Source organism: Dromaius novaehollandiae, chromosome W (assembly GCF_036370855.1).
Source record: "Dromaius novaehollandiae isolate bDroNov1 chromosome W, bDroNov1.hap1, whole genome shotgun sequence".
NCBI lineage: Eukaryota > Metazoa > Chordata > Aves > Casuariiformes > Dromaiidae > Dromaius > Dromaius novaehollandiae.
The window spans coordinates 67,299,112-67,360,551 of NC_088130.1; the positions used below are offsets into that span (position 1 = coordinate 67,299,112).

Consider the following 61,440-nt stretch of genomic DNA (forward strand, 5'->3'; position numbering starts at 1 on the left):
TTTAAAAAAAACAGATAAAAAGTTGCAGAGGCCAGAGCTTCCTAATCACATTCCCACTTTCTGTTCCTTCCCGAGTGCTCTCTGTTGCTATTTTGACATTTGAAATGTATTGGCTTTTATTAAACTTATCTAATTAAGTAAAATCCTGCAAGTCCTCCCTGGGCAGATGTCCGCTTAAAATCAACAAGACACCACTTTTCCATGCCTAAGGCTGGAAGCTATTTCTCACATGGACCACTCATTCTGTATGCTTGACAGTGCCATTACATCTACAGTGCTGTATATATAACAATATGGTTACATAATACTTTGACTTGATATTCTTTTCTGATCTTCAATTTTTAGGAAGTATTACTGTGTAAGTTTTCATTTAATTTGATCCCAGAAGTTGCTGCTTTCAGTGAAGACATTCATGCACTCTACACTTGACAACTTAATTACCTAACATTTCTAAAAGACATTTTTGGATGAAAGTCTGCATTAAAAATGTGAAGTGCTGTTATTACTTCAGCGTCTTTAATGACAGCAAGTTATTTTTAAAGGGCCATGATGTCGTCTTCGCATTTTTGCAGGGAACCGATAAGTCATTTAACCTATTTTTAAAAGTTACTAATAAGGGGTTATGGCATCAAGTCTAACTATCTGTTCAAAGCAAGCAATCAGACCTACCCCTCTGGAACTAAACACTTTAGAGACAAAACCGAGTGCTGTGGTGTTTGGCGTATCGCAGCTATAAAATACCAAAGTCGTGTTTGCAGCTCCTCCTGCAGGCTGTGCAGCGGGGAAGGCAGAGGGCTGCATCCGACATCTCCCCGAGAGCTGAGAGGGCTCGAAAGAGCACGAAATAATTAGAAAACGCTGTTTTTGGAGCAGGGGGGTCTTTTCCCCGTCCCTGCAGTACGTAGCACCCCGGCGTTCACAGCCAAGCCGCTGCCGCAGGACAATTAATTACCGGCTGAACCCGCGGACCCCACAAGCCCCTGTGGCGGCCGAGGACCCCAGCGCCCGGCTTGGCACTGCCTCCCCGGGCCCGTCGGCGGCTCCTTTCCCCTCGCTACTACCTCGTACGCGGGGGCTCCGGGAGCCTCCGCCGCTCCTTTGACGGCCCCGGCGGCCGTTGGGGGCGCGAGCGGCCGTTAGCGGCCGTTGGGGGGCCCGGCGGCCGTTGGGGGCGCGAGCGGCCGTTAGCGGCCGTTGGGGGCGCGAGCGGCCGTTAGCGGCCGTTGGGGGGCCCGGCGGCCGTTGGGGGCGCGAGCGGCCGTTAGCGGCCGTTGGGGGCGCGAGCGGCCGTTAGCGGCCGTTGGGGGCGCGAGCGGCCGTTAGCGGCCGTTGGGGGCGCGAGCGGCCGTTAGCGGCCGTTGGGGGCGCGAGCGGCCGTTAGCGGCCGTTGGGGGCGCGAGCGGCCGTTAGCGGCCGTTGGGGGCGCGAGCGGCCGTTAGCGGCCGTTGGGGGGCCCGGCGGCCGTTGGGGGCGCGAGCGGCCGTTAGCGGCCGTTGGGGGCGGCTCCGGGGAGGACCGGGCGGCAGGCTCGCCCCGTGCGCGGCCAGCTGCCCCCCGGGGAAGCGTGACCCCGGGAGCGGGCGCCGCCGCCGTCTGCGGGGCCGCGCACCATAGACGCTCAGCGAGCTCTAGAGCGCCGGCTGGGCTTGGGCGGGGGTGGTGAGGAGAAGGGGGGGATGCTCTAGCCCGGGAACAGCTGATCTCAGTGGTTTCGTTCCCGCCTCCCGCAGCTGGGCGGCGGCGGCGGCGGCAGCCGGGAGGGCGGGTAGCGGCGGCGGCCGGTGGGATCCGGAGCCATCCGCCACCATGGTGAGTGCTCCCCGGGGAGGCGGCCCGATGCCGCTCGGCCGGCGGCCCAGGTGCCTGCCCGCCGCGGTATTTCCGAGGCAGCCTTGCCCTTCCCGCCCGTTAAAAGGGAGCAGCCGCCGGGGCGGGGGGGGGGCGGCCATTTTCCCGTCCGTGTTCCGTTACCGCGCTGCCTGTCAGGCGGGCGGCGGCGGCGGAGGGGCTGGGGCAGCTGAGCCGGCCCTTGGCCGCCGCCGCCGCCGGGTCCCGAGGCAGCTTCCGAGGAGCTGCGTGTTTTCCCTCAGCCCTGGCGCCGCCGGCCTGGCCGGGAGCGGGGCGGCGGTGTTGACAGGAGCCCGCGGTGGCGTCGGCCCGGCAGCGCCGGGCCGGTGCTGAGCGGGTCCCCGTGTGCCCGGCACCGGGGCTCTGGCACCCGTGGCCTCGTTTATCTGCGTTTCCCCGTGCTGGGGTTCCCGGAGGTGCGAGGTGCACGGGCAGGGGAGGAGAAGGATGCTCCCCTCGGCGGGTGTGGGGTTACCTTGTCAGAGGAGGTCGCGGTTTCGGACGGCTCCGTGCGCTTCCTGCACCGAGGACATATGCAGGGAGCCCCAGAGCTTTGGGATCAAATTCTGGTCATCGAGATGTGTAAAGGCAGGAGGTAAAAGCATTGCTTCCCCTGAGACCGGGAAAAGGCTATGCGTATGTGTCAGTGTGCGTACTGTACAGCGCTGTGCTACGCTGATCTTGAGGAACAGTCTGATACAAATGAGATTAGCTGTATTTGCTTAGGAAATCGGTCTGCTATAAACACTGCACCGCACTTTGTTGTTGTTTTTTTCCCCCCAGCAAGCCTGTCCTGTTATTCTGAATAACAGCTGTTTTAATAGTGTGTTTAATCTGTTCTGAATCTCTTTTTATTCTAGTGAATCAGACTTGACCAGCCTGTTTCTGTGATAAAAATAGATGCCTGCACATCTTTGCATTTCTTGATGATTAATGCTATCGCACCTTTCTCTTTCATAATTTTATTCTTTTGACTTTTTGTGATATTCATCTTCCGTTGTTTTCATCTTTTACCAAAATGCATATTCTAGTTACCTAGGTGAGCTTCAATAAGTGGCTTCATTTTTCACTGCTTTTTAGAATGCGCATTTCTGAATTGAAGCTACATTGTCATTACAATGAAAATTTGAACCTTTTTAAGAGAAAAGGATGCCCTGCAGAAGAAGATGACAGTTTACTCTGGGGTGTTACTAATAGCCGGTGATAAGCAGTGCTGCAATATGGGCTACCCAAATGATGTCATGCAGTAGTCAAAGGGAGCAAGGCCACTGTCTGGCTGTAGTGGCCATAAAACTTGGAGGTTTTGCCAAAAGGGATGTTTTATTTTTAATAAAATATCCATGTTTCTCAATTCTACAAATACTGCTTTCATCTTGGTTTTTTTGGCTTGCTGTTGACACATATTTACAGAAGACCTTAACTACTCAGCAGCAAGCATTTTGTAGCAAAATACTTTGATCCGGTTGCCCCTAGGACAGCCGATCAGAAACTCCGTAACAGCTCTTTAATGAAAAACAGCTTTAAAATTAAATTGACTATTAATTTTTAATCCGGCTGTGTGTTTTCATTTGTATTTATGACAAAGATTTTTGTGATGCCAGTGCCTCTCTCCATTATAGGACAGCACACATGATTTACCCCAATGCCAAAACAGAATTTATCAAGTGATAAATAAAATGTTTAGAAGTGGATAGCACTTACTTATTAATAGTTGTTCCAGCAGTTTCTGCCAGAAGGCCAGGCAAGACGTTAATACGGGAACTGAGCTCTTTACCTTATTAATAAAATATAGTATGCTAGAAAACAAGACAATTAACAGAAACTTAAGGATGATTTGCCCAGTTGTATTAACAAGAACAGCGACTGTGATTTAACAAAGTGAATCGAAAGCAAATCAGCAGTGTTAAGCTCTTAAAAAATATAGTTTACGCCAAAGGCTGAAAGGGACAATAGTAAATGAGTGCTATTTACCTAAACTTGTCAGTCAGTATTAACTTCATATAAACGATCGATGTTGATACTGGCTGTGTTGGGGGAGTATCACTGAAGTCTTCTCCTGTCGTTTGGAAGCAGTTCAAGAGGCTAACTGGATCGAAGGATCTTACTATAAAATCCTTCTGCAGAATAATTAAGGTTTTCCGTGTATCCATGTATGACAGCAAGCAAAAAAATTGTCCTGGCGGTCATTCTAGACAGAAACGGGAATGTATTTATCTGGGACATGATGAGTAGAGAACTGAAGGATGGTAGCATAATGCTGGTGAGGTTGAGGGATAGAGCCATCATCATAAAAGTAAATAAGTCTCTTAAAAAGATTTGTAAGTGTTTTTCAATGAGACTCTTCTCTCTTAATAAAGACGTGTAACACTGTTACAAATTCTGCAATATCATACTGATTTAGACAATAGTGACATCCTGACTCTTTATTAGCTTTTCTCTTACTGAGTATGGTCTGTAAATACCGTCAACTTCAAAACAATAGTTGTTGATGAATTAATTAGCTAAAGAAGTCATAAACTCTTGGAGAAATGTGTTGCGTTCTAATACTAGTTAATGATTTCATCAATGACCTGGTAGAAAATTGAAATATAACTACTAGTAAAGCTTGCAGGTATTTGTTCAGGTAAATTCTTTATCGATGTTAATCATAATTAACCTCTGCAAACCTAATCACTTGGTAAATTAAATGGTTGTTCAAATCACTTTGATAGCCAAACGCAGAGAATAAAGAATTTGAGTCATTTTGACGGAGAAATTATTGTATTCCAGCAAGCAGTGAAACTGAAAAAACTTCAAAATATTTTGTTTAGAACATATACCTGTATATTTATATTGCATTATGTATGTGTTCTGAGTAGGGAGCAGTGAAGCTTTTGATAGCTTTTGGTTTCTCTAGAAGTTTTCTTACACCTTTGGCTGATAGCCAAGGAAGTCTCATCTTCTGTTCCAGATAGGCTCTACTCTGTTGTGGAAAGTAATGTCATTGATAACAACAGTCTTACTCTTGAAGCTTTAGGTAGGACTTTAGTATCCTGAGCCTGGGCTCCTGAATGCCGTGAAGATAAGGATCAAAACTTGGAGCTTGTTCCTCAAACATGTTCAAGCCACCGGGAAGGAAAGGTCTGGTGCCTGCAGGAGCCAGCTAAGGAACTGTTTTGCAGAGTTCTGCACTAATTGTAGCTTCCTACATGCTGAAAGCTTTTGCATCCAGGTGTATTGTATTGTTGTATTGGTACTTTTTGCCAGGAATACAATAATAACTAAGGTTAGACCTTCAGTTTCTGGGAAGGAATGCAGTCTTGTAGTTGAGCATAAGGATCAAAAGCTTGAGATAAAAGTTTGTACACACTTCTGGCATTGTCTTCCCATGAGACATGTCAGCAGAAGCTTTGAGTTCACCTAGCTTTTGATGTATTGAGGTTTGCCCTTTTACTTCCTTGGCTATGGTGATGTTGCACTTTTTTTGGTATAACACTGTGGAGCTTTAGGCCCCGTGTCCTTCTAATCTCTTAATATTGGTTGTAGATTCCCCCAGTCTTCCTCTTCCCCTCCCCCAGTACTGCCTAGCTCTGCTCTTTTCCTATCGTGCTTTGTGGCTCTGCTTTCCTTCACCGTAACTTAAAGCTTCTGTTTCATCTGAAACCCGCGTTGCCCCAGCTCCACCATGAAGTGGTAGTAATGCATAAATGACTTCTCAAAAAAACCCACCAAGAAATACAAGCCCATAAAACTAATGTTTCACATCCATGTCTTGTGTAATGGTTACTCTGTATGTCTGTTTTCATTCCACTTTTGCTTCAAGTGAACATAAAGATCCCAGCTAGAGAGTAAGGCTTCATTGTTTTCAGGCACAAATCAAGGATTTTACAACTCGAATACCACCCTAACTCAGATTGCAAGAATAGCTTCAGCAGTCTGTAAGAGAACATCTAGTCCTTTAGGAGGAAAATGCGCCTGAAGTTTACATTTAAATTTAATCTAAGTGCACATGCATAGGAGACCTGTATGCTTAAAGAATAAGGAAGAAATAAACTGTTGTTGTCATCTCTGCTCCTTGCCCCAAAAGAAGACCACAATATTGCTTGCGTATATAAAGATATTGGAAACTCTGAAGACAAAGGAAAAATACAGGTTTTCGTTAAAAGTGAAATCTGTACTAATTAAATATTTATCAGAACTGAATGTCACTGGTTCTGTTAAGAAAAAGAAATGTATAATTAACAAATACAAAGAGCTAGTAGGTATACTTATCAGCACTTAAGTATTTATATAAATTATGAAACACATGTATTTAGTACAGCTCTTTCTATCATACTTAATTCTTGATAAGTACTGATTTTTTTTAGCACAGCACAATTTAAAAATGGAAAAAACATTGTTGAAAGAAAAAAATACTGCTGATGTTTTCTTTAAATGAAAAGAAAAAAGAGGAAAGAAATATTTCTAGATCTCAGAAAAAGTATGTCAATTTTGAAGTGCTTGCGACTGAATGCCAGGACAGCCTGGTGCAGACTAGAAAAGAATTAAATATCATTGGTGTTTATTAAACTGAAGAATAATCCAAAAGAACAAATTGTAAAATGAAGTGTCTTCACTTGAGGTGAATCACTAAAAAAACCCTTAAGCTTACTCTAAGAATGTTCTTGTTTGTGCCAAGTGTTCTTTAATAGAAAACAAATGGGGTTGAGTTTTGGTGGTTTTTCCCATTGGAGACTTTGGGGTAGGGAGGGGACTTTAAACATAGGTTAGAATGGGGAAATAATAGATTTTGGGGGAAAGGCCGTGCTGCTGTTTGGTTTAGCGAATTTTTGTCTCCAAGAAGTTGTTACTTATTTTAATTAGAATTATTCCTTTTTATTGAGAGCCGTTTTCCTGAGAAAATATATAATGAGAAAGTTGAGCTGAACTGAAGATCCAAAATTATAGGAATATGCAGTAATAAAGATACACATCAGAAGTGTTAATGTATAAAAGCCCTGTTTTGCCTTGCAGGTGTATTTTGAGCTGGGCTGATTCTTTTTATTAATATCTTATCATTGCAAGAAGACAGGTTTCCTGTCTTCAGATGTGCTCATTAAGACATTAGAAACATTTCTTGGTGTAGCAATACAAGTGCATGTTTCTTTATTTCTGTGTCAATTATAACTAAAGTATAGATACAAAACCTGTTTAAGTTTTTCTTCTCGTGCATCTTTTTTCACTTGAACAACTAGTATAAACTAATGTGATATAATTATGTGATTTGTGTGTGTATTTGTTTAATATTTCCCATCATTTTCTTCTCCCTGTTCTGCCACTTTTCATGTCCCCGTGAGCACCTCATGTATTAAAGAGATTTGCAAGAATAATCCTGTTAAATGTATTCCTGTGACCTACAGGTGACTCTCACTACAGAATGAGAGATTGGCGTAGATTAATAAGATCTCATCTTCCATTGTTAAGTTGTCACATGTTTAATGCATATTTACTAGGGTTTCTTAGGGTCAGGATTTTTTTCTGCAAATTGAATGGAGGAAACTGTTCTTGGAAAGAAATGGAATAACTTAGGGAAATAAGAAAAATTCTTTCCAGGATGTCTTTCAAGAGAGAGACTCTGAAAATTTTGCACTTCACTAATTAAATACATTTTAAAGAGGTTTTTGACTGAGGTGGAACACCAGTGTCTACAGCTAATATATTGGCTGAAAAAGCAGAAGATACAGGCTCTTCTTAAAACCAGGAACAATGGCTTTAAACAGCATCAAACCTAAAGCTAGAATATTTCTTTTTTTTGAATACCTGAAAAGTCTTGGAGAATGGAGAGGGGGGTGTGGGAGGAAAACTTGGCCAAGTGAGGGGCAGTGGTGGGAGGAGAGGAGCAGGACATGTGTGGAAGCTATGATGAGAGCTGCAGCTTGCAGCTGTGTGTGCCAGCCCTCCTGCAACATTTGGTTGAGATTAGCTGTTCTGCCTCCACAGGTGGATTCTTCATTTTTCTGGCTGTTGCTATTTTGTGATACTAAATATAAGCTGTATTTTAAGTTATGCCTTCACTCTTCATAATTATAAAAACATGCCAAAAATGTGAGAAAGTGCTTTTAACACTAAGCTTAAAATTATGAACAACTTCATTTCCTCTTTAGATTGTTAATTTAATAACAAATGGCAAGTGTTTAAAATGTCACATGAATTTTTGTATACTTGAAAAGGAAACATTAGTTTTTTCTTGTCTTTTTTTTTTTTTTAAAAAAAACCCTTCCATCCAGGTGAATTTCACAGTAGACCAGATCCGAGCGATCATGGACAAGAAGTCCAATATTAGGAATATGTCTGTGATTGCTCATGTTGATCATGGCAAATCGACACTGACAGACTCCTTGGTGTGTAAAGCAGGCATCATTGCTTCAGCCCGAGCAGGGGAAACACGATTCACAGACACGCGGAAAGATGAACAAGAAAGATGCATCACAATCAAATCTACGTAAGAGTTTCTTTGTCTGTTTTTTTCTTTTTTTTTTTTTGTCTGAAGACTGAAAAATTGTTTGCTCAAAGCCTTGTATGCTTTCAGTTTCTTTTTTAAGCTGACATTTGAATCAAGCTGTGTATTATTGAACTGAAGTTCACAGTCCCTGTCATCTGCCTTCCGAGAGGAATATAGGCGGCAATATTGGAGTACAGCTTATAAATGATTTTCAGAGACCATTCTTACCTGCTTCTCACTATGGAAAAAGATGCTTTCAGAAAGATTCGTAGTAGTGGCCTTGATTTTTATTGAATTGCTTGCAGACTAATATTATACTGTTCCCCCAAGCAACTGCAGTGGGCTCTGTCTTGTTAGTATTACCTTTCTTTATGATATCTGCAACTACAAAGTTAACAATTTTAAATTGATTTGGACTGTGACTCTACAAGTGTCTGACAGTAATTTTGTGGTATGACTACTATCTTGAGGTGCTGATTTTGAATAAGAATAAAAATTAATTACACTCAAAGCATTTTAGATCCCAAGAATTTTATGAACTGAAATATTGAAGTCTTCATGTGGTTCTTCCTTTTCTGTTACGTACATCAGGAGGGTATAGATGACTGACAGATGCAAATTTTAAAATCATCAAATTATTAAAAAATATTAAATTATTAAAATAAGTTGTCTTCTCTCACAGGGCAATTTCTATGTATTATGAACTCTCAGACAATGACTTGGCCTTTATCAAACAGTGCAGAGATGGTTCGGGTTTTCTTATTAACTTAATTGATTCCCCCGGACACGTTGATTTCTCCTCTGAAGTTACAGCAGCTCTTCGTGTCACCGATGGTGCCCTTGTTGTGGTTGACTGTGTCTCAGGTAAGCATGCTTTTCTAATTAAAAAGACCTCAATATATTTTTTTTCTTCTTAAGAAAAAAGGTCATGAGTGATGCATGAAGCTTCTTTCTTTGAAGCTTTAACTTCTAATGGAGTCAATTTTAATTTGTAATTTTATCCGCTGGCCTTTCCTCTTACCTGTATCTTAGTGAAATCCATTTTGTATGGGGCTTGTGGGTTGGAAGCAGAAAAACTGAGGAAACAAAATCCATCCTTCAGCAAAATCCTAGTGCGTGGAGCTGGCTCTCATTCTTTTTCTTCTTCAGTTAGAAAATGGAGCAATTCTTGCAACTGAGTAATGCAAGTTGCAGGGAGCACTGAAACTATCAATGAATTCCCAGTTAGAATTTTATAATCATCTTTGCATAAAGTAGGTTAGAGATCTTGCCCCTACAAATAATACATACTTTAATTGAACTTTCTTTTTTAAGGGGTTTGTGTACAGACAGAGACTGTTCTGCGGCAGGCAATTGCAGAACGTATCAAACCAGTCCTGATGATGAACAAAATGGATCGTGCTTTGTTGGAATTACAGCTGGAGCCTGAGGAACTTTATCAGACGTTTCAACGTATTGTGGAAAATGTCAACGTCATCATTTCCACCTATGGAGAGGGTGAAACTGGACCAATGGGTAATATTATGGTAAAGAAGACTTTAAAACTTTGCTTTGATTGAAATCCTGTCTTGGAGATTACCAGCTTTGATATGGAAGAATAATTTGCTTAAATTTATTGCTGTTCAGGCTCTCTGGCCCACATACGAAGGAGCCATTCTTCAGGGGCTATCTGCCTCCCCCACTGTTTCATTCTTTTTGAGGTGTTATTTTTGACCAACAAACTGGGAAGAGAAAGCAGTTAGGAGAGAGGAAGGAATTGGGAATGCAAACCATCTTCCCATGATACTTTTTCAGTAACAAAATGCATAACTGAAAGACAGTCATTCAGATGTCTTTCAGACAGCAAATGTCAGCAATTTGCCTGGGGGAAATTGCTGAGAGGAAGCTAGGGCTTGAAATATAAGGCTATGGACCAGGAGCCAGAAAATTAGCTTTGTTTTCCTGACTTTGCTGCTCAGGTCACTTAAGTGACAAGAAACATGGCTTTTTTGATCTTCATCTTACTACTTAAGCAACCATGAATCCTTTCTGCCTCACAGAATTCCTAGGTAGACTCTCTTTTCCTGGTTTCTTAGGTGGGTGTCTATTTAGCGGTTTACTGTTAATTCTGACTGATAAGAAATTTCATTAGCTGTTTTCTGATCTGAAGATGTAGGTGTTTTTTACTCTACCAGTACCTACATCTCAATATATTAGAGATATTTGGAAGAAAGATTTAAAACTAGAAACATGAATATTATTTACTATATAGCAGTTGAGAATAATAAGATAAAAAAGTCAGCTGAGTCTTCTCTGATGGTCCAGCTGTTAGAATAAGGGACTATCAGAATATATATATCTTTTTTCCACCAAATAGCTGCATGGCAGACCACCTCACCCTGACCAGAGTTTTCAAACCTGCTTCCCATTGTTTGAATATAACTCTACTGAACGTACTGCAGTATAGTCTAGTTAATGGAACAGAGGACTCTTGGCTGGGTTACTTGTAGTCTGACTGTTATACTACACTAATCTCAGCCATTCTTAAGTCATACCAGTTTTATCTGCATGGCAGAAGCGAGCCACTTGTATTTTAATTTCTGGAGAAAGTTCACTAACAATTCAGATAATATTTTTTTTATGAAGTCATAATTTATTTTTCAAATCTACATAGGACTTTACAAACATATCTGTGAAGTTTTTGTTTTAGTCTTTGTTACAAATATTTCCACAGTGTGGGACAAAGTAAGACCCTTGCTTCAAAGTGAGATTTAACAGACCTGTTTTAGGGGAAATATTTCTCTGCATTCTGTCTCTTATGTTCCAGAAAATACTTGGCATCTTCACTCATGCAACCTGCCATTGAAAACAATTGAAACATTTCAGCTCAGTGTTTTGTGAAATGCATTCACCTTTTTTTCCCTTTTAAAGATTGATCCAGTTATTGGTACTGTTGGGTTTGGCTCTGGTCTGCATGGCTGGGCATTTACTCTGAAGCAGTTTGCTGAGATGTATGTGGCCAAATTTGCTGCTAAAGGTGAAAAAGCACAACTCCCTCCAGTTGAGCGTTCAAAGAAAGTGGAAGATATGATGAAAAAACTCTGGGGTGATAAGTAAGTGACACAGTACGCGTGGAATGAATGTAGATATATGCTTAGATACCACAATAATGCTTTTTAAGAATATCACGGTGATGCATATCAGTGCATGTTGAGTTCGTGCTTCTGTAAAACTAAGCTTTCATGGGCAGCTTAGAAAGCTAGTCAGAGACGTAATTGGAGACAAGAGTTGGTAACTCTTGCAACAGTGTATTTATTTATCTCCAAAAGGCAACTGCTTGTAATACAATTATGCTGTACATGCATTTTTGGTCAGTTCTGATAAGCTACTCCATAAAAACAGAAGGTTCATTCTCAAAACTTCAGACTGGAAATGCTTTTATTGAATTATGTAGGTAAAGTAAATATGCAACAAGAGAGGTTACAGACCAAATCCAAAGCCTTTTGTTATTAATGAGTATTTCTATGAATCTGATGAGCCTCAAATTGTATCTCATAAAAGATGGAATTAATTTCAAATTAGATCTGTATGCAACTTGCTATTAACTGACTGCTTTATGAATATGTGAAAGCTCAAAGAACAGTAGCCTGTCTTCTGATGTCTTCTAATTAATTAACCTACCTTGACTTGTTTACCTCTTTGGATACTCCAAGATTTGTCTTGTATGGTATTTAAATGATTTTAGTGAAGCTTTAAAACACAGTTGCAGGTAACAGGATGGAGTAAAATAATTCGTGGAAGCTGGTTTGCTTACAGTACCAAGTCCCCTGTAAAAGCCTAAAAATGCAAACCGAAGTTGGTGTATTGAAGTTTAGTAAACAAACAAACAAAAAACAACAAAAAATCCTTCCCAAAACACCCAGGCCCTACCTTTTCCCACACCAAACATCTAGCAGTGCTGCATTCAAATAAGGATCAGCCATTCTTCTGCTATTTTAATAACTGCTTAAATATGAAACTTTCCAAAGTTTTCATTCTAAAATAACTAAGCAGAAATTTTCAGGAAAAGTGGGGATGCCTGAAGTTCAAACTGGATGAGTGAAAATAAACATCTTTTTCAGATATTTTGATCCAGGAACTGGAAAATTCAGCAAATCAGCCACTAGCCCAGATGGAAAGAAGTTGCCACGGACATTTTGCCAGCTAATTCTGGATCCCATCTTTAAGGTAAAGCAATGTTCTGTCTTAATTTTATTTAAAGGCTGTAGGGGTAGACTTCTTTAGTTTAGCAGGCTAACTCTTGGGAAAGCCTAAGAGTCTTGCCCTCTCTCTGATAAAGTAGGTCCACGTTTTCTGTAGAGGCTAGAAAAGTTGTGAGGTAAAAGAAGTGTGCAAAAGGTGGGAGGGAGATAGAAGACAGTAAATCTGAATGGTATATTTTAACACTAAAATTACATCTTCTGCATATTGTTAGATTAAAGATATGTATGTCTTTCGTGTGAACCTCTTCTGGTAGGAGTTTGGAATTTGCTTTGAAAGTGGAAACACTTGGTATTATTTGTTACTCTGGAGCTGTGTGACCCTTGAGTACAGTTTCTCAAACAAAAGCCCAGAACACAGAGAAAGCCAGAAGGTTTTCAGACATACAGGTTGTTTAAGATACATGTTAAGTAAAAAAAAAAAAAAATCTATATATACTCCAGTCACTATAAACTTGTTACAGATCTTCGATGCCATTATGAATTTTAAGAAGGAAGAGGCAGCCAAACTGATAGAGAAACTTGATATCAAGCTGGATGTTGAAGATCGAGATAAAGAGGGGAAACCCCTTCTCAAGGTAAAATGGCCTTTCTGCTTGGAATTGCCAGACTGGTAGCATTTCTTACCCTTGAGCTATGTAGTGAGAACAATCTTCTAGGTCCTTCTAAAATCCAAGAAAACTGTCTTAATTGTCATTTTATAATCTGATCAGTGGTTAACTTGCACATCTGGAATGTCATGATTTGAAGTAAAGTACTCTGTAATGTTTTGTACTGAATTTCCTAGAGAGAGAACAAGACTGAAGCATGTTGCTGCATATGATATGTAACTTTTTTGATTTGAGAAGAGAGAGAAGATTTAATTCTGTACATCAAAAGAAAAACAAATACCCTTTTCCCTCGCTCTTCTCAAGGTGTAAATGCAATGCTAATAGAAGGTGTGCATGTGGCCACACATGTGTTCTGTGGTTATGTAATCAATCAGAAATATAGCTTCATAATTGGCTCTCACACGTTCTTTTATTTTCCACAATACTGCTGAATTCTGTTAAACCTTTTGAAGAGTAATGTCTGGAAGTACACAGTCACTTTCTATGCAGCACTCAATGTTAAAAACAGGGACTTCAAGAAACTCTGCCCAGTTCCTGCGCTAACCTATGTACTCTTTAGGTATGTTAAACCCCACTCAAAGGGGGCAGAAACATGTGGAAAGCTCCTGAATTAATCACTGGAGAAGGGGAATCCAATCACATCACTGTGGCAAATGGACAGAGATTTAATAAAACATTTGTTTTTATTTTTATCTCCATACATAGATAAAATGTGATTATTTATGGAGCTTCTTTCTGCTGTTGTAATCTGTTGTCAGATTACAAGGGCAGAAGAACAAGGGCACTCGTGTTTTATTTCACGAGCTTCATAAAATCTAACCATAAAACCTAACCTTTCTGTTGAAATGTAGGTCACTAGGCCAAGAAAGAGAGAATATGAAGAATGCTGCCTTTCAGTAATTCGAATACACAGATGTTCATCTTGCTTGTTCTAAATACATATTCTGCTCATTGCCTTTAACAAGATTTAAGTAATTGCAGGGAATTTTTAAGCACTTACATTACATTTAAACTTTTTACATTGCACACCTTAGTATAGCCTTTTACATGCTATCTGGGAGGCATGTTTTGGGGTTGGTTATTATGTTTGTTGAAACACGTTTTAATTACAGTGTTTGGGTCCCTAGGCTGTGATGCGTCGTTGGCTGCCTGCTGGAGACGCCTTGCTTCAGATGATCACCATTCACCTTCCTTCCCCTGTAACGGCACAGAAATACCGTTGTGAACTACTTTATGAGGGGCCACCTGATGATGAAGCTGCTATGGGTAAAGAAAAATTTTCTAGCTTACTAGGGGCTGTTGAAAACACAGCACCACTACTGCACAGATGAGTTAAATGGATCAACTTACAAATGGCCTAAAATGGATTTGGATTAGGTTTTCATGCACAATGATAATTACTAGTTTGGGACACTGTTGAGCGGGGTATTACCATAAGTAAGAAAGCAAAGTAAAACTGTTGGGGTAGTGCAGACAAAACTTGCTTTATGTCCTTATGTACTGCATGTTGACATGCGTGAAATCACGTTGTATTTGCTTTAGATTCAGAGAATGCGTGGATGAGATGAGCCAGAAGATGGCATGTAGCAGCCTTAGATATACTGTAAAAGAGGGGTAGAACAGCAAGTTCATTACCTCATTCTCTCTGAAGCTTTGGTTATGGTCTCCTAGTGAATCCTGTGATTTTTCTCCTCAGTCACAGTCAAAATCATCCCAAGATATTTTGCTTTCAAACAGTTCTAACATGTCCCATAATAGCTTACCTCTTGTTAGTGTTCTCTGATTTGATCTCTACCTAAGTTGCTAAGAGAGATCTTGAAGCTACTTAAACTACAATATTGTTTAAAAAATGGAACCATCTCCCAGCTGTGTGCAGGTGTGGCTGAGGTCATAACTAGATAATGAGCAAATAGCTGAATCTAAAGCCGATGAAGCGCCATGGGTCTCACATTGATAGGAAGGATGATGCATTTTGAAGTAATCATCTGTAATATGGTCCTCAACTTGAGTGCTTCCTATAGTACCTGCTTTTCTAGGTTGCACGTATATTTGTCACTTCCCTTAGAAATCCACAGATGTTAAAATAAATAAATTATATTTGAAGTTATTTTCAGTACAATAATACCAGAAGAGAAGCTCGTCTATGAGAATACATGTGTTTAATGAACAGTTAAACTCGTTAACTCTTTCTTGCAAAAACGGGACAGGACACTGGGTTAGAAGGCTTGCTTCTGACCATAGCATCAATGTGATCACTGAACACATAGCATTCTAGTGCTGTTTTGTCTTCTGGATTCTGATGAATTACAGGACATGTTTAAATCCCTCTATTCTAGACTTTTCCTGGAACTAGGCCGCATTAGTAGAGACTTATTAAAATAATGGAACCTGCTGCCAGAAGAGTGAAACTTGTGCAGCAAGAAAATAAGTTTTAACAAAGATCTCAGTATTGGAAGAAACAACAGTGCTAATGAACCATTACCTTAACGAACTTTAAGATAGCCGTAGTTGTAATTTCTGTATTTCCACACTTTTGTCCCTTTGTGACTGAAAAATAAGGTTCACTGAATTTTGGAAGTCGTATGTATATATTTCTAACTTTTGAAGTCTCACAGAAAATGTGTATGATACAGATGTATGTTTTACTGCAGGTGTAAAGAACTGTGATCCCAAGGGCCCTCTGATGATGTATATTTCCAAAATGGTCCCCACGTCTGATAAGGGGCGTTTCTATGCCTTTGGGCGAGTCTTCTCTGGCATTGTTTCTACTGGACAGAAAGTTCGAATCATGGGACCAAACTACACACCTGGCAAGAAGGAAGATCTTTACCTAAAACCTATTCAAAGGTAGATGAAAACAGTATATTTCTTTTGAAGAAGAATGCATGCAAAAACAAATGTTTGCTTTTAGTTTTTGAGATCCTAATGAAGGAATATTTTATTTCTTTTCGAGAGACTTTTTTTTCTGTTTAACAAAATCGGTAATCCAGAGGGATTATAGGCAAATAATAGGCAATTTTCCTTTCTATGAAAAGGCATAGCTTTTTGGAAATACTGAGGATAAAACAAATATTCAAGGATTGTTGCTCATCCTCTGTCTTTGTAGAACCATTTTGATGATGGGTCGTTATGTTGAGCCCATTGAGGATGTACCTTGTGGCAACATTGTTGGTCTAGTTGGTGTTGACCAGTTTTTGGTGAAGACGGGTACCATTACCACCTTTGAACATGCCCACAACATGAGAGTGATGAAATTTAGTGTTAGTCCAGTTGTACGTGTTGCTGTTGAAGCAAAAAACCCTGCTGATCTACCAAAACTAGTTGAAGGTCTAAAGCGTCTGGCCAAGTCTGATCCTATGGTTCAGGTGAGTGTTAGCTACGCTAAGTTTTAGCTTTAGAGCTGTTGGTTTGCAGTGAAATATCCAAAGGACTCAACTTTGTTCAGAGAGAGCTCTTTCTGTGATCTGATAGCATGGCTGCAGGCTCAAGACAGTGTTCTGCTATAATTGTATGAGGTAACACAAGCTAAATAGGGATAAGTTTCATCAGAATTTGAATAGGAAGATCCTGAGGAAAAATGCAGATTGTGCAACAGTTAGGTTGGTTTCTGAGCAGTAGTCATCTTTAAATTTTTTTTAAATACTGAAATACATCAGGAGGACAGGAAGTATTCATTGTTTTTTGGACTTCTGTACCATGCATTTGTAAAGACCTTGAGTTTCATGTCAGTGGTAGCGACCCAGTTAAAGATAGGACGTTTCTTTGGCCAACCTGAATTCCTCATGCAGTTTCAACGTAATGAAATGTTTTTCACTTTTCACCATAATTTCCTGCATAGTTTTGTTGAGTGATATTTAAATTGGCTGCCACGCTTTATTTCAAAGTACACCGTTTTGCTGATGAGTGAGGAGATTCATTCTGGATCACTCCTGAACCACAAGGAAACAATATATAGATACATTGCTGACTTTTCCAATACTTGTTGTTGAGCAGTTTGGGAATCTGACGCTTTTCTTATTTAGCCTCTGTGTTTCTGTTAATAAATTCTTAAAAAGTTTACTTCCTACTGTTTCCTGTTCTAGTGTATTATTGAAGAGTCTGGTGAACACATTATTGCTGGAGCTGGGGAGCTGCATCTAGAAATTTGCCTTAAAGATCTGGAAGAAGATCATGCCTGTATCCCAATTAAGGTATAAAAGGATTTTTGTGGATTGCAATGTACAGAATATGACTAAACATTAACCTTGGAAAATCTCATCTTAATCTGCTGGTGGTGGTGTTCTTCGAGCAACTTCCTTAAAGCAATGAGAAACTTTTAAAAGGAGACCATCCATTCAAGTAATAATGGGAATTCTATAGTTTTTTCACGAACGAGCTTAGAGTTGGAAAGAGATACAAAAAATTCTAGTGAACCAGAAGACTAAGGTGAACCATGGTGGTAAACTGTTGATATGCAACTGAAAACGTTGTTGTTTCTCTCGATGAAGCTGGCAGAGCATGCTTGTATGACAGCAAAATTAGCGTTAAACACACTGCCTAAGGAGAAGCAGCAGTTTTTTATTAGCATTTCATTGGTGTATGGAAATGATTTATATGATCAGCTTTGTACTTTAGCTGAGGAAAATCTTTCTCTTTGATTTACTTGACAGAAATCAGACCCAGTTGTGTCCTATCGTGAGACAGTTGGTGAAGAGTCGAGCCAGATGTGCTTATCCAAATCTCCCAACAAACACAATAGGCTGTACATGAAGGCTCGACCCTTTCCTGATGGTCTGGCAGAGGATGTAGACAAAGGGGAAGTCAGTTCCCGTCAAGAACTGAAACAGCGTGCACGTTACCTGGCAGAGAAATATGAATGGGATGTGTCTGAGGCTCGTAAGATTTGGTGCTTCGGACCTGATGGTACGGGTCCGAATATCTTAGTTGATATCACGAAAGGTGTCCAGTATCTAAACGAAATAAAAGACAGTGTTGTTGCTGGCTTCCAGTGGGCTACCAAAGAAGTAAGTATAGTTCTATATGTTTTACTCCTATCTTGTGTTACTGAAATGTATCTGAGCTCTGTAATATTTATTCACGTGAAATCTTAAGAAATTGTCTGTAACCAATAGAAGTGGGGCGGGGAAGCTGGAGGTTGTCCACCACTGGAGAATATATGTCACTCATCCTATGTAATGAGCAGATTGTTATCTGCAGGCATTTCAGTGTTCATTCCAAACATGAGTTCAGAAATGCTGGTGTTCTTGGAATGTCCTTCCTGTATGTATAGACTACCTTGATCTGAATATAATTGTTCAGTGTCAACATGAGTGACTTAAATCAGAAGGCCAAAATCCTACTAAGGGAAGGTTGCTATCCTGGAAACTGAGTAGTACTACACCATTCTTTTTCCCCTTTCAATCCTGCAGGGTGTCTTGTGTGAGGAGAACATGAGAGGTGTTCGTTTTGATATCCATGATGTCACTCTGCATGCTGACGCTATTCACCGTGGCGGCGGGCAAATTATTCCTACCGCTAGGCGGGTTCTGCATGCCTCTACGCTGACAGCACAGCCCAGGCTTATGGAGCCCATCTACCTGGTAGAAATCCAGGTATGAAACAGGGTATTATATCTGAGACAAAGATAGATATATAATCATGTTTCTGCATTCTCTTCCAAAAACCAGTAATAGCTGTATTCTGTGTCCTTTAGATCAGTGTTATAAAGACTTTATTTGAGGATACCTTTTCATTCCAAAATAAGAAAGAAGTTGAATAGAAGCAGCAAAACGTAGGAGGAAGGGTTAATTGCGCTGTTCTCTATGAACTGCCAGTGCTCTTGGGAAAGTTACGATTCGTTTTTTTCCTCCTCTTTTTTTGTCACTGTAAATATTCAGAACAAACATTGGGTATCCTAAATACCAAGAAAGAGCAACAAGGAAGGTAGTTGCTTTGGTTTTTGTTTGTTTGTTTGTTTGTTTGAATAAGCTCTCTTTTGAGCTGTTAAACGTTAACTTCTGTTGCTTGGATCATTGGTTTTTCTTGGTAAATGAAATTCTTCCATGTAGGAGCCTTGGAAATGTATTCTAAGCTAAAAGAATTTTTATCCCCAAGTACAACTATTCACCTATCAGTTTGCCTTAACTGTCTTAGCAGCAATTAGAAGATTTAAAACCTGGTTTAAAAATTAATTCCAGACTACACTGCTGGGTGGTGGGCAGGAAATCTGCCAGCTCAGTTGCTTAAAAATGTTGTAGCCATGAGGACTGAAGATGATGAATGCAAGTAAAGATAAAGCATGGGAATGGAGAATTTTCTCACCTCTATGACTTGTGAGACCTACTATGACAAAGGAGGGGGTTGTGCAAACTTAATGGTATGTGTAAGTGCATGGGTTTTTTTTAAAACAGAGTTTTATCAAAACATTTGTCAGTCATGTTGTGACTTCTAAGATAATGTGTGGTAAGATTCTCCTGTAGCAATTGCATTTATTACAAAGAGCCAGAAAACTCCGTTTTCTTTTGCTGGAGGATGATTGTAGGCAGTTCATTGATTTACTTTGTATGTGAACTGCGAACCTGTCTAGCCGGTATATACAGTTATTGGAGACTGCACAGTTACGAGAGGCATGAAGGCAGGCAGAGCTCCTGACAGATGTTTTCTTGGAAGTGAGAGGGAAGCCACTTGTTACAGAAGAGAGAAATTATTCTCAGAAAAGAGCAAATATGAGAGAAAAAATGGGGACTCCTGTGTAGAGGGACTGTCTCATGCTGCATGCATTCTGGCTGTTTTCATAACTGGCGATTTATTATTTGTATATAACTTGGTAGGGTTTTTTTGGTTTTTTTGTATAGTGCCCAGAACAAGTGGTTGGTGGGATCTATGGTGTTCTGAACAGGAAACGTGGACATGTTTTTGAAGAATCCCAAGTGGCAGGAACCCCAATGTTCGTGGTCAAGGCATACCTACCAGTAAATGAGTCATTTGGTAAGACGGCTCTTTTTTTCTTTAACTGCATGTGGGTAATAAAGAACTCTGCAGGATGAAATGGACTTGAGAATTCCCATTTCATTAGCTCCAAGTTTCTTCCTGTTGTCTCTTCACATATTTGGTTCTTTCATTTAGAACAAATAGTTGACTCTCTTGTTTCTGGCAGCCTACTGCATTGGGCTTTCAGGCAAGCAGAGGGTGCCAGAAAGATTATGTGCAGTATCTTTAGCAAATGAAGAATTTTCAGTGTTTACCAGGTTCTGTTTCCATCTTTTTTTTTTTTAAAAAAAAGGCTTTCCTGTGAAGCAAGATGGATGAAAGGAATTTGACTTCAGCAACAGCAGGCTAGAAAATTTTGTACTGATTTCAGTTTTTAGAAGGGCAGAGTATCAGCCAGAGTAGCTTAAAGAGCATTACACCTTCTTTCCCATCTATAAGAACTGCCTCCTCTTATGTTGCACTGAAACTTTTCAGTGTGGTACAAGGATTTTCCTCCAGTCTTATGGTTTGTTTGTGCATCTTGTGCCCCTCTCTCCCCATATGAGAATGCACTTCAAGACTGTTTTGTGACATTTGACAGAAAGTTAACAGTTTCACAGGGCACGCTTGGAACTCCTCAAACAGTAAAATGTAAGAAATATTTTATTTTGTGTGTGCTTCTTTGCAGAAGTAGATTAGTATGGCAACTGCTAAAATGATCAGTTGTGTAGTAAATGATGCTTAACTTTAAAGCCAAAATTTGCAATTTCACTAGTTAAAAGAACAATTTACACACATTTGTGCTGCTGGATTTTGGGTCTTTCTGTTTTTTTTCCTTCCCCAAGTTGCCAAAGAGCCTAAACTAATTTCATAAAAGGAAAGAGACCCATTTTTCAAACACAGAAGAACAAAAAGTGTAAACTTAGACTTTGGAGCACATGGATTACACTGGACCCTCAGTCTCAACTTGCATGACATATTAACATCCAAATTCTGAAAAACTACCTCCCTAGCTGCTTGCAAAAGCTGCTGTTGAATCTTCCTAAAAATGTGATCTAAAGATACAGGGAAATACCAGTACTCTAAATAAGTAGTGATTGGAGGCTGTTCCACAGTGGCAAAGCCCCAGTTCCCAGGGAGCTGTTCTCGTGACTGAATACTTGGGAGAAGGGGATGACATCACTGTAAAGATAGGGGAAAGTAGCAAAGGAAACACCTGTATGTGTTCAGTTAAACATAGTTGGCTGTGTGGTGTCAGACTGAGGGTGTAGTTAACCCAGCGTTGTTTGTGACAGCAGCTGAAAGTGAATGCTTGGGAAAGGGGAAGAACAAGGCAAGGTTGTATGACACTTCCCCAGCAAATCTTTTGTAACCACTTTCGAAGGCTTCCTTGGGCAGAGATAGTTTCTATATAAATTTAGTAACCCTTGGTTGGGTTTCTCTTTATAAACTTCCTATTCCATCTTCCCATTCAGTCACTGTAAAATGTCAGTGTCCACAGCGTTGGCAAGGAGTTATACGGATCTACCCTTTGTTGTGTGAAGAACTGTCTCCTTCCATGTCTGCTGATTTTGGCTCCTGCTGGCTTCATTTGATGCCTCCTTTATATTGGGAAAGACTATGAGATACTGATCTTTATCCAGTGTGTCCATGTCACTTACGATTTTGTATGCTGCTATTATATCCTTCCTGCTAAGTTGCTGCTCTTTCCGCTCTGAAGAGTCCGAGCTTGCTAAGTTGTTCATTGCATGGAAGTCAGTCCAGGGCTTTGGTCATCTGTGTTGCCCTTCTCTGAACCTTTTTCCACTTCTGCAGTATCTGCTTTTGTGATAAAGGGACCAGAACTGCATGCAGTGTTCAAGGTGTGGGCTTCCATGGAAAATAATGGTATTCTCTTTGGTTCTGTGTTCCTTTCCTAACAGTTATTAGTATTTGACTTACTCTTTTTTGACTGCTTCTGAATGCTGAGCTAACGCATTTGTACTTGCTAGCATAACCCTAAGATCTCAAACTGAGTGTAGCTGATCATTCAGGTCTCATTACATTATATGGGAAATAAAACTTCTCCCATGTGCTTTTTCAGCTAAGTTAAACTATATTTGCCATTTTATCGCCCATTGGTCACACCAGGTCTTTCAGCAGTTCTACAGAGTTGTCTTCATTTTTACCTACTTGAAATAATGTGGAATGTGGTTTCCTAACAGTATCTCACCCAGGTTCTGGAAGAGTGTTCGTAGGGATTTGTCTGTGCAGAAATTCACAATAAACCAAATTTTTTTGGTAACTCATCCTTTTTCTTTTTTTTTTTTTTTCCTCCTCCTCTCGTCTTCCTTCCCATTAGGTTTCACTGCTGACTTGAGATCCAACACTGGTGGACAAGCTTTTCCACAGTGTGTCTTTGATCATTGGCAGATTTTGCCTGGAGATCCTTGCGATGCAAATTCTCGTCCTTGGCAAGTTGTGGCTGAAATACGTAAGCGCAAAGGCTTGAAGGAGGGTATTCCACCTCTGGATAATTTCTTAGATAAGTTGTAACCACATCCTCTGTTTTATGTTGTATGATACAATGACAAGTTTCATCATGATACTGTTTCCTCATAAAACCAGGAAGGAAATAGAATGTTTTCAGTATCACACTAAATACACACATAGTCTAGTATATTGTGATTATGGCATGATCACCTACTAAGAAAAAGAAAATAAAAATAGTAAGTGTTAATTTGACTTTCGAGATTATTTTTGCCTGTATCTTGTCTGTGATCACTGATGCCTGTGACAAAAGTGTGCATAGAAACCAGTTACCTAGGATTCTAATGGTTTTCTTTCCAGTTTGCCTAATCCACAACCGTCTTCTGACCTAGGAGGCAGCTTCCTCTGTTGTTGCGCTTACAGGAATTTTTGTTGTTGAACTGACAGTTCAATTTGTCCTCTCAATAAGAAGATGCTTGGTTTCATTTCACTACTTGAATCCTCTGTGCTCTTGAAGACTGATAGTGAAAAGTTTGCAATTACAGGTAAGTTTTCTAGCTTTCAGGGGCTAGATTTAAAGGCAGATATTGAAAATCCCAACTAATTTTGGAAATGCTTGATTCTGCTGCTGAACAGTTGCAGAACCTCCTATGGTTGGTGCCATATCTTTGGGCAACAAAGTTCTGCACAGGTGGCTCACAGTTATTCCAGACAATTTTGTCTGACATAGAAGTATGGATACATACATCTAGTTCAGATACATGGGTACAGCCTTTGTAAGACAATTAGCTGCTAAAATACTAGTCATAAGGAAGCTCACTTATCTTTCAGAAACTGCAGAAAAAGATGCAGCAAATGCACGGGTGGGGGAAGCATGGCTTTCTTTGCATGTTGGTTAGCCATGCAGGGAGAAGGAACTCCTATTCCTCACCTAAGCTTTCCTTTCCTTCTGCAGTTGGTTTGAAAGTGTCTTTGACATAGTACACTCAAAGCACTAACCAGATACTTCTGTAGTGGAAATGAAAAGGTAAGAAGTCTAACCTTTTCTTCAAGACTTTCTCTTGCTAGAAGTTCTGGTTAGACATTCTGGTGCATTTTGGCTGCAGCACATAACATTGCTATAGGGAAAAAGTAAAGGATTAATTCATCCAGATACAATGAAGGGGCTTGCTCAAGGTAGAGAGCACAGCTGGAGAGAGAGGCCTTGATGAAATTCTGACTAATTCCCTTTCTACCCACCACTACTCAAGTTCTCAGTTATCTTCTGGAAGAAGGCTTAGCAAATGGGTGACATGGTTGCATGGCAGTACTCAAAGCATTTGATGCACATGATTTTGTAGATGAAATGGATTACATAAGACTAATAAATACTTGCTGTGTGTACATCAGTGTAGTAGTACAACACTTACCTCACACCACAGCCTATGAAAAGAATCTAGCTGTCTCCTGAAAGAAAGAAGGGCTCAAGACCCTTAAGTCTGCTTCTGCCACTGCTGTCATAGGTCTGGAAGGTGCATGACTAAAGGCAGCTGCTGAAGTCATGCCCAAGATGCCTGGGGGCCCATACTTTAGGCTTGATAAGTAACAACTAGCAGGGCACAGTAGTTAACATGCTTAGTAAAATTTTAGTCATATTTTACCATACCGGGACTGTTTTAGAGCACTTGTCCTTAAAAAAAACAAACACTTTTCTGACTTACATGTGAGACAGTTACATCCCTTCAGGCAGTTCAGCAATTGCCTCTGTCACACTTTGTGAGTAGTAGTACAAACAGCATCTTCAGTAACAGATACCAGTTTTAAACACTTTATTTAGAATGGCTTTTGAACCTCTCAGCACTCTTACTGTTCAAGTGACTGTACAATTGTGATGCAGAAAGCACTGATCAGCTGCAGGCCATTAGGCAGAAAACCTCATGAGTAGCATGGCTTTATTAAAAATAAATCATGCTAAAAAACTGATCCTTTTAACAGGAAAAAAAAGTAACAGATGAGGGAAGGAGAACAAAGGGTAAGTGCAATATTAAGACCAACATGTGAATTGAAGACTGGTGTGAAAGATCATACAAAAAAAAGGCAATGAGGAACAGTAATGCAGCATTCAGGATGGGAGTACAGACAAAAGTTACAATACATCCTGCTTCAATATTTCTTATCCATGTACTTAGTTCAAATACTGTAACAGTAACAGAAGGCAAAAAGCACCAGACATCTCAGACTAAAGAAAGAAAAAAAAGAAACACAAGATTGGAGAAAACTGAAAGCTGGTAACTAGGGAAAGAGTAATTTCAAATACAGTTACTCAACAGAAACACAACACTTGGAAAAGTTGCTATGTCAACATATATAGACAATACCATTATTCCAGCTCTATGGAAATGATTTGATTTTCCTGGTCTATAACCTCTTCCATGTACAGCACTGAGGAGGTTATCCCTAGAAATGTGTGCATGCATGTGTGGGGGAACACTGCATACACAGAACAAAGCAGCAGATTCAAAGTATTAAAATTGGAGGAAGTTATTTCAGTCTGATCAGGAAAGCTATGATTAGACAGGACAATGTGGTGCTAAACCCTAAACGTGTAGTTCTAGTTAGGTGGGACGAACATGCACCTATAGCATTTGTCTTCCAGAAAGACAAGTCTCCACTATGGCAAGCCAAACTACAGTATTCCCAACCAGGACACAGCAGTTACTGAAGTGACAGAAGCCATGGGCAAAACATCCTAGAAAACAATCCTGCACTGGATAAAGTATGAGGGAGACTTTTTCTCCTTACAGAGAGCACTTCAGTTTATCATCTGATGTGGGCTGGCATTTACAGTAAGGACCAACAAGGATTCTATAATCCAAATAGTTCTTTCTTACCACCTCTTAAAGTGGTCAGGCCCCAGAGTCAACTACAGCTCAGTGGTGCAGTTGTTCAGCTGGTTGTAGGATTATGGGTTTTTGAGGGGGGGAAGTGTGTCATAGTTCTAGAGTGACAGCACACAGTTTGCATGATGCAGGGTTTGCATAGATATTTTGTCCCCTTCCCAGCCCAAAGAACATTAAGAGGAAGAAGTCAGTTTAGGATTTTGTTGCATTTGTGAACATGAAATGAGGAAAAAAGCCAACACATTTACAGAGGCTTCCCATACCTTCCAGGTCAGGAGGAAGAAGGGAGCAAGAGAAGTATAAAACACAAGTCATGGCTATTTCACAAAGCTGCATTGTCTTAAATGAAGTTTATTACAGGCCCCAGCTGAAAGTATTAAAAATTCACCAATGCATACACTTCTGCACCTTTGTCCAGGTTGTTCTAGAGTAGTTAAGTGCCTTTCTTAAAAAAATTTTTTTTGTTTTTACATTATTGCTGTTTTGACAACAAAATTAAAAACCATTTTTGGACTCCATCCAGCAACAAAAAGTCAGTTTCCCCAGAACAAGCCACAAGGGTAAAAGCAGGTTCTGAAGGGGCCTTTTCTCTACCAGCTATTTAATGAGCAAGAAAAAAAAAATTCTAATCAATTCTGTTCCTAGTGTAGATGAATTTACTCCATTTTCCAGAAGGCAAATCTTTTCAATAAATATCGGAATAACTTCCAAGACACTGCAGTTCCAGAGACACAACAAGCAGCTCTGTGCTGTTTCTCCTGGAGTCCCGTGCTACCCCTTGTTTCAGTCCAGTGAGATGATGTCAGGAGCGCTGCCTCCGCTGCTGGTTATAACTCCAGTCTCGCTCCTGCTCGAGGAGCTAACGTGAGTGCTGCTCTCGTGGTGACTGGTTGATGTGATGATGGTGCCAGGCGTGCTGCTTGTTAAGGTTGAGGTGAGACTATCCAAAAACATAGGAGGACAGTACTGCTTGAAACAAACAATGAAGAATGAAGAGACTAACTGCACAAGGGAAATGTATGCTCTGAAGATACATCTTCCCTACAACAAGCACAAAACAAGTTACTAGCAGAATCTTGTTAAAACATGCATGGTAAGGACCAGAGTTCTGCAGACTGGCAAGTAAGCAAGCAGAGATGGTAGTCACAACCTTTCCTCCTCATCTTCCCCATTTTCTAATAAGTGGTTAGTTTGAGCATTTACTGCCACATAAGGAAACACCATCATGACCACATGATTGCCATTAAAAAGAAAAATGCATTTGTGGATTGTTCACGCTCCTCATTGTTGCACAGCACAATTATATATTTCAGGCTTCTTGTATCCTGAAAGGTAACAGAATACTCTTTGCTAGTTCAGAGATCAGAATAACTTCATCCTCTGAAATGGCAACAGCTGTACTAGTCATCACTTTCACAGCACATGTCATTGCCAGCAACGATACATGCAGGCCTCTAAACATTTTACTAGTGACAAATGAGCTGCAAGTCTGCTTTGTTTTTTATTATTTAAATTTCCTAAAATGAAAGTAAAGCTTTACTTTTTCAAAGTAAAGCTGAACACAAGTATTTAGAAACTGAAAGAGGTTGCCAAGTGTCACAGAAGAGGATAATCTAATGTAAGACCCCCCTACATGTAGTTCAATGCCTCTTAATTTCTCTTACCTTGTGGACTGCAATCTTAGAATATACATTTGGAATCATGTTTGGAACTGAGCCTGAACTGTCTGAACTGTCCAAGATGGACACTTTGTAGCACCATACTTTCTTCCAAAGTCTCTATATGAGCAGACTTCAGCTATTCCCACTTGGACAGCTCAGATCTCAAGGTCAGGAACAGAATACTGCAAGATGCAGTAAGTGGAAAGAAAAAGGATGAAGTTCATTCTTTAAAGTACCAGAATGTCAGCTCTACAGTAAAATCCCATTACTGTTGTTTTCTAGCAACAGACTCAGAGAGGAAATAGAGGATCAGCTTCAGATCCTGCTGTCTTAGTTACGGAGCCAATATTCCCCTTTCTTGAAGGTCTCTTCATGAGAATCTAGTTACAGTAAGAATCATTTTTCTTAACTTTGTAATTTAAAGTTTGTGTTTCCAGGACAGGAGAGGCACCAACTAGTTACTTTTGACTTAGGAAATTTCCATTTAATCCAAAGCCTGGCCTTCAGATACACAATACAAACTAAGAGCACAAAAGTCATGATGGTTGTATCCAAGTCAGTGCTATGCAAATACCAGCTTTAGTAAAGCAAACCACTGATGAAAAGATTTTCTTGTGCCTGGATTTATTATAGCGGAGATAAACTGCATCTTCCCTGAACACATCCTTACTCTATTATCAACTCTACTTGGGGAAATGCATGTTTTTCTGCTCTGTGCTAAGGTCTAACCAAGTGGACTGCAAACATGATATGGATGGTGACAGCACCCTGACAGTTACTTAAGACAGCATGTTGTGAAAGACATTTAAAAATTAAGTCCCACTGTAGTTCAGAAACATACCTGTGAATCAACTGGGATTAGTGAAAGAAAATCCAGACCTAGAAAGAAAAGAAGGATAATTGATGTGTCTTTCTTCTATTCATTTAGTGGTGATACAATTTTAAGGAACTTTGTTGTTGTAGAATAGATTTTGCATTTGTTACACAGTTTCTAAATGAAGTATACCACTGTCACACCACTCTCAAGGACTACTTCAGGCAGCAGCAAAAGTGTTATCTAGTACAAGTGGCTCTTTTTAAGAATGAAAATGACGTAATGATGTATTATTCACTGGATATTGCAGGGTGGTTCAATATGGTTGCTTAGATGGAGGTTGCCAGTTGGAGCTGTTGGTTCATAATGCAAGTTTCACTGCATATTGTACCTGACTTGGCCAAACTGGGACATGAAGAGTGTCATCACATTAAAGATGCTGGAATGAAGTAAAGTCACAACATGCACAAGTCCAAAAACAAGCAGCAGGTCTCTTCCTCCACCCATGGGCAGCCAATAAGGAAACATTTCTAATATCATCCCCGTTTTGTGTCTAGACAAATAAAAGGAATGAAGAAGAGGAAACTACAAGTAGTTCAAGGTATATCCTCCAAGAGCAGTGACAACTACCGTCCATATTATACACCATTAATGTGTGAGCATTTAGGGCACGATGTTTAAAAATAGGAAGACAATAAGAAATCATAGCCTTTGCTTTGTTTCTAAATCTTGGCCTTGTGTTTGCCATGTCAACAGAAAAGTGATAAACCTACTCCCTCCCTCTCCCTTCATTGTCAAATCTGTTCTGGACAACAGCATCTCTCCTCCTCCTCCAGAGGAAGTTTAAGAGAGATTTAAACTCAGCTGCTTTTGCAGAATTCACAGCTCCTTGTGTTCTAAAGGATTCTAGAACTTCAGATAGAGATGAACAAAATGGTTGCAGACTTCAGTTCCCTCAGCTTACTCTCCTGTCCAATTTAGGAAGACAGTGGGTTTCTTGACAAGGAAGAAGTGGAGGGAGGGAGCAGAAAGGGAACTAAAGAGGGCAGAGAAAGGGAATGATATCCATCTCATAGCCAAACTGATGCTGAAGGATGAGGAAAGAAGCCAGAGGTGTTGCTGACAAAAGATGGAGACAGGCAATGGAACAGGGCAAGGGAACTACACAAGGTCCAGTTTGACGCCTGTTGTCAAGTCACCATTTCCTAGGCTCTGGGCTCATTAAAGCTGGTGGAAAACCCAGAGTCCCTATCTACAATGTTCTTTTGAAGGAGCCAGGATAGAAAATAATCAGTATCCCCACCTTTTGTCTGATATTTAGCAGCAGTGTTGAAGAATACATCATAGGCATTTAGGGTATGTCTAGGTAAAGAAAGTCAATAGAGGTCAGCTTACATATTGTAGCTCACCTTAAGCTTTTTCATACAGTCTAGACAGAGACCACCACTAGAATCAGCTAGCAGAATTCCTCTATATCTAGGGTCTGGATGAGTTAGTGCCAGTTCTATAACAAAAACAAGCAGCTACTCTCCCTCAAGTTTATGACATGTAACAAACAGAACATTCATATAAGGTCTAACTGAATACAGCAGAAAGCATTTCTGGCTGCCATACCTAAATGCCAATTTCAGGGTGTAGCCCAGAAGCAATGTTTTTGACACCAGAGTTTTGAAGAACAGTCTGAGACTGGAAAGACAGTCAGATAACCTGCCTTTTCTAGACTTGCCTAGACATTGCATTAGTCCAGTACTTCCTATAGTCTTGTTCCATTAAAAGAGTTAATCAATTCTTCAATTTTTACCCACCCCACAAATTAACAAGAATATGCTGTCAGAATATGCATTAAAAATAGCCACCGCCTACCTGGTAAGTCCGATGAAATACTGGATATTGGTGGATGATGGAATGGTACTGGGTAGTCTGTTAATGAAGGAGGAATAGCAGCAGCATCAACCGTTGTCACACTGGGCACTCTTACAGTAGATGGCTGATACATGAGAACCCTGTTTTAAACAGCATGGGAAATTACAAACAACCTGGCCGTTAGTTACAGAAGAGAAATTATGCACCACTGTGCACTCTCATTCACAAGGTCACTATGTTACAACACAACTATAGTGTGGCTACTCACTACACAGTACTCCACTCTAATTTCCTCTTTGATAACAGTCTTCATTATAACATGACCGTATCTTGGCTCTCAACAGCAGCTGTGACATAAGAGCAAGTTGGCATTAAAACAAAGTACAGTGCTGGAGTCATTTATAACACTCTACCATCCAGGAACAGAAATGGATATTTTATTTGTAGAGTACGCTGGGAGGGACGGGCTGATAGCCAGAGCCGGGAGGAGGGCCCTTGTTTAAAGTTCTCCACACAACTGTTCCTCAGTGCTAACCTGTCACGCCAACGATGCAACTGACCATTGAGCCCCTGGAGCGCAGATTACCAACAGAGTTTAAACATCAAACCCGTCTCTACTTGCAGGCTGAAGGTCAGCTCTGTAAGAGCACACCACCAGGAAAACCCTTCCTTATCCCCACCTTTTGTCTAGTATTTAGCCGCACTGTTGAAGGCTACATCATAGGCATTCAGGCACCCAGCCACTTACAAAAAACCTTTCATCAGCTCCCACTTCAGGTGGAAACACCAAAGAGTCCCATTCCCAGCTGTTCGGTCTCCCTCCCTTCAGCCCACCAGCAGTGAGTTTTATGCATTCATGCCTTCCTTCCCAGACTGCTGCATTGATGCATTTGGCTACTTCTGATTTCAGAAGCCACATTTTGAACCCTCCCTTCTCAAGCACCTCAGCCTGTGTTGCTTCTGCCTACAGGAGGACACCCCACAATTTTGCACAGACTAGTTTCAGGCAATATTGTTTACAGGAGATGAGCTATTCACCAAAAGCCTGCCTTTGGCTTACATTTGAAGAATGAAAGCTTGCCATTTTCATACTCAAACAGTAAGAAAAAAGAAATACATCAGTAACAGATATACAAGAAAACTCAGTCCTTCCACAATTATAGTTGCACGTAGCCATCTCACACAAACACAGGAGCAGTATTATGGAAGGAAGTCTTGGTGCCTTCTGAAACTTCATTAACAGATGTGGTATTTGTAGCTATTTAAAAGTAAGAAAGTCTCTTGCAGAAGGACTCCTCCACAGTCCTCACAACAAGCAACAGCATTTCAAGTATCACTGCTGAAAATTGCTGAAGACCACCAACTATTTGCTTGCCAAGGACCATACATTCCTGTGGACTAGAGACACAGTGCACCTGCTCACCACTTCAAGGGGTGGCAAAACAGAAGGTTTATTATTTTAATAAAAAGACACAAGCCACTAAGCTGAGAGAGACACCTCATGCATGCAAGCAGGACTAACCAGTGAGCCATTACTAAAGGCTGACACTTGGATACTCTTGTGGATCTGTGACTGCTGGTGAGACTAACAAGTGCCCCTCTCCCCCTGCTGTGTTGGTTGTGTCCCCCGCAGGTCTCCTACACCCTCTGGGATAACAGCAACAGCTTTACAGGAAGCCACAAACAGAGACTACAGCCAAGTGGTACAGAATCGGGACAGGAGAAGGCACAACAGTAAAGAATCTAGTCAGCCCTAGAGGAGTCAGAGTCCTAGAGTAAGACTTGACTACGAAGATGAAGTTGTTTACAGAGGGCCTGGGAGGTGGTTCGTTATGCTAACCAAAGGCACAGGACTGACTGATAACCACAGCCAATTACCATGGCCAAGACACTCCGAAGTTTACAGGGAGATGAAGAAAAACTTGCATCTTGATTCAAAACAGCAGTGTGCCTCCCTTCCAAGACTGACAGGATGGATGAAACATGCAACACAGCCTAGTTCCTGGCAGCCAGAGCAGATAACAAAGGGTATTACAGATGGTGGAAAAGCCTTTAAGACAACACTAACTTAGCAAGAATGCATAAGGCTTCTGCACTAGGAATAATCAGCTTTCTCAAGAGAATACTGTCTATTAGTTTAATCTGTTTCCTTTTCTAGGGAGAACATTCCTGCAAACAGAGCAACAGTCAGCGCAAGCCTTTTGTGAGATGTAAAACTATTTAATAATGTTTTGCCTGTACAAAGGTACTGTATCAATACAACCTTCCGCAAGGAGAGGCCTAAAAATTCTCTGGAAATGTGGAGCTGGATCCCGAAGAGAGACTACAAGTCCACTGGTATACACATCAGTTTATCTGAGACATTACAGAATAACAACTAACTTTAAAATTGACAAACCCTTTGGTTGGGCTTCCTTGTGTTTCAGACATAAATATGCACTTCCTTTTGGCAGGAGGATCTTCCTCTTCATCAGAGGAGCTTTCTATTGTCAAGTCAATAACATCAACTTTCTTCTTGTTTACTTCATTGGCCACTGTCACAGCACATGGTTTGCTAACAACACTGGAACCTAAACAAGAACATAAAATGTCACTATTGCTGCTGTCAACAGCCTTTAAGCAGTTTCAATTCACAACACAACTAGTATCTCAATCCCATTTTAGCTAGTCTTCCTGGCTGCTACAGGGGAAGTCAGAGTCCAGGAACAGTTTTATTACGAGCATTATGTCATGTTGAGAGCAGTAAGCACAAGCTTTAATCTTCACTTACCAGTTTAAGGACCTTAAACGAAAAAAAAAAAAAAGCAAGCATATATTTTCTGAAGTATTTTTAAAAAAAACTCACACACTACACACTTTTAGACATAGGACCCTTTCTTTTTAGTTTAAATGAAAGGGTGAGAACTTAACACACACACACACACCCTGCAAAACATTATCCATACACGTTATCCTAGCTACAACAAATTCTCCAAGACATCAAGCTTTTTTGTGGGTTTGTGACCACTACCCAGATGCACATACTTTCTATTTTGGTGCACTGTGGACTGGAGACTTTCACAGCTTCTTTCTTAGGCCTCATAGGACACCAGGTACCATCTTCTTGGAATTTAATCTCATCCACATCTGAACATTCATTTAAGATTTCCATAAAGAGCCTGAAAAGTAAAAGTTAAGTTGCTTTGATTTTGATTCCAATCTTTTACTAAGTGAAAAAAACAACAGCTGAAAAGCTAATTATGAGGAACTTTGAACCATAGCATGTACTGTCCTCCTAGTTCACCTTACCTAAAGAACTCTAATTAATCTTTGCAGAAGTCCATGGGCAGAAATCTAGAACGGATCACCTACTCATATTCAGCTCAAACATTATTGCAATTCATAGACTTCTGTACAGAAGTAGAAATCATCAGCTTTTAAACCAAGTTTGACATGGTTTATGAGTTAAAACTTAAGTCCAAAAGCTTCGCAGGGAGAGGTTTGTGTAAAAAGCAGACCATCTCATCCCCAGATATCATATTTAGATTTCTCCCAAGGAGACAGGCTGTATGTCAAAAGCTTAATGATGCAATTAGGAGATGAGTTTACCTGCTTCATTACACAGGAACAGTAACTAAAGGATACCAATGGTTCCTTCCAGCCTAACATATTTTGAGAAGGAAAATAGTTAGAAATGGCTAAATCTCAAGGCTCAACAGTAACTATCAAGTACACTGTGGAAAAACATCATCACAAAAATAATTCTGTAATCTGCAAACCCAGTCTCTTACCCATCTAATATTAGGCTCTCATAAGCTGCCTTTTTGTCACAGACAGGACAAATCCAGGTAGGCTTCTTTTCATTCATTTGAAGATAAAGAGCAGCATCAAAACATTGCAGGTGCGTGCAAGTAACAGCTCGGCATGGGATTGTCAGTCTCATTTTTCCCAGCTGCAGAAGATGCATTAAAAGAGTGTCAGAACAGCAGAAAGCTAAGTAGGCCTTGATGGCTAACAATAAAGCCAGATGCACTCAGGGAGGTAACAGGTTCTTCTCACTACACAGGTACCCAAGGTACAGCCCTTTGCCTGCCAACCTGCCCTATCAAAGCGCACAGCGTACTCTAAGGAACAATAAAGCAGTCCTCAACGTTTTTACTAAGGAGTTGTGATCCACCAGAAACACTTCAAAGCAGACCGCAGCAGTCTGCACTAGTCTTGCATCAATATTATTTCTAGGATTTTATTTTTGCTACTAACCTACTGCAGCATCCACTTTATCATTTCCTTTTAGCCAAGTATTTCAAAGGTTTTTTGTGAGCTTCAGTTAAATTTCGACACAGGCTGGCATTATAACTATTTTAAAACACATGACTTAACAGGCCAGTTTCTACCTGGGAAGAGAAATCAAGGCAGCCTTTCCTTGTTACAAGTTGATTAGTTTATTTTTCTTTATGGTAGTTGGCAGTAGGAGATCTGAATTTTATTTCTCACTGTGCCCTTTGATTATTCCATCACCCTGTCCAGATAGTCTCAATGCCTCAGTACTGCCCAATTACTCCTTTTAAAAGTATCTCAATACACATGTAAGGAGCAGCTTGATTCTGACTGTGTTAAAGTTGAGGCATTCATAGTTCTAAATCACAGTTGGTTGAATGCTGCTACAATCGGGCGCTTGTACATGCACCCTTCTCCCCCATATTTTATATTTATGAAGCAGTATATAAACAAAAGCCATTTAACAGTTGGAAAAGCAGGGCCTTTTGAAATCAGCCCAGTTCTACACTGAGGATGAAAACATAGATCCGTATATAATAATTTCCAGCCTTACTTACAGGACACATCAGAGACACCCGCAGACTGGTTGTGGCAATCTCACTGTCAGGATCTGCAGTTAGTTTTTCTTTAACTATTAAAATAAAATAAGAAGTTACACACAGACACTCCCATTATTTAAAATGCTATCCTTGATTCTCCAGTATACAAACTGTTTCCAGCTACCTAAAAAAAAAGTTGGGCATCTAGGAAACTAGTTCATAGCAGATACTCAGTTAACAGTAGTTTCACTATATCAAGGCTACCAGCAAACATGGCACATAGTAAGACTGTTTTGATGTGTGGCAGACGTGCTAAGAGCCACAACGGTTAGTAGAGCAGACTCAACCCAACATACAAGGAGATAAATAAAAGAGTAGTTATCAGCAAGTGAGGTACAAAGACAGGAACAGCAGCATCACATGCAAGTGAAGAAGATACAGATATTTAGGGCATCTTTTTCTTTCTTACAGCCCTCCACAGCAAGTGGTGTTCCCTGCATTCCTACAAGGACACCTTGGATGTAATCTCCAGGTGTGCCTCCCTACTAGCGCAGAGACCTACAGTGAATCAGTGAACAATAGCTCAGCAACAGCAAGGGAACCTTTGATCTACTCTGTGTATGGGGCTTATCCCCCACCTCATCCCCAAACTGCTGCAAGTCTGCTGAGTATTACCAGTTCTAAAGAGCTACAACTGCCCTCAAGAAGTACAAATAGGCAAATTGGTTCGACTTACTTAGTGCTCTGGAATGATCGGGGTTTCTGATACCTTTCATTTTCAACCTCTGCAAAAGCATAGCTGAAGTAAGCTGACGAACGAGATACACAGACATGGAGTAATTCTACAAAAAAGCAATTAAAGATGAAAAGTTATTTAACACAGTACTTCTACTACAACAGCAGCTCAGTATTTACAATAGTTCTAGCATACAGTAAAAACAAAATTGTGCCAGTTTTTTTTTGCTTGATAGCTATACTGGAATAGCACTAACAGGTGACATCATTACTGTGAAAGAGTCCAATACTCTGCCAGAATTCTTCTGCTAATCAAGTCTGATTGTCTTCTCCAGCTGTGACCTAACTAAGGGACAATTTGGGCTTTTCTTGAAACAAGGACTTGAAGACTCACCTTCTTTACATGTGGCCTTTAAGAACTTTTCACATTTGTCTCTTAAATCCTTCCTTTTTGTCAGTATCGTTCTGGCACTGGGGAGCTCAAAGACAACTAGGTGTTGTAAAGAAGAGATGAATGCTTCTTCAGCTGCAAGTCTAACACCTTCACGTGGCACGAAACTGCACCAATTGCTTTGTACTGCAGTCTCTCTGTAGCTTGCTCTCTACTTTTAAGCCAAGCTTAGCTGCACCGTATCCTCTCCTCTCAGGCTGGCTGTATTCCCTAGTGTTTATCACTACTCGCGATTTATGCCATTTGCCAGCTTCCTTTGTGCAGTGTTCATACTCTCTTCAAGGTCACTAATGAAGAGAAGACTCTGCCCAGTCCCACTACTGCAGAATAACAACGGCTTCATCATTAAAACAAATGCAACCTGCAATCCCTTATTTCCATCCCCTGCCAGCCATCTTCCTATGGCTCCTATAACATCCGGGTACCACCCAAGAATTTTAAGCACAGGAACAGCGACCACCAGGCTCCTCCTTGGCCACTGTAGGAAAAACAGCTCTCACCTAGATCAGCAGATATAGTTACTAATGTACACATGAAACCACACTGTAGAAAAAAGGGGGGGTTGCTTTGTTTTGAAAGAAGGGTCATATATTGCACTATTTATTGCCTCACTACATGTGCTCTGTTACTCAGAATGGAGCATCAACCTTGATCCAAACAGCTCACTTCTTGGGGCAAGGGGAAACGATGGGACGACCACCAATTAATTTGCTTGTGTGGGAATGTATTTTGGCAGATGCAGGGAAGAGAGCACTGGGACAGCAGGAAGAGGCTCAGACCACACACACACCTCGTGCCTTATGATTGGTAGGCAATCACTTGCATCTTTCACACACACCCCTCTGTTTTAGAGAGGCTTTGCTGTCAGCACTGCCCTTCATTCCCTTTTTGAACATTAACTTTCTCCCTTTTTTTAAAGCTTCAGTTTGTTCATATATAGTAGTAAGTTCACACTGCAGTCTCACTTTGAAACATATGCCCAGTTCATATAGCTTTCCTTTCACTTTTTTGAAATCAAAGGCTCTTTTGATAATTGAGTCCAGAAGGACCTACAAGAATAGCCAGACTGAAGAACATGTAATCTATTATTTAGCAACAGCTGCAAGGAACTACTACTTAAATCTGAGAAAAAAAAAATCCCATCACTGCCTTCTCTCCTTATTAAATCATGAGGGAGGAGTGTCTAAGCAGTCACTCAGCCATTTTAAAGACTAATTCCTTTTAAACTCTGATTAGCAACTTTGCATTTCCAAAAGCAACTCACCTGCAGGCCCCAGAAAGCAATGGGTATCACATTTCGGTCACCACCCCCTTCTCTGCCTCCTACCACCTGAACTCTAGCATGCATTTCCCCACTGCAGCTTTCCATGAAGTTTAGAATTGCATTATAAACAGGCTTTGATTTTCTTTTTCCCTCAACACTCCATTCCCCCCCCCCCCCCACCCATCTGCACTTTAGAAGCCAACAAGCCTTTCAGGTCACCCAACACATTACAGGAATATACTCAGTTTGTAATAAAGGACACATTGCTCAGATAGCCTATATTACAAATGCCAGCACAAGAAGAGTCCGATCAAGCATGTCCAAGGTCCACCAAGCCCCGGAACAGCTGACGCTAGCAGCCCAATACCTGCCCAATAAATCCTCTCAGCAACCTGCCATTTAAGAGCTTTCTGAGCTGGAAGTTTCACCTGTGTTTTGGTTCATTTACAAGTGTAGTTTTAATCAACTCAGGCCATTTCGGGTGGGGGGCAGGGGGGAGAATTTCAAAAAAATAAAGATGGAAATATCTATTAACCAGTTCTTCTTATGAAGCTAAATTTGGTTTTGTAAAGTTACTTACTAGCATTTGATTAGAAAATAGAAAAAAACAGAAATAAATGTCTACACCCATACTCCCACAGCCTTGGCACATCTGGTCCTTTTGAAATGCCTGCTTCAACAGATGTTGAGAAACATACCTTTGAAGATATGGCTACATAACCTTATTTTCGTTTTACTACACCATCAAGCTACCAAAAAAAAGTAAAGCTTCCCTTTTTGTTATTTTGTCATGCCTGAACTGTTTGGTACCATTTATTCCCCCAAAAGATTTCAGGGTCTTTAACACACACAGTTCATGTTCACACATTTCAGGCAATCCCCAATGGCAAACCTACTTATAAAGCTCTTATACGTAAAAGGAATCTATACTCCCCTTCCACGTGAATACTGCAGGGAAGTTTTACATATGTACTGTAGACTATCACGCTTCCAGAGCTTCCTTTGTTTCCTGCAATTTGTAATAATTTCATCCACTTATTAATAAACACTTATTGGCATATGTGTTGCCAGCAACATCAGAAAGAGGGGAGAAAGGGAACGCTACATGAGGTTATTCGGACTACTGTCCGCATTCACAGAAAACACAGTTTACCTTTCCAATTTCAGAAGCCCAGGAAATGGAAATCTGGTTTGGCACCGCGGATGACAACCTAACTAGAGATGTTATGTTCAAGGGGCGCCCAGGCCGCTTCTGTTCAATTCCATTTTTTGGCGGTGGAGCATATCCCTATGGGAAGAAAGGACAGTGGAAGTGTTACCAACTCTTCCCGCTGCACTCTGGAACCTGCTGAAACAGACTTGCTGGTTTTAGGCAGAGTTGGGGAAAACAGGTAAGCCTGAAGGTTCTCTAGCCTGGATACTGAAGTCAACACTTGCTTCAGTCTTTGACAGTCCAAAACCATAAATGAATCACAATTTCACAGCATTTGGGGTTTTAAAGTGATTTTACAGAAATGCTGAAGTGATGGAAAAGAATGCAGTTTTGGTCTGGGTAAGTTCACTGTACAAGTAAACAGCAATGTTGATGCTTTGTCCTCCCCCTGCCCCACACTCCTCAGAGATCAGAGCCCCACAAGGACAACCTTCATGACAGGCAAACACAGCAAGTCATGAAGGGTTCGATTCAGCAGTGCTATTTAAGGAACACAATCCAATCTCACACCAAGAGCTCTGCATCTCTTCTAGATACAGTCACTATTTGAATTTCGGAGCCTAAGGGCTAACTTAAAAGAAAAGACACTACTACAAGGATTCTGCTTTGCCTTTGCATCAACTCTACCTAGCCCCATTTGCAACAAGCTGTCATCTGTACTTTGGCCAGCTCCCTGAAGATGAGCTGCACTTTAAGAGTTTAAGTTTTTTGGGGTTTTTTTTTTTTTCTTCTCCTGTTGACAGAAACAAAATAAACTGGATATCATTTGCTCAGCTTTTTCTAGGCTTTGGTGAAGAATTTCACACTCAGGACAGGTTCTCTGTGTAGCTGTATTTCCTCTATATGTTTAGAACCCAATTCAGAAGCCATCCAGTCCCCAGTTCTAGGCAAGCATATACCCTCAGGCACATCATGAGCAGAAAGTACTTGTGCCATGGAAAGCAGCACCTGGCCTAACTGCAGCTTATCATCTTGTCCTATGCCTGTCATCATGAAAACAAACCAGTCTATAGCAGGAACTCTGACACAAACTCTGTTCTGAGTTCAAGCAGACAAAGTCTGGAGTCCCCTCTTCCAGACTGGCTAATCAAGGAGATTGATGATGATGAGGAATAGTCACTGTCAGATCTTTTGCCTTCAGAACAGACAGATTTTTACCACTTTAACCACAACGTATTGTTCTTTTCCCTATGCCTCTTACAAATAGACAACAGACTTAGTCCTGTGCATTTGAGAGGGGAAAAAAAAATTCTCTTGCCTTACAAAATAGAAAATCTTATCTTGTATCACAGAAGGATGCCAACAAGAGATTAGAGCCCTATGTCTTGCACAGGACAGTACAGACTGCCAGATTTCATTTAGTTCAAGACAGTATTGTTCTATGATAGAACAAGGACTCACAGCTTCCACTGCAAGATCCACCAGACCAAAGCGGTGGACAGCAATCGCTGAAGGATTCTTCTAAAAAACACTTCCTCCCCCAGACGACAAGTGACATAGCTACTATCAGGAATCTTTCCATATGTGCTTTATCACAGAACAAGGAGGCAGCAGATGCATGAGGAGTGCTGACAATCTCATGTTTAAAAGAATGAATGATTTGCCCTTTCTTTAATCAGACATGACAGCTGCAGCAATTTATGGAATATAAATCTCAATTGCTTTTGCTGCAGCGGGCTGGGCCTTTCTCTGTCATGGCTCCTTTTAATGAGCTTATCTGGAGGAACACAGCATCCCCACAATATTCAGGAGAATATTTTCATACCAACTATAGCAGCAGCAGCAAGAGGTTCTTTACTGTTGGTCTCCAGACAGGCTACTTTGCTCCCGAGAGAGGGCAAATAAAAAGTTCCCTTACATTTTCCAACCTTTTTTTAATTAATAGGCAGACTTGGCAACTCATATGCTTCATTTCAGTCAAGCTTCTGAAGTCTTTTTCCACAAAGCAATCACCTTGAGGTCAGATTCAATCTTGTATTCCTAGAACATTAAAGCCTTCCCCTCCTGGCCTTCTGAGATTCCAGTAAAGAGCGTCCTATTTGCCTACCACAACCAGCACGATCTAGTAGTGTTTAGTTAGCCTGCTAGTTCTAGTGGTTAGCACATGCCAAAATTATTTGGGTCTTTAAGCCTTCCATGCTTCTTGCAAGAACTTTATTAGTCAAGGCAGGTGGAGTCTGTTGTAGCCAGAAAGGTATCAAAAGGAAGTTTGATTGCTCTTCTGTGTGGCTATTTCCAGCCTGCCTTGGCAGATTCAGGTCTCTTTCAAAGGAGAAAAACAACACTGGTCTATGGAGGCTCCCCGGGGAGAAAAACAAGTCAGTTTTGGGGACTTGTTTTTTGTTTTGCCTACATTTGCCACAGGAAAACTAAACAGAAGAATCAGCTGCTGTAGTGCATTACACACAAAACCTATGTTACTGGCAAGACACCAGCATACAAGACTCCACATTTATTTCTTTTAAGTAAGTACCATAAGAGATGGACACAGATAGCTGTTGAGTACAAGGAAACACCATGGTTACACATGCTGGCACAACCTGCACCAGTACTGGCACACTGGCAGAGTTTTCCTGAAGTTTCTGATAAGCACTGCAACTAAGGGTGCAACTTTGAGAGTAACAGGGTAACTCAGACATCCACAGAGGCAGCAGTTACTCTACCAGGCAAAACCAGAACAGCACCCATTTAAGGATTTTTTTCAAGTTGGCAAAACAGAGTTAGACAACAGTGGTCTTTGAGGCAAAAAAAAAAAAAAAAGTGTTATCTTACATTTCCTGCAAAAGAAGGAGCCACCAGAGGGATGCAAACTGTGACCAAACCAACAGGCTAAAGGAAAAGAAAAAAAGAAAGTCTGCAGTAGCACTTAGGCTGAAGCTACATCTGTCATTCAGCTCATACTTGAGGAGAGGAGATTTCCAAGATAAGTCATTTATTCACCTTCTCATTGAAAGTTTCTGCTGAACAGATTAAAGAATCCTCTTTAGTGATATGCAGAAAGACCCTGTAGGATTCAGATCTAAAGCAAAGCAAGAATTCAAGTTTACAGCCAAGTTATGCTGAGACTGACACATTACACACAAAATGGACAGCATAACATAGCAGGATATAAGCTATTTTAGCAAGACAGAACCAGCAAACATTGACATCCCCAGGATAACATCAGACCCAATTATTTTTGATGGGATGCTTAAAGAAAGGCAGAGGTAACCTACAGAAGATAGGAAATCCTGCAAGGTTCTCTGTGATAACCTAATTTATGTCTGTAGAAAGTAGTGACCAGAAAGCATATGAAAGAAAAGGAGACCCTCTTACACACTGAAAAGAGATAGAAAATAGAGATGCAATGGTTAAAGAAGGGAAAAAAGTTAGGGACAGTCATTTAAGGAAAGCAGAAACAGGAAGAGAGTCTCAGTAGAGCAGAAAGGAGAAAAATCCCACACGGCTGACATGCTGAGGAGAAGGCAAGCATTCTGATAACAAGGTTTCCCACCTCCTCTCCCCATCTAGTGTTTTCCAGCAATGCTGGTGAAAAGCTCTGTGCTTCCATCTATCTTCTGTAACTTCCAGAACTATTTCAGAACAGGCTGCAAATGAACCCCTGTTCTTAAGGGCAGGGATACCTGTTTCAGAGTTGTTGGGTTTTCTACTTTTTTTTTTAATTTGTATTTTATTTTTTAAGTGAGCACTCTTCCCTCTTCATCTATATTCAGACCTTGGGGTGATCCTGTCTAAATACTAACTTTTACAACATGATACATCAGCAAAGTAAGTGAGACACTTCCATCCTGCAATTTCTCATAGCTCCTAACAACGTCCAGCTCCAGTATCAGCCATTGCTGGGAAACCTAGAATTTTTCCACTCTTCATCTCCACTACAATTATGTCTCTAACTAGACAGATACAAGACAGCACACAAACGTGCACACAAAAGGTAATGCTATTCCTTCATAACAAGCAGGGACTCAAGCCAATACATGAACCCAGAGAGTGCAAACGGCAAGGACAACTGTCAATCACATCAAATAAACTCAGTTTGAAGATGTACGAGGAGAATCCCCCATGCAGGCAGTTTTCTTCTCTGTCCTAACTGCAACAGGCCAGGTCTGCTGCAAGTGGCTGAAATACAATTAAGCTGTGCAGTGATTGTAACATGATTAATATTAGTAACGTGCACATTTCATATTCATTAGCAAGTGCACAAATCATATGCCTTACAGCAACAACTAGAGGAATTAGCAATAGAAATAAAGAGCTGACAGTTTAAGCAAGCTAACGCTACATTAAAAAAAGACAAATAGCCAAGTGCAAACAAGCACGCTTACCGGCAATGGAAACAGCTTCCCATTTACTTTAATACACAAACTATTAGGGTAATTATCTTCTTGAGGGCAGCTTGTCTCTGCTAGGCATAACCTATATCCCCAAAGAGAAGAGGTGTCACTTTCAAGTGTTCAAACAGTTCACATGTATGAAGACTTTGACTACATCAGCCAAGTTATAAGAGAACACTGAGAAAGATACCTTAGCTGAACTTGGACCGTGTAATCTCTCCTGCCTCCTGGCAAGAAGTCCCTGTGACAAAGAAAGAAAAAGAGAAATACCTATTTAGACAGCAAATCTCACATTCCACTCATACAGAGAAAGAACTGGCATGCCCGGCCCAACATCATTAAACTTTGGTCTTCCTTTTTTTATTGTTTCCTCCTCCTTTTAATTAAGATAAAGCTATGAACAAGTCTAATAGGCAATGCCTCTACTGTTTTGGCTACTGCAAGTTAAGCAGAACTTTAAGGTCATCATCTTCTATCAAGAGTTTATAGTAACAACAGTGTGACACTGCCAGGAAGAACCAAATCTCATGGATTATTTTGGCCCACACCATAGCTCTTATGACAGCGTGAATCCTGGGACAAAAGGTAAGAGCAGCCTTCCACTCACCCAGCCAGGAAACATACAGGGAAGAAAAGCTTACCACCTCTCCAAACAGCTACAATTATTTAAAACTGAGTAATTTTTAACTCCATAGTGGTGCAGAACTGCCCCCAACTGCACATAAATTCTGTGCTGAGTAGTTTTACATTAAAAGAGCCAGTTACCCAGTGTAACTTCTGAGGATTACTCCTCCACACCTGTAAGCTTATGGGAGGCATATATATACAAAACAAACCATACCACAAAAAACAGAAACCTGTTCTTCTGAAGCTTTGCAAAAATAGTTATCTGTATTAGTGCCACACTCTTTCCACTCACCTGGAAATACAGATTTCTCTGACCTGCTGAGGTGTTAAAGCAAAGATAAAAAACTTCTCTTGGAACCTCTGAATACTGCTCTGTACTGAAAAAGAAAGAAAAAAAGAAGTTTAACCATAGTGATTGAAGTCATTGATTAACACAGGATTCACAACTGAGATCTCCTGGAATAAGGCACACATCGTTTATGACTGTAATCAACTTCTTGTTGCACCGCCTGTAATGGTCAACAGGAAAGCCATGGTACAAATCATTCATTCAACTACATTCAGATGGCTTAATATCACATTACACTTTGGTACTAAGAAGCTTGGCAAGCTGCATTGTAATCCTCAGAGGGAGGAAGGATAAGCTGAAGCTTCTCAGAATTCTCACACATCAGAAGAACGTGAGACACAAAATACAACACTGGATACCTGAGGCAGGGGAGGGAAAAAAAAAAAAAAAGGAAAGCATAACAGACAAGATGTTGACAACTATTTTAAGATTCTAAGAGGAGAATGTGCATAAGAGGTTATTAATGGACAGCTGGAAATTATTTAATTCAAAAACAGCTAAAAGTAACTATGCCTTTGGGGAGGAAGGGAGGGAACGATCCCCAGTGCTAGAGAAAGCAGCTGCACTACATGTCTGGGAATACCCTTTACTAGCCTTTGGGGGAGGGGAGGAAGGGACACACAAACACCACAGCTTTAATATCAGAATCCTACTTGGCCATTAGTGAGGGGAAGCAATAACGTTTTGCTATTAAGGATTCACAATATATACCCATTCCTTCTCTACTTCTGGATGTGAAAAGTTAGAAATTTTAACCTGAAATAAAACCAGCTTGTGCTTGTTCAACAGTTTAAAGTATCCAACCAGGAGGACAAACATAAAGACAGTATAATTAAACCATTTGGAAAAGCTGTCATGGTACACTTCAACGTCCAGAGAAAAGAGCCTCTATCCAAAACACACACAAAAGAACAAAAACATGCAACAGAATCCAGGTGAAGCACATGCACCACCTTCCTCAAATAATTCAAAGGCACTACACTGTGTTCGCATGCACACCCAGCACATGCAGCATTCTGTATTTCAAAATAATACTCAAGTATGTTTTTAAAAGACCACAAAAGTGTTTTCTCTTATTGAATTGAGGAGGAGTTAAAGCAGAAATCCACATCTACATCCCCTCTTACGTTATCATACTAGTATAAGAATGTGGATGCTGAGTCTTCTTAAAGGGTCACAGTGATGCAGGCTATACTCCCACCTCTCTGACCTATTCTGTCTATTTGCTTTCTAAATCCTTAATTCTCAAATACAGAATGAATGAGTTTTGTGCTTCTCAATCCCCCAAGTCTACTAACTGGAACCACGCACAATTCATGATCTACCTAAAATATTAAACAAAGAAAGTATCTTCTCCAAATTTGCTCATGAATCCCTGTTAGAGTGATTTTCAGCTAATGCTCATAAATTTTTTCCCCAACATCAGAAGAGCCTATTACTCACACATCAACCTATTCTTCCCATCTCATTTTCCCATTCTTCTTCAGACACAAACCTGAGCTGTAGCTCCAGCCATCTTCAGAAACTCTGTTCTGGAAGGGGGCATAATTCTGATTTGGGAGTTTGAAGGCAAGCAAGTACTCAGTTAAGATCATCCCTCCCCCCCGACCCTGCCAACTCATTTCCAAAGAGAACCCAAAATGATACAGAACCAGATGATCCCCTCTTGTGAGGATTGGACAACATGCAATGAAGAATCTATGGTTTTCAAGTGAAAAAGAGGAATTCACATGCAGCCCTAACTACAACTCAGTGACCCTCCCAAGGAAGCATTCTCCTTTCAGAAACAGGAGGATTTCCCACAGTGGAAGAAGCCAGCTGTTAAGAAAAATCTTCAACATGTTACTGCCATCTCTAGGTTTCATTGAGCAGAAAATGGAAGTTAATCACACTGCAGAAATACAATGCAGAACACACGCCGCTTTCAACTTTTCCACCCAAAATATTTCAGTTGAAATACTAACTTTTTTCAAATTTGAAAAGCAGGATTTAAACAGGACATTGGTGCACCAGATTCTCTCGAAACGCCATGGTAGTATTACCATAGAGGTGTCCAATACCAAACCAGCTATTGTACTAATGCATATATTTTTTTTGATATTAAATGCTTCAGTCTCATCAAACAGGGTGTCACAATATGTAAACAGAAGTGACAACAAGCATTACAAGTAACAATTGCTACTTCAGAGGCTGGAGGGTGACTATCAGCAGACGCCTTCCCTGAGGTACAAGTCACAACCTTGAAGACACTATTATTGCTTACGAAACTAAATTTTTTTAGAGGATGCAAACAGCTGACAAAAAGCTGAAAGTGTTTCTATTGAGGGAAAAAAAAAGTGCATCTACACCAAGGCAAAAATTTGAAGACGACAAGATTTAGCAAAATGGCACTGATGCCTGCTTTTGCTATTTAGTATTTAATACAAGACTCCCCTTGTTATCTGCAGCGCCCAGCTACACTACTCACTTTAGATCACTGCCATTTGATTTTACACCCTAATTCAAAGCCTGTGCACCAAATCTCCATCTGTGTGCACAGCTGCATGCTACAAAACTGCAAATAAGGTATCCCTCTACTGCAGTAGTACAGAAATTAAGAAAACTTCATGAAGATTTTAGCTTCAAAAACAATACCTAATTGAAATGTGTATTTCTACAATCTTGAAGCAGGTTCTCTTCTACAGGACATCCAAAAAGTTATTATACAGACTGAAACACAGGTTTGCACCTGGCTGAAGTCATAGCTCCCAGGCAGAAGTCTTACAGGGTTCAGATTCCAGTATCTATTCAAAAGCTGTTAATGAATTAAAAAAAAAAAAAGGGAGGAAGTTATCACTTCCATGCTGAATCATTTGTGCATAAAAACTGTTTTAGACTGGGTTACTGCAAACCAGACCATGATATGTAAGTAGACTGTACTTGCATCTTGCTGAAAAGAATTTTCTTCATCATTTGCCAACTGAAGACAAGTTATGCTGAAGTCTTAAATGGAGGTGCTTTTCACACTGCTGAGCAGCAAGCTATTATTTACAATCAGCTGAAATTACTAAATCATTATGGAACATTTCTACCCTATACACAGGGTAAGACAGGTTGAATTTCAAGATAGAAGACAACCTATTTCCAAATAATTCAAATGCCTTTCTCTTTTGAACATATTGAGAAAGCTAACCAAGATTAAGTTATTTGGAACACACAAAGATCTACTCTGCCATGCCATGCTGATTAAAATGTAAAAACAGATAGGCTGAGAATCCATCACTAAACTGGGTATAAAAAAGCTGAACATTTGCTATACAGTCAAAGCATGTATTTCAGTGCAATATGCCAAAATCTGCAAAAAATGCTGCAGTGAGATAGATGCAAACTAACAAACCAGCTGACTTGTTTTTCTGACACTGTAGCAACTTATTAGTGAACCCCAAATCCACTTGCTGATGGCCCTGACAAGTGTGCTCATTTGTACCAGTCAGATACCTCAGGTCCAAGTCTTCCAGACAGATGCAATTTCTCTAATATTCAAAAGACAAAGAAACTTACATTTATCTTCAATTACGTATTTGGAGAAGAGAACACTGCTCGCTGCAGTGTGGCTTGACAATATTGGGGGGAGGAGGAGGAGAAGAGGATAAGCACAGAGATGAGAAGAGAAGGAAGTTTCCACTTTTACCATCAGCAGAAAGCACTTCATTAAGCCTGGACTTAGGTGTTGCTTAAGTCAACACTATTTCACTATTTCACAAATTAAGCAACGTGCAGAACTACTAAACACTTACCTAGGCTTGTAGGTTTGATAAGCACATCAAGCACATCGTAAAAAGGTAGGCTTTTCAGTTGAACATCAGGATGAACAGGTGGAATCGGAGGGGATGGCTGCTGCATCTCAAAGTGCGGCTTAGTGTCTTGGAGGAGCACTGAACTGACAGGAGACGAGGGAGACTGAGGCGTGACCGATGTAGATGGGAGCGGGTGAATTCCAGCAACAGCTAAGTCAGGCTCTACAGGAGAGGAACTACTGTCCAAATTGAAAACTGCAGGTTTTATGGCCGACAAGTCCGAAAGTCCTTCAATTGTCCTTGGGTACCGACGCCTATAGAGTTCTCGGATTTTTATCTGAACTGCCGGGCTGCAGCCACTCTTCAGTAAGTGCAGTGCCCTCATCAGGAGGTCATGCTTCCGCCCGCTTTTATTACGTCCAGCAAAGCCCAACAACACTTGTAGTTCAGAAACACGAAAACTTGATACCATATTCTAGAAAGAAAATGGACATAAGCATAGGTGAACCAAGAGTACACTAAGTGAGCCTTTCCAAGGACCATACCAAAGTATATGAACTTCCATCATTCTAGTTTCACATTTATCATCTTAGACACATACTGCTTACATCCTTACCAACAAAATAAATATTTAAGACTGACGCGTCCGGGAAGAAGCTTGAGGTTGGTTGGATCATCTCAAAAGACTTCCAGTTCCCTCACAAACAATTAAGACAAAAAGCCATGCAGTGATATCTTGGGTTCAGAGGAAGCCAGAAGTATAAGCTCTGTCTCACTTGAAGCACCAAATCAGATGAATGTTTAACCATTATTATCACCTATCTTCCAACATGCTTTAAGGAAAAAAGTATTTAAGTTCTATACAGTTGATTTTGAAGCATCTTTTATTTGGGGCAGCATTTTAAACATGTACATGATCAGACAGGCATATCAGCTTTCACTCTTGAGGGAATGGCATAGCAAGATGGACATTTTAATAAAAGTCACAGCATTTCACAGTAAACTGTTTAACCACCATAACTGATCTTCTAGACTATGACAGAAGACTTCCTGACTGTTCTTTTAATATCATGTTTGGTACCTTGGGATACTGAAGGATCTCCTCAAAGAAAATAACCAAGCAAACAGTACACTTATCACTTTAGAAAAGCAAAAACCCTACTACAAACTCCTAACTTGGCACAAGCCCCTAAGCTTCCATTTTTGTGAATGAGCTCTATTTTCAGAGAAGTATAAAATTGTCTAATATTCTGCTAAGCAGTTTCCTTTCTACTCGTGTGGGACTCTTCGCAAGTAATAAGAATGCTAAATTGCAAAGATGAAAGACCATCTGACTAACCTAGACTGCTCTACTGTACCAGTTCCAAACTTGAGGACTTGCAAATGAGGGACCTAACAGAAGATACAAAGCAGCAGGAGTCCAGGATCATAAAGTGAATTTTTACAACCAGTTTAAAACAGAATTGTTGACTTAAGTAGTAGCCTGATATAGAATACTCGCAGCTTTGGACATTGATTGCAGAAGGGATATAACTCTCAGAAATGCAGTGTTTTGGGTTTATCTTCCCCAATCCCTACCATGCAGTTATAGAGCCTGCAACTGTGTATTCTAACATAGATCTGCTCTCAAAGATTTTACATGTAACTGATGTTACAGCCATGCAGCAGTCACTAAAAAAGCTCCAAACTCCCCCTGTGTCCCCAGCTGTTTGTTCCCTACTCTCTCCTTAATGTTGAGAGAATCGTTTTTTACAGTAATACCGATCAGGGAACTGAGCCAGATGAAAACTCAGCTTTTGGCACAGCAAGTAGGGGAGTCAGGCTAGTTTTCACAATCCAGCCTGCAAAACACTTGTGCCACATTACAAGAGAGCAGGAGCAAGTGACCAGCCCTGCCCTATCAAGGGCCACACTAATTTATACAGATTAAAGTGATTATCTAAAATCCTCGGGTACTATTTTCATCATCCATATCTTTTTTTTTTTTTTTTTTTGGGGGGGGGGGAATGTCTTATTTTAGGTGTTGATGTTTTAGTTTTTCCCCCCAATATCACCAGATAGTCAATTTGGGTACAGCAATGTTTCTATCGGGAAACAAACTAAGCAGTCTTCAAATTGGTATTCCCTATTTCCCCCACCCACAACATAAACGCACCAAAGATGTAATAGCTGGTAAAAACTGTTATATACAGTGCCTATTCCAAGTGGCTCACCCTAACTTTTGAAGAAAGAGAGGCCAAGGGCAGATGTCATCTTAATTTCAACCCAGCAACTTCTCACAACAGCAAAACAATACAAGCAAAAAAGGAGATGGAGAATGAACAGAAATCTAGAGTTCATTCGCAAGCTGCCGGAAAGGTTTCTTGCCACCCGTTCTTCCCTTGTTACATTTCCTTAGACTCAGCCAAGCACAGTGAAGAAAATTAAACTTCTCAGTAGTCTTTAAAAATAGCCTGAAGTACTATAACAACTTTATAGTCATGCCACATAAGAGAAAGATGTTGTTAATTATAAAAGAGAACACTGATATTAAAGTATTTACTGCGAACTGTTATCTACAGACAGTTGCATAAGCTTGGTAGTAACATCAACTCCTTTGTCTCAGATAGGGAGAGTAAGTCTGATTCTATAATCAAAACACAAATGGATAAAAATAATCCTTTACGTTGAGATTAAGGAAGCAGTACGCCCTGCAACATATTTTCTATTACCCTTACTGCTGCCTTCACTGCATTCCTGCAAGTTAATCAAGGTGAAATGTGCAGTCAATCATGCCTGGAAACAGCTAACATTTTATGTGGAAATTCTACAAACTAGCACTTTGTTACAAGATGGATTTCATTTTATTAGAAGTCACACGCTGACTTCAATATCACAGTCAGCAAGATTTTAAATTGAGTAATGCCTCTATTAAAAATGCTTGGGAGTATAAGAAAATACATTTTTGCCCAGCCACGCAAAAAAATCTTACATGTGCTTTTGAAAGAAGAGTCTTGCAAAAATGAATTTTACTGGAATTAAACAACGGCTTTTGCAACATTTTCCCCCTAAAGCTGATTCTATGTCCCCACTAAGGCAATAATAATTGCTTGTGTGAAAATATGGCAAGTCTGATCTACATAACTTAGCTCATCATTTCATTTACGGGTATACCAAAGTGGACACATCATAATCAATAAGGTTTTATGAACACATAACAGTTGCTCCTAAGCATATATAATCATGGTACAAAGCAGATTACTTCAAATAAACCTCACCAAATCATTTTCTTCTGGGGTTCTACTGGAATTGCAGAAGATTGCAGCCAACCTATTAGCATGTTTTTCACACCACTGAATCAAGATGAGGCATTCAAGTTGTCATGTAAATGCCATCAATTTTCTCTTAAGTTCTTCACAGATACACATTCCAATAAAAGTTTTTCCAACACAGAAGGCCAAAGCTACTTTATTTTTACTGTTTCTCCATAAACACAAAATAGTTAGACTGAGCCTTAAGAAAGGAAATTAGTCCTGATATGTCAAGTACTTTGATACTCCAAAAAACTTTCCCCTAACCTCAAAATGCATTCTTGAAGGTCATAAGAAGTTTCAGTTTTTTGTTTTTTTTTTTTTAAATTGTAACAACCACGACTCATAAGCAGAAATATTGTTTCAGAGCAGTAAGCTGTAGGTGCATCTAGAAGTGCACCCATTTAATAGGGATGGCGTTAGGGAACCCAGGAAATGCTGATACTCCACCAAAATTAATGGAAGGCATGCTTCAGAGCAGGAGAAGGGATCAAGCCATTTCTAAACAAGAGACACATGATTCTCCACACTCCCCTGCTATTTAACACTGTTATTGTACTTACATGCACATTTGGATGAAAGGTAGCCAAGAACGTCTGTTAAATTCCTGACATGTGTCTACCGTAGTCAAGGACAATGAATATAGCTTCTGGGGCAACCTTAACTACGTAAGTCACAAACCCTACGCTTGAAGCCACAGATGCAATCCAAACCAACTCAAAAGCTCTAGTTGGTCTCCACCAAACAGTCCTGCTCCACCATTTTCTTTCTGAAAAGTCTGAAGATTATATAGGGAAGGAAGACACTAAGGATCAAACCTACAAGCCTCCGCTCCCAACTTTGAGCCCTTTTCCCAGCCACTCATTAACAGAGAGCAGCTCACTTTTGACAAGTTTTGCAGCAAATTAGCATGCATACTGTTTCAGGTGCGTTACAAATGCAAGATATTTGTAAGAAAGAGCAACTCATGTCTTGAGGTGGTTGAAAATGACCTCTATGCTAACCCTAAATATAAATGCAAACATATTCTGTAAACTGAGGTAGTAGAAATATAAAGCTGGAAGTTCTGGGAAAGAATGAAGATGCCTCTGGTAAAATCTGCATTAGCAAGTAGCAAAGTAAGTAGTAAGAGCAGCTCTGAAGGCCAAAACAGTGCAGAGACAGCAGGAACATCAGGTCCTCAGTATTATGGGGATTTCACTTTGTATTAACTCTAGTCTGCTACCTAAGTTAGGTATTAGATTCTTCAAAGTTGCATGCACCTAACACCACGATATAAATCCTAAATCAAACACTTACGTTCAATTGAAAGAAGTCCCTCAAAATAAAGCTTGATCCATTTCATTACACTCTGCCCCCCTTTTTTTTTTTTTTTAAAAAAAAAAAAAAAAAAAATCACATCTCATGCCTCTCCCTACCACAGTATCACAGTTTGAGCACTAATTGCTAATTATTCTCAATACATGGATATTTTAAGGTTTGATCTCTGGCTTGATTAGGTTACTGCGCATTTAGGAAGCACAGGAGAATGAAGCATAGATGCAAGATAACCTCTAATAAAATACTGTTAATAACTTACCTTTTTAACTAGGCTGAGTATGTTAATTGCAACCTAAAGATCACTACATCACCAACGCAGAAATTCCTTGCGTCTAGTCTGTCCATTACATTCTACCATTTTAAGTTCACCCCAGATTAACACATGGGGTTCAAGCGAGAAGTTAAACTCCCATACCAGCTGGCACAGATAATATTATTAACATGAGTACAAAAAAAAGGTGTTTGGCAATACAGCTTTAAATGGACACATGCAAATAGCTCCCAGCGTTTTCTTCTCTACCAACCATTTAGAACCCAAGCTTTAAAATACATGCTTATATCCGCAACATGTTATAACCACAGATTTAAATGTTATTGTTGAGAAGACTATGTCAAATAGGACATGCACCTATAAGGATTTGCTCTTTGGCATATTATCACCATCATCTCTCTCATTCCTCAGTTGTAACACAGCACCTTCACTGTATTCCCAGCATACCGGACAGCACTAGGCACAGCTTCACCTGGCCAAGAAGGCAAACACCGTCCACCCAGACTGGCAGAATAAAGCCAGAGCAGCGACAAGACACCGATTCTGTTAGGAAAGAGAGATCTAATACATGCAAGACTGACCTCTGATTTTATATTTCAATATGGTATCTGAACCATACTACTCACCAATTTTTGACTGTAGAACTTCAGTACTGGACGTGCAAGAGGAAAAACTAAAAGTATGGGACATATTTTCAGTATTTCTAAACCCTCATTTTCCGCTACTTTTGTTAAATTCTCCATCTCCCCATAGGATATATAGGCACACTTCCGTCTCTTCTAAAATATCTTTTTCTAAATGGCTGTGAAATTACCAATAGCGTCACACAAATCAGTTCTGGCACAGGCATAATTGTTTGCCTATAAAGAGTTTATTTTCCATACTACATCACTACACCATAATACATTACTTAAAATTACTTCAAAAACCTTTGTCTTCTGAACTAGAGATCAGCAGCCTGTCAAGGATAGCATGCAGACTGTCCTGTTCTCTACCAAATCAGAGTCAGGACACCAGCAGAAACTCAGGATGAGAGAGAATCTTCTGGCTCCAAGCAGAATACAACCACATCACCTTATTTACAAGGTTTTACTTAGATTCAAACCATAGCTTCAAGCATATCTTGGCAAATTAAGAATTTGGTAGAAGTTGTAATCATTTTCTCACAGACAGCTGTCAAAACGAGCTGTAGTTCCCAGTTCCTGGGCATTATATTCTGTTCAAAAAAATCTGTCCACATGCCATCTTTGGCCTCCAGGCTGCTGACCTCTGTTCCAAGTCCATCTTTACCTACATAATCCCTTTGGCATTCATAGGGCTACTCCTGAGCAAAGATTATGGAAAAGGTATGAGCCATGTTTAGAAACAACCGTGAACAGCTGGTCTGGAAATTATATTTCTAAACTAAAAAAATAAAGTGAAAGAAGTGGCACTCACCATGTCATCTCACCATCAACTCCTTAATACTCCACAAACCAATAACTTATAGCATTTAAACTACTAATTAATAGAGGCTTTATCTGAAGTAGCCTCTCCCTCTTCCAAGCTTAAGGTCTTTAAGGGTAAGCCTTACCTTGGACTTTTTTTCCACAATACCTTGAAAAGAAGTGACTATGGTTACAACTATTTCTGAATCTTTAAGTAAATATTCACAAAAGGCACAATGTAACAACAGGTTCTCATGAATCTCTTGGTTTTCCTTCACACAGCCTTCTTACAGCTACAACCCTTTGAGTCATGGCTCCACAGAATTTTTAAAGATCCAAATGATGGCAGGGGGGGCACTAACTAATATTAAAATGATGTTTCAGCTTGAGAATAGAAACATGCTGCCCCTGCGAGCTTCTCTCAAAAACAGGATTTAAGACACAACTCTGAGTCTCTAACAGCTTACTAAAAGAAATTCAACTCTCCAAACTGCCCTAGTGTCCTTTTATAAGGCAAGTAGAGATCAGATATTACAGGAAGCTGCAATCAACATGAGAGCAGCAAACAGTACTGCCATAAAAAAATCCTGTAGGTTAATCTATAAAGCAGCAGTTTAAGATTGCTCCTGAAGGTCAATTCATGGAAGATGAGGATAAGAAGGAAAAAAAAATCCCACCAAAAAAAAAGAAAAAAAAAGAACCCACACCACTGTTTGGCCAAAAGCAGGAAGACATTGTCAGAAATAAAACAAACAAGTTGAGTATCTGCTAGATATACCCGCCCCCTTTCCCAAAGATTTATCAGCAGTAGTAAAGGCCTTGAAGACAAAAGGCAGTCTTCTACATTTTCTTCCAAAAAATATCCAGAGGTTTCCCAAAATGGACCACGAATTACTATCAGCTGTGTGCTGAGCAGACATTTAGACAAGCTCCAGACTAGTGGATTCCTTTCACAGGCACTCCGGTTTAGAGATAAGATGAATGGAAACATCAAAAGAGGTTTCTTCAGACTGGTATTTAACTTCCAATACCCTATAATCTCCAGCGAAGAAAGGGTAGTCCTGCAGCTGGCCTGAAACCCAGTTCCTTTTTCCTTCCATACTGCCTGTGTTACTTTTGGCAAGCAACTCAGGTGCGTATCTACATTTCAAAGGTACTTAGACACCCGGGTCCCAATAAGAGTCTATCAATGCTCTTACACATCTAGGTAAGCGAGCACAGTGCTTCAGAAGAAGCAAATCATGTCTCTGGTTCAAGTGCCCAGAAGAGGTGCTACATAAATGAGTAACCTCCTCTACAAACACTGGGGTTTTAGCCACCAATGTAGCTACACAAGTTTGAAAGATGTTGGAGAGAGAGCTAGAAATGAGTCAGGACAGCAAATGAGAAAATAAGTAAACACAAACAAGAATGTTTAAAAAAAATATTTTTACAGCTTAAGGCTTCAGAAGTGTTGCTCTATTTCCCCCTCCCACCCCCCTTCCAAAATTAAGATGGGGGGAAGGCAACACAGTAATAACAGTCTGACAGAAACAACTGAGCTCCTCACTGACACCACAGTCGCTTCAACCAAAGCGGTGTTAGTCCTGGAAGAAGCCTTAAAGCCTCAGTAAAGGAAATTCTCCGGTGATTGCAGCATATTTCCTACTGCTGGTCAGACTGCTACAAGCCAGGTCAGCCATCAGACCTCTCTCTCCACTAAAACCTATCTCACACTGGTTCATATTTAATGGGATTTTTTTTTTCCTCCTCCCCCCCCTCCATTTTGTATAAAAGCCTAGGCAGGGGGGAGGACTTCAGCGTTCACGGTGCATTCAATAGGCAGCACTCTGGCAGGCGCGGATGCTACCTAAGGACATACATTCTCCTAACAAAGATACTAACAGATCCTTCAAGAAATGGAAAGGCCTTTGAGTGGAGATTATATACATATCCGTGTGTGTATGTATGTGTATATATATATATATATAAAATAGAAATACACAGAACAGACGATGCAGTTAGCTGTTCTCGCACACACCTTAAGATATCCAAGGCCCCCCCCCCCCCCCCCTTCAGAAATCTGCCAGGGAAAGTCCACAAGCCGGACACAAAAGGCGTCCGACCAAAGACGGCCGAACAGGTCTGCAAAGAAATACCACAGTTCGCGCTCGAGAAGGGCATCTTTCGCCATCAGAAAACGGTTAATGAATAAAAAAGGCGGCGAGGAGCTGGGCAGTGCCCGCGGGCGGGCCGCACGCCGCCTCGCCGGGCACAGGCTGCCGCAGGCGGCTTCCCCCGCAGCTCGGGCCGCAACCGCCAAGCTGACTTTTAAGATGTCGGAAAAGGAAAAAATTGTATTAAATTAAAAAAATTAACGTGGAAATGGAAACCGGGCGCGCCCTCCCCCCCCGGCAGAGCCCAGCCGGGACCCCCGGGGCGAGGCGGGGAGCGCCCCGCCGCCCCGCATCCGCCGCCGGCCGAGGCCGCGCTAACGGCGGCGCCGCTCCCGCCCGCCCGCGGGAAGGCGAAGGCGGCCGCGGCGCCCCGCGTTGGTTCCGGCGGGCCGTTACGGGCTGCCGCCGCGGCCGCCCCGGCGCCGCAGGGGATGCGCGGCGGCGGCTGCCCGCGCCCCGCAGGAAGGGCCGGCGGCGGGAAGGGCCGGGCGACATCTTGGCCGCGCGCTTCGCCCGCCGCCTCGCGCCCTCCTCACCCGCAGCTCCTCGAAATCCGCCATTTTCTACCCGCTGCTGCTGCCGCCGCCGCCGCCGTCGCCGGGCCCCGCCGCGGCCGCCACCATCGTGCACCCTGTGCGCGCCCCCGGCACGTGACGGCGGAGGGCGGCGCCGGCGGCGACGGGGGGGGGGGGGAGGGGGGGAGCGCGGCCCGGTCCGCCCGGCTCCGCGGGGGGCGCCCGCGCCGCCGCCTCGCCGCCCTGTGAGGGGGCCGCGCGCGACGCCACTGAAACAGCAATAAATAAAAAACTAGACGAACAAAAAACCGCCGTAAGAAGCGGGCTGAGCTCCTGCGAGTCCCCCCCCCCGGCCCCAGGGAGGCCGCTGGGCTTTCGGCACCCCGCGGCAGCCGCGTGTTCCCCCCCCCCCAAACGGTTACACGCCTCCCCCCCCCCCCCAAAAAAAAATCACGATTGGGGGCATTTTTAGGTGCCCTTTAGCAACGAAGGGTCAGTCCAGTGTCTAATCGACAGCACCGTACTTCTAAAGAGATCCTATCTATCACAAAAACTTCACTTAAGTGGGATTACTATATTAACAGAAAGGAAGAAAGCACAGCTGAAAGAGAGACTCACTACTGAAGTGTATTAAATTGGAAGGCTGGACTTATGCAGCAATTTTACTGCTCTCTTACCTTCATCCACCAGCAACGCTCTCATTATTTGTATTAATAAAAAATGAAGCAGAAAGGTCACTGGCAGTAAACTTCGGAACTGGCTAATGGGTTTCCTGCTGCAAGGGAAATGCTGAGACATTTACAGAAATATAAACACCGAGGTGCGGCGGAGAATAGCATTTTCAACAGCAGCCAGCGATCATTATCTAGTCACAATAATTACCCAGTCGCAATATTCGGCTGCACCAGCAACCGGGCCCTTAAACCCAACAACTGGTTGATGGCAATAGACAGCAAAGGCTGAGCCAAGCAGGCAAGCAGCCAACCCAGCTCCAGCGAGAGCCTGAGGAGACGGTGGAGAGGTCCGAAGTACTAGACACCCTTTTTCGCATTAACCAAAAGGCAGCACGTTTTGCATGACTGGCAGTTTCAGAGCGGATTAGAAATGGCCCAAGGCTGCAGTAAGCTCTGCTAGTTCTGGCAGACTGTTTTGGGGAAGAAAGAGTGAAAACAGTTCTGCCACCCCAGGGCAGGAGAGAAAGGAAGGGGCACAACAGGACCTCTGCTAAGGCAGATAACTAGCCCTTATTTACATAAGGCTAAACACAGGACCAGCTTATAATAGCCATCACCTTGACTATTTAAGCCTAATGATTTTATTGAACAGGCACAAACTCCTTTCGTCAGTCAAAAAATGGGAATTTGCAGTCTTTAATCCACCGCTGTGTGCTCTCTGACACATCATCTGAGGAGTTCAGCTTGGTGAACTACAACCATCAAGCGTTTCTTTTTCCCTGCAATTCAAAGCCAGACTAAAGGGGCGAGCTGCAGGTTACCTTCTCTTAGATCATTAAAGCACACATCAGCACAAAGCAGACCAAAGCTTTGTCTCTTCTTTTCTCAGCATACCCTCACACATTTCCTCCTTTAAATGCATATGGAAAAGTACCAAGGTTCAAACTCACACCAAAGCTGCATATTGCTTTTTTTCATGTACACTCACCTCTCATTTCTTAGCCACATCTGTCAGCCTTCCCATCTCTCACATCCCCAACATCTGCTGAGATAAGAGCAAACAAACTATAGTTTGAGGTTTTTATGCCTCATGGTCATAAGATAGTCAGAAAGTTTACCTTACTTAATAGTCTGCCCTTATTTTCCCTTAAAGAGCTGCCTAGAGCTCTTCCTCATTACCACTGGGTTGTTTTTCCCCATTTTTCCTCATAGCCTTTCTCCTACTTGTCCCTGGGGTCACACACTTGAGAACAAGCGCTCCACACTTGGTCTTCTTCAAGCGCTTTCTCAAGTCCCTACTCCACAAAAGCATAGGGCACAGGCCTATCTTCTCCTATATCCCGACTGAGGGTTCTCTCAAGTTTCCTCCCTTTGAATTTTCTAGTAACTCAGATCAATTCACCACCACCCCCTTTGCTCTAGTCCTTCAAAAAAAAAAAAAAACAAAACAAAAAACAAAAAAAAAAAAAGTTTTCAAAATTCATCACAGAACAGCTCCAGACTTACACTCAAGCAATTTTCCCAGGTATCAGGCCACCTCAGCAGCTTAGTAAAGCTTCAACTCTTCCAACATTTCTCTTTCCACAAAACTTTTAAGAAACCTACCTCAAATGTCAGACATTCCTCCGGCTTCTGATGTTTCTTCTGGTGCTGCTGATATTTCTTCCACCTCCGTTTCCAGTACCTCTTCCTTCCTCTCCTCTTTCTCTCACAACCCCTCACTGCAGCTACTGAAGCACTTCCCACACCTTCCCCCTGAGTCCTCTCTGTTTTTGTATGCCCTGCGATACAAGGCTGAAAGCTGGATGCAGCACTAGCCATCAGAGGAGCAGGCAACCTGCCTTACTCCAAGGCAGCCAGTTGGCACACCCATCTGATAGCATGTCACAGCAGCAGTTGACTTGCTTTCCCAATAAGCTCTAACCAGGGTAGGGAGGGAGCCTATAGGAACCAAGCATCCTGCCCCCTAAATAGAGTTAGGCTTGTTAGGAATAAAACACAGATCTGGGCTGAGACCTTCTCTAGTAATCTTTCTAGGGCTGTGTGCAATATGTGCATACAAGCACTGACCCTCCCGTAGCTGTGTTACCTAGTGTAATATTGACATGTGAGCATCTAAATACGTTCTTCCCACAAACACATCCCAGAGAGTAAGAAACTCTACAGCTGCTCCCAGCATTGCAGCAATTGCAGTCATCAGCAATCACTCAACAATCTCCTCCTGTGCTCCTTAACCAGCTGGTAACAGACAACCAAATACAGATTAGCAGGGAGAGGATGAGGGGTCTGAGATGACTGAATGGGTTAAAAGTAAATTTTGTGTGTACTGTGTTTAGAGGGAAAATGTTATAATGCAAGCCTTAGGTTTCTCCATGGTCTTTCCTATCCTATAGCCATTTTCTTTTTCATTTAACACTAGAGAAAATGGGTGGGAAATTGTAGCATTTAATGCCCACACTCCTGTGTTAGGTCTAGAGTTCTCAAAGCATGGAAGCTTACAAATGCCCTTTGTGGGGGGATGCTCCCAGCTTCCCCCCCTCCTTCACATTTGGTGCCAGTCACAAGCAGTCTGCATTCCTGTGTTTTATAGCAAGCCCTGCGTACGGACTAAAGCTCCAAAAGGGAGGATGTCAAGACTGAGATAAGGCCTGCTTGAGTGCCAGGACACTGAGAAACAAAAGCCTCCTCTCACCACTGGGGCAGCATTAATCATTGTGGTCCGGACTATCTCCACCAGGACACTGAGAAACAAGAGCCTCCTCTCACCGCTGGGGCAGTCTTAATCATCGCAGACTAGACCACCGCTCCAAGAGTAAAGCAGTCAGTCATAGTCAGTGCTGTAGAGCACCCAAGGCAGCTAGCCTGCCATTGGGGTGTGTTCGGCCACCACCCCCACCCCACCCCATGACTGTGGGTGTGATCATCATAACAACCACGGAGTTGAACCCTGCAGCAGTGAAGAACTAGGGACTGCGACTGGCTCTACCTCCACCTTCCCCTAAGCGGTACGAATAGGTTGGCCCCGGAGGCTGTCTTGGGCTCTTTGCAGGTGACAGCAGATCTGCCAACTTGCGGATCCCCTTGGGATGGGGACACCCTCCCGCAGTAACTTCCCTGGGATTGAGCGTACGTTGGCTGCTCGGGCAACGTGTGGGTGAGATTGATTAGAACTGGAAAATAAGTATTCTAGTTGAACTAAGTTTCTGTTGATAAGAATTGTTGCTTTATACTGTTGTAACTTGTGCAGTAAATTTAGATCTTTAAAATAAGTTGTGGAGTCATGCAGTAAATCTCCTTCTCCCTCTCCCTCTCCTCCCCTCCCTCATGCCACACGAAACCCACACGTTCTGGGACTGTAAAGATAGTCGGTCGTCCTGTGACACCCTTGATTGTTCTACTGACCATAAAAATATGGGCTTTGACTATGACACAAGATGTTCTGAGTTAGATACTTATTAGATTAGATTTACTGGAAAGAAAACTTTTCTATGGGTGCCTGATACCCGCACTATCTCTAGCCCAGCTAACTGACAAAACAGAGCTTAGCAATGGGATGTGATCTTGTATTTGTTATGTCAAGACATACAAGAAGTGCTATATAATTCTAAAGCAACGGTAGGCTCATTAGATATATTAATGTTTAGCAGACTAAAATGTAAATTGGAAAACTAATTTATTCTTCTCTATTTTTTTTGTAATCAGTTTTCATGGTGAAATACACGTTAATTAGTTTTACTTGCCTATTCTAACATACTATAGTTATATAACTGTATATTGGTTATAAGCACAGCATAGGAATATTTAAATTCTAGGTATAAAGCTGTTTAACTGACCATTATTATTTGTTATTAAATGATGGCTATTGGATGTAAAGCCTAGATAATCTGAGTGCCCTAGCAAGGTTTCTGAGTAGACTCTTGATTTGCTTGGTGACACCTTGGTCCTGCCAACCAGCTCTATCTGCCCTTGCAGATCTAATTGGCAGAACAGGCTCGAGTTTTCATAGACATGCCACAGTCCTGAAAACAGCCTCCTTTACTGTGGGTGTGCATTTGTCTCTAAAGCCTTTCTGAAAGATTCATTCACAACCACGTGGTGAAAATTATCCTCAGTTTGTGTCCTTACGACTGAAGACTTTCTCTCTTTTTCCATCAAAACAATAGCAAACCACACATTAAGATGCTACTACCCCATTAAAAGAGATGCTGTAGAAAACACTCTCCAATCAAGCAAAGATGAGAATTCAGGCTATTCTCTCAACAGCACTGAGATGTGGTCTTGGAAACCTAATTGGGATGACTTCGACACTAACTTCAATTATAGGAATTTCTCTTTCAGAGCAATAAAACAGAAGCACCCAATAATGGAAAACAAACCTATTACCTACTCTGCCACAACATTAAGGCCACAAAATTAAACACAAAGTCTAGTAAGAGAAGGCCTAAGTTGGA

The 61,440-nt window shown here is 41.2% G+C and overlaps 2 protein-coding genes across 11 annotated transcripts; one reads left to right on the top strand and one right to left on the bottom strand.

Annotated features, from left to right (window-relative positions):
- Positions 1-1,674: 1,674 nt before the first annotated feature.
- On the top strand, positions 1,675-22,829 carry LOC135324326 (elongation factor 2-like). The gene is made up of 15 exons (XM_064500357.1): positions 1,675-1,809; positions 8,094-8,308; positions 8,991-9,172; positions 9,623-9,834; positions 11,219-11,400; positions 12,409-12,514; positions 13,011-13,124; positions 14,285-14,423; positions 15,809-16,004; positions 16,264-16,522; positions 17,240-17,347; positions 17,807-18,160; positions 18,566-18,748; positions 19,991-20,123; positions 22,447-22,829. Exons 1-15 carry the CDS (start codon positions 1,807-1,809, stop codon positions 22,638-22,640), a joined length of 2,580 nt encoding a protein of 859 aa, XP_064356427.1. The 5' UTR covers positions 1,675-1,806; the 3' UTR covers positions 22,641-22,829.
- A 1,538-nt stretch (positions 22,830-24,367) lies between these two features.
- Positions 24,368-56,492, bottom strand: LOC112994495 (E3 SUMO-protein ligase PIAS2). Of its 10 annotated transcripts, none has more exons than XR_010385699.1 (16): positions 56,337-56,492; positions 47,337-47,811; positions 43,504-43,588; positions 42,775-42,825; positions 42,576-42,666; positions 41,023-41,079; positions 38,191-38,325; positions 35,324-35,429; positions 34,606-34,679; positions 33,562-33,722; positions 32,816-32,949; positions 32,190-32,361; positions 29,792-29,931; positions 29,232-29,290; positions 27,956-27,993; positions 26,343-26,393 (listed from the first exon to the last, which is right to left on the bottom strand). XR_010385699.1 is itself a non-coding variant. In XM_064500362.1 (15 exons), exons 1-15 carry the CDS (start codon positions 56,358-56,360, stop codon positions 26,313-26,315), a joined length of 1,824 nt encoding a protein of 607 aa, XP_064356432.1. In that variant the 5' UTR covers positions 56,361-56,492; the 3' UTR covers positions 24,368-26,312. The 10 variants fall into 10 exon arrangements, 7 of the variants coding, with proteins under 7 accessions (XP_064356432.1, XP_064356429.1, XP_064356428.1 ...); XR_010385697.1 differs by having other exon boundaries at positions 26,343-26,419; XR_010385698.1 differs by having other exon boundaries at positions 26,343-26,422.
- Positions 56,493-61,440: the final 4,948 nt, after the last annotated feature.

Bases quoted from the DNA above. Each gene is read 5' to 3' on its own strand.
- LOC135324326 (XM_064500357.1), top strand. The intron at 13,125-14,284 runs GTAAAATGGCCT...TTGGGTCCCTAG, and splicing joins AGGGGAAACCCCTTCTCAAG to GCTGTGATGCGTCGTTGGCT. The intron at 20,124-22,446 runs GTAAGACGGCTC...CCTTCCCATTAG, and splicing joins ACCAGTAAATGAGTCATTTG to GTTTCACTGCTGACTTGAGA.
- LOC112994495 (XM_064500358.1), bottom strand. From the start codon at position 56,360: ATGGCGGATTTCGAGGAGCTGCGG. The intron at 42,826-43,503 runs GTGAGTGGAAAG...TCTTTGTCACAG, and splicing joins AGAGAAATCTGTATTTCCAG to GGACTTCTTGCCAGGAGGCA. The intron at 33,723-34,605 runs GTAAGTAAGGCT...CATCTTCTGCAG, and splicing joins GGGTGTCTCTGATGTGTCCT to CTGGGAAAAATGAGACTGAC.